The sequence below is a fragment of the Microcebus murinus genome, chromosome 1 (assembly GCF_040939455.1).
Source record: "Microcebus murinus isolate Inina chromosome 1, M.murinus_Inina_mat1.0, whole genome shotgun sequence".
NCBI lineage: Eukaryota > Metazoa > Chordata > Mammalia > Primates > Cheirogaleidae > Microcebus > Microcebus murinus.
In genome coordinates, this window is record NC_134104.1 from 143244918 (window position 1) to 143317006 (window position 72089).

At 37.9% G+C, this 72089-nt stretch overlaps 1 long non-coding RNA gene across 1 annotated transcript; it reads right to left on the reverse strand.

Moving 5' to 3' along the window:
- Positions 1–21150: 21150 nt before the first annotated feature.
- On the reverse strand, positions 21151–42057 carry LOC105860568 (uncharacterized). Its single transcript, XR_002224190.2, has 4 exons — positions 41955–42057; positions 37302–37343; positions 35243–35336; positions 21151–21596 (listed from the first exon to the last, which is right to left on the reverse strand). It is a non-coding gene; the product is annotated as an uncharacterized LOC105860568 (long non-coding RNA).
- Between the last annotated feature and the right edge of the window lie 30032 nt (positions 42058–72089).

The window sequence follows — 72089 nt, forward strand, 5'->3', positions numbered from 1 at the left end:
CCAGTTTTCCTTTAAAAACATGTCAAATCAGTACAAAAGGGCTTATTTAACCAAAAAATCAATAATAACAATTCTATAGCTCTGTGCTTACCGTACACTGGAGCAAATATACAAGTTAGACATTATTTTAATGCCAAGATTAGATTATCTTGTATCTACTTGTCTTATTTTAGAGACAGATTTTCAACTAAAAACAATGTAAACAAACATTTATTTATTTATAAATATATTTTATTTCATTGTTCTCCATTTAGAAGTTAGTTGTATTTTAAAAGAAATTGTATTGTCATTTATTTAATAATAGAGCTAACGAAACTAAGGAGGAAATAACAGAAAAAATAAATGAGCTATCAGTGAAGTAATTGCTGCAACATGGCATTATTGTAAGTCATAAGCCAACAAGTGTGAAAGTTTACAATTGATCTTTCCTAGGCACTAAACTTGCATGTGATATAAACGTCCCATTTGTAGCATATGATTGCTGGAAACTCAGTGAGCCATTTGAATGACAGACAGTTAGCATATTACTTTCAGTCTTTCTGTTTTCCTTATGTGGTATTTGTAGAAAACGTTTAACTGCTCCGATGTTCTTTTAAATAATTAAAAGTGCTTGTTTGCTGTATTTTCTTCTTAATATAGAGAATGGCTAAGAATAATTCATCTTGAAGTTGAGTAATTACCATGACTGTGTGTTACAGAAACATAACTAGCTTGGATTTGTTTGAAAGTGCTATTTCAATTAAATTCTAATGGTAAATGGAGAATTTTTATAGGAATGGGGAAAATTGTTCTACTACTGCAATTCCTCACACTATCTTCTCAAATTTGTTTTCTTCTAAGAATATCATCAGTTATTTCAAAGCTGAGATTCTTAAAGGTTCAGATATTCTCTAGCCAAAGTTTCCTCTGAGAATCAGCCTCTTATGGCAAACATAGCAAATACTAACTAAAGCCCTGGAGTGCAGGGAAGCCCTAAGTCATGGCTACATCATCTCAAGCTTGGGCCCATGGTGGAGGTTTAATGAGTTCTAGTGAAATGACTAAGGATAGCATTATTAAAAAACAGCATGTGACAGCCCATAGGGGACCAGGAGACTCTTCAGAGATTCGCTTATAGACATGAATTCTACACAGGACTTCAAAGCTGATAGCAGCATATTGCTTATGTCTAACACACTCAAGGATTTTTCTTCTCAAATCACCTTTTATCTGTCCATCACTGTGTCAAGTGTCAATGTCATATCATCATCACTTTCTATCTGGGATCCTTCCTGGGATGATATAAGGACTAAAGTCATTCATTCATCTACACATTCATTCATTCTAAATTATAATTGAGTGCCCACTCTGTGCCAGGCACTGTTCTAGGAGCTCAAAACATGGCAATAAACAAAGTCCCCCTACCCGCCCATTATGGTGCTTACATTGCAGGACCTAGGACAAGAGTACAAATGAATACCATTTACCATATGTCTATCTAGGTATTTAAAAGTTGTACATCAAGTTAACAAATGACTGAATAAAAATTTATTTTCTCTTCCTGACTTTACGACACTCAGTTCAAATTTAGAATTCTCAAATTCCTTGAAATTCCCCACTACACTATGGCAGTACAAAGAGGAGAGCCAGTCTCAGGTCCCTGGTTCCCAACTGAAGCCCACATCTCCTCTCCTCTCACCCCATCCTCGTTTCTGCTCTGCAAAGGTCTTTCTGCGTACGTGTGTGGTCTAAGACCGTCCAAGCTATGTCTATACTTTCTGAAAACAACTTATGAGCACCGGGGTGAACTCAGAAAAAGGCCCATGGAGACCCTGGAAGCAAGCTCAGGATCACTCAACAAAGAAATTCCAAGGTCTTCAGTGTTTGGAGCATGGTCTAGAAAGGGGGCTAAGTTCCCTGGGTGGACAGATCCTTCCTTTATTCCACCAGGGACTAGCATCTCAGGCCTTCTCCTATAACTCCAGGGCTTCAGAGCCTGTCTGGGTAAATTATAGGGTCAGACCAATTAATGAAGAGATGTTTCCTACCCTAGGGGATTTTACTTATAAAATCTGCAAGATTTTAATTCTTAAAAAAAATGTTAAAATTTGTTTTATGATGCTGGATGTGGTAACTCTTGGTATATGTCTCATTTGAACTTGAAGAGAATGTGTAATGTTCTCTTATTGGGTGGAATATTCTTTAAATCTCAATTAACCAAGTTTATTAATGGTGCTGTGCATTTTACCTCCTTACTGATCTTCTCTCTACGTGTTCTATTAGTTATTTAGAAAATAAAGTTGAAGTCTCCAACTATAATTGTGAGTCTGATCTCTAATTTTCCTTTCAGTTTTATCAGATTATGTTTCATGTATTTTGAGGCATTCTTGTAAGGGGCACATGCATTTAGAAATTTTTGTTATTAATGAATTAACCCTTTTGTCATTAAGTAGTATATCTCTTTATTCTGTCAATTTTCCATGCTTTAAAGTCTACATTGTCTGACATGAATATAGCTATTTCAGCTTTTTTATTATTAGTATATGCATTGTATATCATTTTCCATCCTTTCACTTTTAACTAATCTGTACTATTATGTTTAAAGTTGGATTCTGATAGACAACACAGATTTTGGATGCCAATGCCAGTGTAATCGTTAAGTTCCTACTCTATACAAGGCACATTTTGCTTGTTGGGTATATGGTAAAGAGATCACATTTTTAAATGGATTCTAAAGAGAGAAAACTTAATGTTAGTTTGGTATATAAAATTTGTATTCTGAAGTCAACTTTAACTCTACAGAGTTATACTATATTTATAATATCTGTATCTGTCTGCTGTGGAAAATGAGACTGGTGACCTCAATAGGGTACTTTCACTTCAAGGTATGACCACAAAGGACACTAGGGGACAGATTCTAGCATTAGAAAAAAATAAGTTACACGTTTATAATGAGTTTTTCTAGCTAAATCTGTCAGCCATGAGATTTTCTGCAGAGTTCAAAATCCCATCCAAAGAGCCTGTCTTCCAACCAATTCTTCTCTGCTTTCATTCCATTCTGACCGCCAGTTTCTTAATTGTAATTGTTAACATATAATACCTTTCCATGTGTCAATTTCCACAATTGTAGCTTGTTTTGTGATGATTACAGCTTAGAGAGATGTATCCCCTCTTCTTAACACTGTCAGCCTACAAATCACCATGTAGTAGAGGTTATTTCTGTGGAGGTTGTGAAGATGGCTAATTTCTCAGGGAGATCTGCCCTAATTTTCACTTGGTAACATTTCCCCAGCCTCATCCTCAACACCAAAGTTCATATGGCCTGTGAGAGGAAGGAAGTCAGCCTTTACTCCCAAGCTCAGACTCTTAAGATTAAAATGGTAACAGAAGATAAGTAAATAAGGCTGAACCACAAAAGGAGATCCCAGAAGTAAGTGACCATGATATGACCTAATTTGGGAAGACTAGTGATGAGCTAAAGAAAATGGAAATGAGGGAGACTCTTTGAGGATGGTGGCATATGGTGGGAGCACATGTGCTTTTGACTGATGTAAAATTCCAAGTTCGGGTATCTGTGGCCAAACAAGAAATAGGGTTTTCATCATTGAGACTGACTAGAGAAGTATGGATGCTTAACTGTTCAAGAAGCTCAAGAGATCCAGCCAGGTCACTGGCTATAACCTGGGGCAACACAGCCTTTCTTCAGTTTAGGTACTTCCTGAAGAAGACTAACAGCTAAAAGCTGTCTGGTAGAAGCACTCTCAGCATCTGGGAAAATAAGTCCATCAGTCCTGATAACCTGGATGCACACTATAGTATATCCCTTGAAATACTTGGATCCAATTTTCCAAGTCAATTCTGGAAGCAGCTACTGAAGAATCCCAGTAGTCCTCTCTTCCTAGGGAAAACTTAGAACATGAAGGTTATTAGGAAAGTATATAGCCCTTGCTGTTGCAGCTGGTTTTAAAGTCACAACTGATATTCACTGTCTCCCTCCTTTACTGTTATTCATCCTGGATTCCCTTCATCCTCAGCTAACACCTCTGCTTGTCTCATGGTTTACCTTTTGGCATCCCACAGACCCACATGCCTGAAAAACCTGAGCTCCTGGTCACAACAGCTTTCTTAGGCCAAGTCTGCTGCACTTGCCCATTTGCCATGAAAATTGAGGAAGGATGTAGCAAAAGGTGGCCTCAGTGCATCATTTTGGTGCCAAATATATTTTTCCCTGACACTATTATACATTATCTCTTTCTCCTTCTGATGATCACTATTAATCATCCTTTCCAAGATGGTGACTTCTTATTTCCTGTTCTTCCCTTTTGCAAGAGGAAACTGATGCACCTAGGTGCTGGCCATAGCTTGTAGTTCAGTGGGAATCTTGCTATATCTTCCTGGTTAGAAGTGGGGTTTTTTTGTTTGGTAAGTAACACATCTCAGAATCCAGAATTTGGCATATAGGAAACACAAATTCCCCCAAAGGAATCACTGAGAGTAATAGTAAGCAGTACACTTACGCTTCCACACCTTGGTTCATAGACCAATGCATCCTACCTATTAGAGACACAGCACCGTATTAAAGATTTTGCCATTCTCACCACCTTGAGCCAGCACACTCAGAATTCAGCCCCTTAAAATATATTCCAGGCACCTACCAGTAAATGTCTGTTAGGTTCTGAAACTCCTTTAGAATATAGTCTCTTTACTCTCTTCTCAAGCTCAGGATGACTCCAACTGGATTCTATTATAACTTATTCCCGGTCATTAACCCCGTGGCCTGGAGGGGAGGAAGGGGCAGATCCTGAGGAGTTGTATGTTGTCCTGAAGCTCACAGAACCCTGCGTCGTCTTCAAGCAAGGAAAATGTACTTTCCCTTAATAGGGAAATGTGAGCCACTTCTTCAGGCATACAGAGACCACAGGAATCTGAGTATTTGAGATCTTGGGATTCATCAACACAGATACCCCATCCCACATGTCAGTGTCCCATTCGTCCCCAAATAGTGCAATTGTCTTGTCATAGCAGACCTGTCTAGGTTAAAATTTTAATGATTTTTGGAGCTCTGCTATTCTTATGTTCAAAACCTGGGCTTACTCCATAGCTTTATTTGCCCTTTGGCTACAGGAAATGAGAAACTCCTTATGTGCCACCATAGAAGCTCTTTACTTTCACATTAAGCTGTTAATGGCTGATTAGCCACACTCAGCCTTTTCTTATTTTTTCTAAGTCTCAACTATGTTTAGCAACAGCCACCCAATTCCACTGATAGTGTGTACTATGCAGTGTGTACTATATACTATAGAGTATATACTGTTTCCCTCCACAGTTTGCAAATACCTTAGATAATACATTGCTCCTGCAAGTGTAATCTCTTCACTGGAATAGCATCTCAGTTCAGCAAGAGAGTAAGTTTTGACAAACACCCAGCAACCCTATCCCAGGGGTTATCTATAATCTAGATGGGGTTCTCATTGACACCCAGGTGGTGAGGGATTTCAATCCCCAATCTCTTCTTTACACCTTCTTTCTCAGACCATTCCTGACATCAACTATCACTGGGTATGTTCTGAAGAACAGGTTTCGAGATGAAAACTAGTGCATAGATAGTTTATAAGAAAATGCTCTTAGAAGCAACATGACGGAAGGGAAGACAAAGAAGCAGGATTGGGCAAAGGGAGAAGCTGGGCTGCAATGGGTCATCAACAAAGGCTCAAATGATGTTGAGGGAGACCTGAAGTTAGAACAACTTTCAAAGGTGACTCAACTTGGAAGGAGGCTTCCAGAACCTTCTATCACTGCCTCAAATAATCATTAGTTATAAGCTGCCCTGTGAAGGGGCTGTGGCTTTGGACAAGGCTGATCTCTTTAGTTGAGATTATCTTCTGGGGAAATAAATCCTTAGAAGATGGGGAAGTAAATCCTTTCATCCTGCAAGGAGACCACTCAATCCATCAAAATATATGGTGAGAGTTTGATCACAAAATTAGGTCTAGGTCTCAAACACCTTAGCCAAAAAACTAAGCTCCAAATCTGTGCAGGGAAGGTAAAGGCTTTGTTGATGTTCCATTAATCTATGACTATGGGCACACAGGCCACTAGGAATGAGACCGCATTTCGCATATACACTCACATCTCAAGTTCTCCTTTTCCCCATCCATTTATGCTGTTCTCAACATTAATGGCAGCCACAACTTTATTTTGCATCCACTTAAATGAGCTGCAGGACTTGGTGATGGGAGGCCTAAAGGGAGCACCTGCCTGTCATTTCTGTCAGCTGGGCTGATTCAGAATCTCACAGACTCCTCAGGACAAAATAGTATTTTGGCACAAGCGGCTTAAAGGTTTCGCTTGGTGTTGTATTCCCCCAGGGCATATTTTCAAAACTCAGATAATCTGCTTCACCAGGGGGCTTTTTCCCCAGCCAAAACACATCAGCTCTTCACATGGTGTCATCCTTCAAGTTCACAACCTGCTTCTTGGTGTTTTTGCTAAATCGTGGTGAGGAAAGCAGCCTGATAAAATAATTTTCTGTGTGTGGTTGGCTGTTAAGTGGGGGTAGAGGACAGAGAAGGAGAAGGAAATATTTTTAAAGAAAGATAGTTCGGGGTTGAAGAAGGAGTATTTGGAAATATCTAGAGGCAAAATATCCCTCAATATTTGGTAAAGGGTTGGGAGGTAAGGAAATAAAATGTAAGTGGTTTTCATGGCTAGGGATGTACCAGAAAAGTAAACTATACATACTCTATACTCATACAATCAAAAACCATGTAGACAACATTAAGAAGTTCAGACTTTCTCCTAAAGGACTCAGGAATATATGGAAGTATTTCAAGCAGAATCTCACACTGGCTTAACCATGGGGACTTCCTTGGAGGTGGGTAGGGCAGGACTTTAGCCAGTTAGAAGGTGGTGTAGCGACATACATGAGAACAAATTTGCACCAAAAAGACACTATGGCACCTTGTAACTCCACTTCTAAACAAAACACAGTCTCTAGATCAAGGGTCCTCAAACTTTTTAAACAGGGGGCCAGTTCACTGTCCCTCAGCCCATTGGAGAGTGCGCACTGTGGGCCCTGGATGAGTTGGCTGCTAAGCAGGACAGGCAGAGTCGGCAAAAGTACCCGGAGGGCCGGATAAATGTGCCAGGCGGCCTGCATGTGGCCCTCGGGTCATAGTTTGAGGACCCCTGGTCTAGATGGAAAGTGTGGCAAAGGAGCCCCTAGGATTTTTTGTATCTTTGGAAATACCGTGTTTGGTATCCAAAAGAAGACTTCCAAACACTTATTCAGGCTACTGTTTGGCTTTGCTAAATGAAAAACCATTGTTAATTTTTAAGGGCTGACAAGTAATTGTCTTTAAAACACCAGAATGAATTTCCAAATACCGAATTAAAAAATTCAAACAAAATTGAAATGTCTGGGGAAACTTTTACAATATTAGGCTGTCGAGAATAATTCATCCTCAATTCTCATATGATTTTAATATCTAAATTTCAGGTTATAATCTTAAAACTCATTTAAAATTTATATGTTTAAACCTGGATGGAATCACCAGGCAGTTCCTGATGAAGACATAATATACCCCACTCATGAGCTGCTCTAACAGCTCACCTTTGACCTCTGCCTCCAGACGTCCTGAAATGCCTACCTACTCAGGCTAGACCCCTGCTGAAAAATCTTTTATGGCCAAAAATTGCCCCTAGGACACTATCCACAAGGCCAAGTTCCACAGGCCTTCCTTGGCTTGAAGGAAACCAAACCACCTCGCCACTCTGTTGTTTTCCCTCTTGCTTATGCATGCAGCATTCCGTTGGTCTATCATGTTCCTCACATTTCTGAGATGGTGACCCATGCTACCACCTCATTCTTCCTATTTTACCTTCCTTCTAAGGCTAAACTCAAATTTCCCTAAGTGGGAAACCTTCCAGGAGCCTCTCTCTGATATATCCCTACACTGGTGTAGACAGATCACAGGCTAGTACTAAGGATTACTCCCAAGGTGATGGTACGGACCAGACCTAACCACGGAGGAGGTGCAGGTGGGTGGACTCCAACTGTCTTTGCTCAGGGGCAGACTGCCCAGGGATGCTCCTCAGCTAAACTTTTGCAGGGGAGTCCATACACAATTAAAATTGCTTTCTTTGAGTCCACTAATCAGCCTGCTCAAGGACGCAATGCTCAGACTGCCCTCCCTGCCGGCTGCCAGCTAATCGAGTTTATAGAAAAAAAAAAATTAGTCCAAACAAGATTCACTGCACCTCGATTGCCTGAAATTTGCTTTTCTCCCCTCTCTTCCTTCTCTCTTATAAATTCTGTATTTGACTTTGCTCCTCACACAAACTACAACTGAACTCCTCAAATGTGTGTAAATAATCGTCATGAAAATAGCTACTAAATATGAAAAATAACTTTCTAGAAGTATCCAAATTATTTTTTGATAGTGTCAAACACTTAGTAAAATGGTGCCGTCAGTACATTTTTAGTAAATTAAAGTAAATCTGTTGCCTTCAAGTAAACACATGTCAGTTAATTAGTGTGGTACTTTCTCTCAACATCCCTGAAGAAGCTCCAAATAGAAAATTTGCCTCACAAAAATAAAAAGTGATCTAAATCTCTCTCCAATGTGGGGAGTGGGCTCTGTGACTAGTAAATGCACCAGGGCAGGCTTCCAGGAGTTGAAAGAAGAGACACATGGCAGCGGGCAGGTGAAACATATTCTTTATTGTCAAGGGGGGATGGAGGGAGGCAGCCCCGGGGGAGAGCATGGCAAACACTTCTATGTGGCTCAGAACAGTAGTGGTAACATGCCATGGGAAAGCGTGATCACATGGGTTCACATAGGAGATAACACCTTGGTTACAAAACCATGCTAACTCATGCCTCCCCGGAAGGCCAGAAGACACGCCGGCAATTATTTTAGTTTGGTTCAAGAAACCTATTGCCTGTACAAATAAATTTCCCTTACATCCAATTTGTAATTTCTTATCTCATCAAGATTTTTATTTACCATATTTCATGTTTGCTGCTAGGAGTGGTATTACAAAAAAGCGAAAAAGAAATGTGAAATTGAAGTTTAAATCTCGGCTATTTCAATTAGGTAACCGGAGGCAACATACCTAGCCCTGCAGCACAAGCCTCAGTTTTTGCATCAGTAAAATGGGCATAATAATTATAAAACTTTGCAATCTTATTTTGAGGATAAATTGAAACAAGCAATGTAAACTCTTCAAGAAAATAATGGAAAGTAATTTTTGTCCGCTGTCTTTGTCAGAGTATTCTCATCTGTTAAACCAATCAATTTGGTTGCAGGCAGTTTATTGCATGTTCCTAAGAAAGATGCAAAGGTTTTTTAAACTATAGTGTGCTGTTGAACACAGGTGGAAGAGGAATGACTTTGTGTGATGAAGAATGACCACAAGCTGACATGTTCACACAGAGGAAAAGACGGAAAAGTGGCATGTTGCTATGATACCAGCCATTCCAATATTCTGATTAATAGGCAAAGAGCACAAAGTGATCAACACATCTTTTAACATTAAAATGCTGAAGTGTTGAAAAGAAGACTGGAGCATTCTCTTTCACCTCACTACTTAAAATTAGATCGATAAGCACCCCATCAATAGAACTCTGGTGATAGTTTAGGACTATTAGTGCTGCTAAAAGTCTTTAAGTACCTTTAATTATTTGAATGTTCCTTTAAACACCAATTAAGAGCTCAGTGAGTTGATACTCCCAAGCAATTCTTTAAAATCTAGTAGATAATACTAGACAGTAACAGCAACATATTTAACAATAGTGCCTTATAGATTAAAAATTTAAAGAAAACAAAAAGGATCAGAATTTTAAAACTTGAACTCCCTTAAAGATGTTCTACTTAATGATATTCTACTTAAAGATGTTCTACTTAATCTACTACCTAATTTTATAGGTAAAGCAATTGAATCCCAGGACACTTAAGTGATTTACACAAAATCACAAGTGAAAGTTGGAGTAGAGATTTTCTGAAGGCTATTTAAATGGTAAAATAAAACAAAACAGGTTTAGAAATTCGGTATCCACCTATTTTTATCTTCTATGCCACACTTACCTGTTCCCATTAGCTAAATACTGAATTCTGTATTTGAATAATTAGTCAAGTTTTTTTTCTTTTTTATATTATGGATGTATCTTAAAATGTTGGTTATGTTTTCAATTAAGGGCTGATCAATCCCATTGATTGTGATGTCAGTGAATTTAAGAGAATCCCATAAGGCCAAGTGTGTAGGGCACAGAAGTAAGGTGGGAGCCCTAGTGCCCCAAGGACAGGATCTAATAACCGAGTAGCACAGGATCCTCATTCCACGTGGGCTGGACAAACTACTCCCTTGGTATAAAAGGAAAACCTCAGATGCCCCTGCCCTCTAGCAGAAGTCTAACAAAAGGAGGTTAATACACTACATTCTTCAGCTTCCTACCGTCTATTAGGGGGGCTCAGAAAGCAGATGATGTGCTGTTTGAGGCAGAGCCTTTTTGCAATCAGCCTTGCAAAATGACCCCCTCCTAAGTTATTTTTTGTTCCCTCAGACTTTGCCAGTCAAGCCTAACAACCAGACTTAAGTACCCTCCCCACAGGATTTACCATCCATCACCAACAGCTGATTCTTGAATCAGAGACCACCTGAAGACCCCATGACTTCAAACCCCGTGCAACCTGACCTGCATTCTGCAACCCACTATAAAATCCCTGGCCCTTAGTTAGGAGAAATGGATTTGAGACTTTTTCTCCTGTTTTCTCCACAGGCGTCTTTTGCATTAAAATTCCTTTCTTCCTTGGAGATCTTTGTTGTCTCAATAATTGGCCCTTTGTGCAGTTAGCAATGAGACCTAGATTTGACTCCTTTTTGGGTTTGGTAACATTTGGAAACATATGCCCTTTGAAGGGGTCAACAGGTACTTGGAATTGATCCTTAGCTCTGAGGATGCAGAAATTAGGTTGAATCCTCCTTAGGGTGATGAGGTTCTGAGAAGTCATTCTCATTGGTCAAATTAATAATAAATGGATTTTAAAATCAAAAAGGCAAAAAAAAAATTGCTGGCTATGGCATAATAATCAAAACTCCCTAGAAGATATTAACTTAGAAAGCAGAATTCCTTTGGGTCTTGGGCATTCTGAGATTTAATGACAGTTGCTTTGAAGTACTAATGTACTTCTGCCCAAACAGAAATTTAAAAAGACATTAAGATTTTGCCATATTGGGTTCAGATTTTTTTTCATTTCTTTATATTTTAAAACATTCTTAAATGCCTGAATAAACAATTAGAGAAAATGTAAAGCCATGCTTCTATCTCTTCCCCAACTCTTCCTCTCCAGATTTAATCACCACACTGAAGTTATAAATCATGCTCAGGCAGGTTTTTTGTATCTCTACTAGATATAGGATTAACATTTTACATAAATAACATTCTAATACACATACATCCTTTTCTATCTTTCTTTTCCCCTCAACTTTAAGTCTAGAGATCTATACATGCTGATACAAAAAGATCTAGTTCATTTCTATCTCAATTCTAATTAACCTTACAACAGAGATAATTGGGGTTAGTTCCCACTATTGTACCATTACAATCTCTGCTACAATCAATGTTCTTGTACATGTCTGCTGGGACACATTTCTTCTTGTGCACATGTGTAAGAATTCTTCAGGCGTGGCCACTAAGACATGCTATTAAGGGGTTGAAAAATGTTCTTCTACTTTACTAAATATGCTCAATTGCCCTGCAGGGCAGTGGTACCAATGTAAACTTTCAAAGTAAATGTGTTATCATTCCCCCACAGTTTCCTCAAGACATGATACAGTAGGCTGAATAATGGACCTCCAAATATGTCCACATCTTAACCCCTGGAACCTGTGACTTTGTTACCTTATATTGCAAAAGGGGCATTGCAGATGCTGATTTGAGATGGAGAGACTAACCTGCATCATCGTGGTGTGTCCAGTGTAGTCACAATTGTCCTTATAATAGGGAGTGGGGAGAGAGCAGAGAAGCAGAGCAGAGAAGCAGAGTTCAGAGAGTCAGGGAGAGATTTGAAGATGCTGTGCTGCTAGCTTTGAAGGTGGAATTAGTAACTACTAGCTAAGAAATTCAGGTCACCTTGAAAAGACAAGGAAACAGTCTCCTCTGGAGCCTTCATAAGGGACCAGTCCTGCCCTGACACCTTCACTTCAGCTTGGTGAGACAGATTTTGGCTTCTGGCCTCCAGAACAAGGACATTTGTGTTGTTTTAAGCCACTATATTTTTGATAACTTGTTACAACAGGAAAGGGCAACACACATGATGCCATGAGATTCAGGGTTTTTTTTGTTTTGTTTTTTTATGTGTGTTTGCCAAAATAAGGAGTACGATGTTTGCAATTACCTACCTACTGTAAGTTTGATCCTTTTTTCATATGTATATTGGCCATTTTAGTTTTTTCGTCTGCAAACTGCCCAAACTACTGAGCTACTTATTATCTTTTTGATGATTTGAAACAATTCTCTATACTAGAGTTTCTCAAACAGTCCTATTGACAATTTTGAAACCACTTTTTTGTATTGTGTGGGGCTGTCCATTGTAGGATGTCTAGCAACATCCCTCTCCCCTACCAACTAAATGACAACAGCACAACTCCCTTCACCCCAGTTTTGACAACCAAAATGTCTCCAGACATTGCAAAATGTTCCCAGGGTGACAAAATCAACCCTCGTTAAGAGCAACTACTCTATTTTAATCTATGCTAAATATTTTATAGGCTAATCTGTGGTCAATTACAGGAGTCAAAATATTGTTTTGGTTTGATAGGTAGTTCATGTTTTAAATATTCCTGTAGCCATTTTATCAATCTTTCACTTTATAGCTTGTCTTCTTTATCTTGTTTAGGAAGCAGGAAGCCTTACTGTAAGATTCACAGTGATCCTTACACATTAATATGCACAACTACCACCCCACATGGCTTGTTAAAACTAGAATAGGGCTGAGCGTGATAGCTCATACCTGTAAGCCCAGCACTTTGGGTGACCAAGGTGGGAGGATTCCTTGAAATCAGGAATTCAAGACCTTCTTGGGCAACATAGAGTGACCTCTCCATGTGATATGTTTATTCTATGTCTTCTTTTCCCCAACATTGAAGCTCTTCACTAAAGGACTTCAGCTTTATGAAGTGTTTCAGCTCAAATTCTTATATTCTATTGCTAGAAGGTGGAGAATAAAACCTGGGCTTTTAAATTACCAAGATAGTAACACTCTACCTCAACATTCAGGCATTTATAGAAATTTGGCTATGTTTAATAAACAATTCTAATATTTTTAATAATCTTGCCAAAAATAGAAATCTGTGATAACAATTTCAGTTGAAAAAAAGGTTCTTTCAAGGTAATTGATGTTTTTGATTCAACAAACACCAACCTGAACAATGCTGAACCGACAATGTGCGAGTCTGTTTATATGGCATCTCATTTTATATTTATAAATATATCAGATACATAGGCTGCTCTATTCCATAAGAAAAATGGTTGAAACTCAGATTTAAGTCCACCTGTGAAATAAAATCAATTCTACTAATTGTAAGTTGAGTCCATGTTACAGTTGCAACAGCATAAAGTTTAATCACAATAAAATAACAGCTAATGTTTAGTGAGCATTTACTATGTGCCATGTAATTCATATGCATCCTTATTTATTTTTTCAAATTATTTCTATGATATAGCAATCTTAGGAAATAGCACTCTTTATATTTTATGGAAGGGAATATTTTATCTATTGGAGAGTTGAAGAAACTTACCTGAGGTCACATAACAGTATGTGGTTGAGACCTGATTTGAATCCACTATGTTTGAATCTGTGCTTTTAAATAATACTGTATTGACTTCTCAAACTATCAATACTGCTATTGTTACTTTTTTTTTCAGACAGAGTCTCACTCTGTTGCCTGGGCTAGAGTGCCGTGGCATCAGCCTAGTCCACAGCAACCTCAAACTCCTGGGCTCATGTGATCCTCCTGCCTCAGCCTCCTGAGTAGCTGGGACTACAGGCATGCACCACCATGCCCGGGTAATTTTTTCTATATATTTTTAGTTGTCCGACTAATTTCTTTCATTTTTAGTAAAGATGGGGTCTCACTCTTGCTCAGGCTGGTCTTGAACCCCTGAGCTCAAGCGATCCTCCCATCTCAGCCTCCCAATGTGCTAGAATTGCAGGCATGAGTCACCAGGCCTGGCCTATTTTTACTTTTTGAATACTAGAATCAGCTATTAACACAAGCAACATTCTTTAATTTGAGCTGAAATTATTTTCTTATAAATTTTGCTTAATAGTGTGGGAAGATGTGATTCCACATCATTAAATGCATACGATATTACTATGGCTCATTTGTGCCATTTTTTAATTTTTGATTGAACCATATTATTGTGGTATGTCAGGTGAGCGGATTGTTTGGAAAGTTAAAAGAAAAAGAACATAACAAGGTTTTCTTGTTGTTATTTGATCAGTATCTACGAGAACTTGAATATAGAATATGTAAGGTACCTTGTATATCTTGAAGTTTCTAACAGAATAAAAAATCCAGAGTTGATATTAAAGGATTATCAATGAACACATCAATCAAAGACCATCAGGGTTACAGGCATTACTTTAGATACTTGTAGCTTGATAGTGTCACTGCTTTGACAAAAACACTTTGGGGGATTTATGGACAGTAGGTATAATCTCCAACAAATCTGTGCCTTTGTCTAAGAAATGATAAATGTATTCAAGGGGCAATTAAATCAATGAGCCAACATGAACAGGAAAAGTGCTTTTATAGAATCTGGAATGGCCACTAGTACACTAAGAGGCCGTGTGGGAAAGTGAAGAGAATGCAGGATTTGAGGCCAAACAGAATCCTGGGTTTGAAGTTAGTTACTATCATTAGTTAAGTTTTTGAGACTCAGTGGTTCATTCTTTAAATGAAGATCATAGAATCTATCCTGTTAGGTTGATGCTATGTTAAAAACAAAGAATTTTCAAAGCCTATGACCAAATTTGAACCCCAGAAATGGGAATTACATTACTGTTTTATACAGATATAAATATGAATAAAAAGTGCTTTTCTAGATTCTAGGCCACTATTTCTGAGATTCAGGATTACTTGCCAGCAGCTAAAAAGCATGGCTTCCACAGAAATCTGACTCGGCGGGTGTCACACTGTACAAAAGGAGAAACAAATCCCCACTCAACAGGCTTTCTACAGGCCAAAAATAGATGCGCCCTGGCCTGGCTAGTGCTTTGTCTCTTGCTTATTTGCAAGTCACTGCCTCTTGCTCTCTACCCAGCATGCTGCACCTGCTCTGTGCTCCTGTTAAATCATCGGGAACTAAAAACAGGAAAACAGCTCCTCTTTAAGACGATTTCCAGATGTGCTCAAAAAACTTGGCTGCATTGAGAACCATAACCTTTCCTACCAGCCTTCCCACGATCAAGCCAGACACCTCTCATGATCTGTCTAAATTGAAAGAGAGTCTAGGCATAAGTTGTATAGAATGCTGACAGGGAACAAAAGGAGGACAGAGAGGGGGTAGCTTAGAAAGAACCTTGGCAATACACATCTATGTTGACCATAGCATATGAAAATACAGGCCCCAAAGGAATATATATTGAACACTTATTGAGTGTTGTCAATGAACAGGCATTGACTGAGCTTTCACTAAGTACAAGATGTTGTGCCGAAGATGTGGAAACTGGACACCCATGGAAAGGCAGCTAAGGATGGTAGCATGGTAACCTGCACGGCAAGTGCCCTGAGTCTACACTCAGGGAGAGCAGTGGGAGGGAGTGCTGTCTTAGCTAAACATCACAATTTCACATGCCGGTTTGTGAAAGTTGCACCTTGCACATGGTTCCCTAAGTCAAGGAGACAAGTGAGACTAAAATCCACCCTGTACTCACCCACCAATTGGGATGCTTTAACTCAGGGCTGAGTTTACCCAGAGAAAGAAAAGCTTTTCTCTAACTCTCACAATGAGCTATACTGGCAAATCAGTTACCTGTATCATTGAATCTCTCATTCACTCATCAATATTTATCATATTTTTGGTATCATCACTACACTAGGCACTGGTGACAGAAAGAAGAGCAAGATCCCTTCTCTGCCTTTGATAAACCAACAGGCCCATGATGAGGAAGCTCAGTAGAAGGGACAGCTTCCCCTTTGAGAAGCTTTTTCATTTAATTGTCCCAATCACTGTTTCTCTCCCTTAGAGATTCCCTATTATTTCTGTAACACCTCCACCAATTAAATAATTGGAAAGGGAGAAAATGTTGCATAATAACAGCCTCTTACTCTTTGGCTCCTTATAGGGTACAGAGCATATTCTCATAAATTGCCTTTTTGATCCTTACAACCCAGGATGGCTATTGATGTCCCATTTGACAGTGACTGAGGCTCTGAAGATCTTCCTGGGTCCTAGAAATAAGTAGATTCAAGGATATCTATTGCACATACTACTTGACAATTAAAGCAATGATTTTACACTTTGCTAACACCGTTTTGACACGTTTTCAAATGGCTGAGTCTGAAATGTCTCCCAGGTCAGAAGAACCTAAACAAATAATCAAGATAAAAATAGTCTTTGATGTCACTCCCCTCACATCCCACATACACAACTTGGCAAGGAAATATATGTTTGGTACATATAATAAACATTGTAATTCCAAATTTTATTGCATTTTACCTAGAGAAAAGTAAGACTGATTTCACAAGTCCAAGATGATTCTTCCAAGTTAAATAATCTTTTTCAGCTCTTAATCCAGCCTATGGTAGCAGGTGACACTCTGCACGGTGACTTTGTTTTCCTAGAATGCCAGGGCGTACGTGAGGCAGGATTCACCACTGACAATCTCAGCCTGAACACAAATCCAGTGAGGCTTCTGATCAGCTCTAGGTCTGTTTCTCTAATTTCCCAGAGGGATTTCCCAAGTCTAATCAGTCTTGAACATGAATATGAATGAAGAATAGTCCCCAGTGGTCTGGCCAGATCTTACCTCTTCTCCTCACTCTCCATGTTACCTACACAGTGATGTCACCAAAGTCATCTTCTTAAGGCATGACACATGGTTTTCATATTCACCCTCAGGTTCAAAACCTCAGTGACTACCGGTTGCCTGTCAATGAAGGTCAAACTTCTTACCTTGGAATTGAAGGCCTCTACGGTGTGATCCCAACCTCTCTTTCAATCCATTTTTCCTCACAAATACAAAGCTACTTGGTTCCTTATGCACAAATCCATACCTTTGCTAATAGAAATGTATACACCTTAAATATTCTCGTCTTCCTTTCTCACAACTGCATGTATGAAGTCAACGAGTGTTGCACCTAAGTGTCATTTCCACAAAGACTTTCATCGATCCCCTCTAGCTGGGAATCGTCACTTGTACTTCCAAATTTTAATGTGTTCTAAGTGTCCTCATTTTAAATACCTTTTACTTTTTACTTTGTAGTATCTACTTCAGAACATAAGCTTTCTGAAGGTACGGGTTCCGTCACATCCACCTTTCTTTATTCCTTTGAAGTACTACCTGCTATGTAGTCATTTTCACAATAAATTAATAAATATATTCATAGCCACTCCAAATTTTGCCTTACTCCTTACTGGAACAGAATGCTTTTCTCTCTAGGGTCCCAGAGGAAGTAGAATCTATCTAGCACTCCATGTTATTACTGATTCCATGTCTCAGTGGAAAACGATGCAAGTGAATGAATTCTCTGAATGCACACAGAGGGCCATCAGGGCTTCCAGCTATGCCTGAGAAGGCTAGGAAAGTTTGTTTCCTTGGCAGCTGTCAGGGAGACACATTGTTGATTGAGCTAAGAAAGCAAGAACCTTGCTGGGAGAATATTCATATATTCTGCCATAGTGAATTTGTGCAGCTCATTGCATTTTCAGTTATAAAAATAACATTGTTTTATTTTATAATTTGCATATTAAATTCGTATTCTATTTGTACATTACAATGTAAGAAGCAAGTATGTTAACAATTGCTCTGTTGTGGTCAAGGACATCAGACAGGGTGGAGCTGGGTACTCGAAAACAGGTGGTACAGGTAACAGGAGGCTATGGGGGTGCTTCAGTGGAGAGCCAGCTTCTGGCTCCTCATCCAAACAGGACAGACGTAGGGCATTCATTTCCAAAGATCAATCAAAGATAGAAGAGCCCAGAAATCAAAGGTCCTTGGGGCAGCAAGGCAGAGTTTGAAATAAATAACTGTGGGAACAAATGATTCTAGCTATGAGAGGACCTGGCTGTTTATTGCCTCTCGCCAATCCAAAATGTGATGCGGTCATCATAAATCATATTATTCGTGGACCTGTGCAACCCTTAGTTCCCCTGCCAGAGCTCTGCAGTGTGTCACCTGTGAAATGTAGAACACACACAGCCACCCTTGGCAAAAAGGTATTTTCTGTTGAAATGCAATCCAAGGAAACTTAATGATTCTGCCTGGTGCTTTTTCTTTCTTCTCGTCTCATTTGAAGGAATGGCCTTAAAAAAAAAAAATACATGCTTATTATTGTCTGTCGTGTAAGAGGGCTGAGATTACCTTTCCCTGAACATCTGCTATCTAACAATCTCTTTGGGAAGTAGGTTGTTTTGTCCCCATTATACAGATGAAAAACAGCTCAGAGAGCTTAACTTCTGGCTTGGGGACCCTCTGGTGGTAACTGGCAGATTGAGGATCTGAGTGTGGGCAGGTTGTTTAGTTCCCATGGCTAAGCTTGATCCAGAACATAGTCATATCCCTCTTCACCAATTGGCAGGGTCCCGTGAGCCCTACTTCCTAGAGATGAGATATTCACTGTCGCTGGCATGGAGTGATTAGACTGTTTTGCAAACAGTCACCAGATTTAGCAAATAAAAATACAAACAAACAACAAATAATTTTTAGTATAAGTATATTCCAAGCAATATTTGTGTCCTGTATTTTATCTGGTAAGACCATTTTAAGGAGAGTCTTTATTATATTACCTTATTCACTATATTCCCAGAAGCTATCCTGATTCATCATTTTAGATAGAGCTACAAAACTGCTCCTGCAAATGTACTCCTTAAGGGGCATGATCATGTCTGAGTAATTTCTAAATCCCCAGTTAGTGTTTGGCACAAAACTTTTCATATATAGACATATTCAATAAATATGTATTGAATGAATATCCTAAGGTTAAGGTAAACTTAACCTTATTTACATATTGTGGCATTTTAAACCAGCAAGATAGCATATTAGAAGTAGATAAGAAATAAATAGAAATAGAAATTCAAGTGAAATAATAGGAAAGCATGATAGTGCAAATGAATTTTGGAACAATGACCATAAAAATCTGAACCAGAAGATTTTGCTGCATATAAGTAGCCTAAAAGCATCTGGTTCTACCACAACCTCTTTTAGGCCTCTTGCCTGTTTCCTACCCTAGAAATTGCTAGTTGTGAGTAGCAAATATCCCAGCATCCCGTCCCTTCCCCACTGCCAGGGCCACAGGCTTAGTTCTGACCAGGCTTAGGGACAAGCCTGACTTGGGAGTGAACCTCAGAAGCCCAGTTCCATTTCTGGTGACTCAGCCTCATGGCAGGGGCTGCTCGCCTGGATTTGGACACTGCATCCTGGCTTTGACGTTGTCGTGGCTACTCACGGTCCACTAAGAGAAAGACACTTTGACTCATTCTCGAATTAGGGCCTAGGTGTTGTTCTGGGACCCAGTAAGTGGCTCCCAGCTCCCTCCTCCAACACATCCTTGTTGCAATTGCCAGCCTGAATGTCAGCATGTTGCCTTCTGCACTCCATATTTCCTCACTCTGGTTATTAGTCAAAATATTTAATCACTACCGTTGCATACCACTCTTTAGTAGAGAATAAATTTGCTCCACCCAGATTTGTTTAGATTCCTTTTTACCATTTTGGTGCACACACACATATTCAATGTCATCTTACTTTCAACAGCCAACACCCATTTCAAGAAGAGCTGCCCTTAGGCTTTTGCAGCCCCATTGGCCTATACCAAGAAAAGCCAGAGTGTCTACGAATTTACATTCCTCTTATCCTAAGCAGCCTATCAAGTGCAGTAATATACAAATTCAATTTCCTGGCCGGGGTGCGGTGTCTCACGCTTGTAATCCTAGCACTCTAGGAGGCTGAAGTGGGAGGATCACTTGAAGCCAGAAGTTTAAGACCAGCCTGAGCAACAGCAAGACCCCCATCTCTACGAAAAATATAAAAATTAGCCGGGCATGGTAGCACTCACCTGTAGTCCCAGCTTCTTGCGAGGCTGAGGCAGGAGGGTCGCTTGAACCCAGAAGTTTGAGGTTGCAGTATACTCTGGTGATGCCACTACAACTCTAGCCCAGGCAATGGAGTGAGACTCTGTCTCAAAAAAAAAAAAAAAAAAAAAAAAAAAAAAATTCAATCTCTGTTTCTTAGAGTTTCCTTATGACATAACTTCCTCATGGCATAGCTTACATTTCAGAGTCTCCCTGTGGGATGAGGCTAAGAGTTACTCCTTATGGAACTTCGCTTGGCTTCCTTCCCTTCCTTGCTTCCCTTTGCAGCACTCCTTTGCCGGTTTCTTCTAGAAGCACTTCCTTAATGAATCACTGGCTCATGAATCCTTCCTTCAGTTCTGCTTCTAGGAAACCCAACCTAAGACACCTCACTCCTCCATACGCTATACCTATTGCCCTCTCGGCATGGAGTTGGACAAGTCTAAAATCTCCTGGCAATGACCTGCCCAGTTAGGAAGGTTTAGTCACAAATCAATGCTATTTCCATCCTCCTCCAGGGGCTTCATATGCCAGAGGACACAAGAGTAGCTTCTAATCCATGGCTTGGGCTATTCTATTTCAACAGGAGATGCAAGAGGCCAGGGGAGGCCATGCTAATCTCCATGCAGGCAGCTAGCTCTTTCCCATTTGGAATTCTGAGCTTTTAACCAAACTTTATTAGTATTGGCAATAATTGCCTTTAACTCTGCTATTTGAAATGTGTTTCTGGAACATTGATTTACTGCCTGTCATTTTACTGTTTTATATTTATAATAAGATCCCTGAATTTTATTATTCCTTTTAAATTCCCAAGACATGCAGGGGAAAAAAAAAATAAAGAGAGAGAGAGGAGTTCATTGTTCTTCCAGTGGGACTGATTCTCGAAGAATTGTAATACTTTATTTTTCACAGTCTGTGCAGTGAAATCACAAGACGGAGGGGTTAGTAAAATGACAGTTACCTCCTATTAGAAGCTACAAAAGGGAATACGAAAAGCAAGACTGTCCAAGGAGTCAATGACAAGGAAAGAGGAAAAGCATCTCAAAGCTGTGTGACATTCAGCTAAGCAGAACTTCCCTCTGGATTTAATATCTGTCATTTGAGCAGGTGTCACCTTCCTCTAAAGCTTCCCTGAAGAGAAACAGGATTAGTTCTTTCCTCTTCTGTGTCCCAGCAATCCACTTCTGGAGCTCTTGGGAGAAATTGATTGCAGGAGATAAAGTTTCCAATGCTATCCCGAGTCATTTGAAGGCTGGTGCTGCCTTATTTGTCTCTCTATTTTTAGTACCAAGCCATAAACCATTTTCATAGCAATTATCTAAAAAAAAAAAAACTACATTGAGTAAAACTTAATAAAGTGCTATCCTCACCCTCAAAATATTATAGACTATGGAAGGAATGGGAAGAATGGAAAAGATTAAGTAATTGAGTCCAGAGACAGATAAAGACCAGGATGTTCAGGTTCTCTCCCCTTTCTCATGATGGGATTAGACATATCCACCTTAGAAAAGGGATATGGTGCTGAAAGCGTTTGGGGCTCCATGAGTGTCTCTATAGTGTGATCTTTCATCGCTAGTTGAATCATTCTTTCAAGGTATATTTGTTTGTAAGCATAATAAGAAAATTACTTTTGCATAGAAGAATTGCTCTTATGAACAACTCACGGTGATTAATATGAAAGGCTATCCAGCTCAGGATGCCTCTGGGCACAAATGAGACACTTATACCCGGAAGGGGAGGACCAAAAAGGGCAAGGATACGCACCCCCTGAGATGGGGAAGGTGGTAAGCATGGCCCCAGAGCATGGGTGAAAAAAAGTAGGTGAGGAGTGCAGAATGTATCATCAAAAATGTGTTCATTTAAAGGGGTGAACTCCACAGATATAACACTAAACTGTAGAAGCAGATGTGAAACGTATACCACAAAATTCTGTTTAGGTAGAGTACAAAAACAGACAAAGCCAACCTATTCAAAGTAAAGATAACAGTTGCCCTTTTATGGTACAGACAAGGACTGGAAGGGATGAGGGCTCCGTGCTGGCAATGTTCTGTTTCTTCATCTGGGTTCTGGTTGCATGAATTTGATGTTTGTGAAATTTTAGCACCCCATGCACTAATGGACACTTTTTTGTATGTATATTATTTTTCATAAAAAATGGAAAACTGCTGTTGGCTTTTGGCTGTTGGCTAAGGGAAGTTCCTTTTCCCCTTAGCAATATAAGATGAGAGGAGAGTTAGTTCTTATTTCTTAAATTTCAGAATATTATAGAGAATCATTACCTCAACAATGGACTTTCAAGGAGTTCAACTTGAAGTTCATAATTGAAGCTCACAGAGTCAAGCTTCTCAAGAAAAGTTCCAACATAAATCTTTCTCCCTTCTGTTACTTCTTGCATATATACACCTTATAAATTGTGATGAAACTGAGGTAGGACCTAATGCTCTGAAAGAAGAGGTCACTGGAGAATCACTGTGCTATGCTAGAAATTTCTAGTGATCTCTTAGTCGTAATGGGTTTTCTCTACACTGCCCTTCCTCACACTAGAGGGTAAGAGCCAGCATTGTTCTACAGTATTTCACCAAATCTAAATTGTGCCTCCCCATGCACATATATGTGCATAAAGAGAAACAACCATAGATTTCTTAGTCAGATCTTTGCATGCTAATATTTTCCTTAGTTTTATGCTTGGATTCAAATTCTTCTCTAATTCTTCTCTGTGTGTTCCTGACTCCTACCTAAAATCAGCTTTCTTGTGGAAAGCTTGTCTAACTAGATGTTGCTTCTGTCCACTAGCAAGCTGGGTCCTATAATTTGCAAGCCTTCTCCCTAGACACAGCCCTCCAGAGCCCTCACAATCCAGTTCCTCTGACAACCTCAATACCTCCATCTTGAAATGCTCCCATAGATTGCTGGAGAAGTTTCTAGTTGTTTTATCAGAATGTCATTGTATTAGTCTGCTCGGGCTCCTGTAACAGAATACCACAAACTGAGTGGTTTAAACAAAAGGCATTTATTTTTTTTTCACAGTTCTGGAAACTGAAAGTCCACAATCAAGTTGCCATCAGGGTTGTTTCCTACTAAGGCCTCCTTTCTTGGCTTGCAGACTAACTGTCGTTACATGGCCTCTGTTCTGTGCATGTGTGGAGAGAGAGAGATCTTTGCTGTCTCTTCCTCTTCTTATACAAACACCAGTCTTCTCAGATTAGTGCCCCACCCTTAAGACCTCATTTAACCTTAATTAACTCCTTAAAGGCCTTATCTCCAAACACAGCCACATTAGGGGTCCAGGCTTCATCATATGAATTTACGGGGAGGACACAATTCAATCCATAACCTTCACATTACCTTCATTTTTTTCTTTAACATTCGCAGTCCTACGGTTCTTTAAGTATGATGTTTTTCTGCTTGTAAGAAACCATTTTGGAGGATACTAGACTATTAGCCTGGAGCCACTAATGGGATTTAAATTCAGTGTAATCTCAGGAATGTACTTACAATATTGTTATCAATTTCAAATTAATTATACACCAATGATTTTATCATTAGCTGCCAAACCTCACACAAATGCAATGCTCTGTAGTTATAGTTTCACTTGCGGATACCCAAGCTCATGGCATTTAATGGAATTTTGTATATTCTTTGCTCTTCTTCCAATTGTGCACTGGGGCAAGGTCAGTAAGGATACTCCGGAGACAGTGGCAGTAATGAAAGGCTGCTCCTGATGTATGCATGGGCAATTGCTTTGCCTGAAAATGACTGAGCAAACCTCAGCCTGTGAGGGCTGCTGTGCGCCTGATTTAGGTGATGCTATGAAGCTAATAGCGAAGTTTTATTATAAATTGCAAAGGGGAGCTCTATGCACTAGTTGCCCCTGGCTCTACTTGCTAGAACAAAAATGTCCTCCAGGCCCAGCAGCTCAGAGATGCATCAAGTGTTCCCTTACCCCCACTTACAGTCCTGGCTGCAGGTCAAGGTCTGGCTTTGCACATGCTAGGCAGGATCAGTTACTCAAGTTGCAGCAGAATCATTGTTGTATTTTCTCTAAACAGTGTGTCTGCCGATGATAACAGGAATTTCCTTTTTTTATGGAACAGTTTATTTCCAGTAGCAAGGATCAGAGCTTTCTAATAACTTTGGTCTTCTCTATACTAAAGGCATGAAAGTAGTCTTCTGCTTTTTTGAATATATGCCTTTCATATACATAAAATTCTAGAACTATAGAAAGTTTTAGGGACAGTAAAGATGAGAGACTCCATTTACTAATCTTGTGCATCTCAGTTTTCTCATCTGTAAAATGCAGTTTTATATTAAATGAGTTATATGTAGTGTGAAGCCCTTTAATGGGCTTGTCACTATTCTTAGTGTTATTATTGCCATTTTTACTATTAACCCCCAAATATTTATTAGGTGCATGTGATGTGCAAAACACATGTTATATATGATTCATGTCCTGATATTTAAGAAACAATGAGTTAGGGCAATCTCTGTTTTAAAGATTAATAAGCCAAGATTCAAAGGAGGGAAAATAGTTTACTTAAAATCATATGGCTACTACTTTCATTAAACTTACAGACTTTATGTAAAGAGAGACTATAGCATAACATAGTCAGTCAATCAGCCCCAAGCTGAATGCTAACCTGTACCTACCACATTTTGTCTTCCAAAACATCCTTATTGAAATAAACAGATTGCATGAATTAGGGGAATAGGCTGGGAAGTATGAGACTGCTTAGCAGGCCCCTGTCTTTATGGTCTCTGCTGCTTCTTACACACTGAGGCCCTGCCAATTTGTCTACTTTCATGGTGCACTTTGGTGACCAACCCTGGTGGGACACACTGTCCACGGATACAATAATCTAGCACTGCCAGCAGGAACTGCCATGATCATCTCAGCCACCATAGGGCACGCCCCACGGTCTTCTAGATAATGCAGAAAGAAGGTCACTTTCATGTCCCCTGGTCGTACATTGGTGATAGAAACAAGGTATTTCACTGATTAAAGAAAAATGGTTTGGCCACTCACTGTTTAAAGAAACTTCTAAATTAATTTGGAGATCTGAACAAGAGAATATCGGTTATTAAAGAAATAGGGAAAACCAGATATGTGCCTAGAGTTCTTGACTCAGGGGAGATGATGATGCTAGAACTCCAGGCAGCTGGAACTATGTCCTAATGAGGACCTGGGAGTAAGAGATGTCTGTGCCCAGGCTGGCTGCTGCTCAATGCCTTGAGGTTTGTAATGATTTATGTGCCATCTCTACAGAAAATGATCTTTAGTCTTTAAATTCCCCAAAGGGAAAACAAAAGAGGGGGAAAGGCAAAAGCAGAAGAAAATTAAATTTGTTCCACTGAGAATTCATAAACACAAAAGAGAAAACATCATCATCTTTCAAGAAACCATTAGTGACTGCATTCTCTGTACTAATGAACCAAGCAGCAGGGAGATGTAAACATGGGTGAGGCTGGATCCAAGCCTCTGAAGAGTCAGGATGTTAATTGAGAAGCTGCTAATTAATTAAATGCTAATCTAATAAGGAGAGGTAGGCGAGATAAAACTGCAAGAGATTAATACAAAATACATCACACGGTTTATATTTGTACATTTTATTCTAACACTTGAATGCCACAGATGTATTTGAGATTCTCATGAAAGCTCTGGATTGTTCTTCCCAGAAATACACAGTATATACAATCAGAGACCTAAAGATATTTGACTAAAAGCCAATTAATATTTGAAATAGACAGAAAAGAAGAAAAGGAATTCAAAATAAAATAAATTGGGTGATAAAATAAGTGAGATGCATTCATAATGGGATGCACTTATAAAGGTAAGTAGGCAGTCTTAAAATACAAATACTAGGAAAAATGTAAAACATATTTTATAAAAATATATAAATATTAATGGAAAAGCAATGAGTAAGAGAACATTTCTTATCTAATTTATATTAAAAGTATATTTTATAGATATATTATACATATATGTCAAATTTGCATAAGAAATTTATTTAAGGCTGTACCAGGAAATTTATGACAGCTACAATAGAAAAGAGAGAGGGGACAGAATGCTTCACTTTTCACCTTTTTAAAAATATGTTTGATTGTTTATTAAGAATATGCAGTATCTTAGACAAGGAAAGACACAGCAAGCATTATAATTACTCCTGATGTACACAGATTCCAAGCACATTCATTCTTGCTTAACCATTGCAACACAAATGACTGTGTATTAGGAACATCCCACAGTGTGAGCACTTTGAGTTTTCCTAGAAGCAGATCCTGAGCCAAGAATTTAGGATCAAGTGCTTAATTGAGAAAATGACTCCAGGAGAAATCAGGAAGGCAGGAGGTAAAATCAGGATGGAGAAGGGGAAGAAGCCAAACAAGAAGGCGATTTTGGGCAAAGTCCCAGGCTCCATCTGATCTTGTAGGGAGCTCTGAAGTATAAATTACACCTTAGAGTTGGCTTTGCACGGAGACAAAAGAGCTTGGCTTCTGTATTCCGCACCAATCATTCGTAGGCTATTCAAGTACCCTATTGTCTAAGGGGATTAGAGGACATAAAATTCTTAGACATTTCTTCTTCTCTGTACAATAAGGTAGCTCCAGTATCCAAGGGCAATCCTCTGAAGGCTGCAGGTATTAGTTATTAGCAACAAAGCACACAAAAGCCAGAGATACGTGCACAGAGAGGATAAAAGGGATCTGATAGGACCTAGATGGGGCACCAACCACACACCTACATCCATCCAGTTGCAGCTTTCATTCATTCAAAGAATATTTTTATTGAGAGTCTGGAATCATTCTGTCTAATATGATAGCCACCAGCAGCACATGACAATCATCACTTGAAAAGTGGTTAGTCTGAAAAGAGACACTCTGTAAGTATAAAATAAATACTGAAGCAGAAGTCTTAGTACGAAAAAAAGAATGTCAGCTGTCTCAGTAATAATAATCTCTTTATATTGATTACTTGCTGAAATGATAATATTAGGTGTATATTATAGATTAAATAGAAACTTTGAAATTTTTATCTTTTACTTTTTTTTTAATGTGGCTTCTAGAAAATTTAAAATTACATATGTAGCTCATATTAAGTTTCTATTAAACAGTGCTGACCGAGAATATGTCTGACATTGTGCGAGCTGTTGGGGACACTGCAGTGACTGAAGAGAGAAATGGCCCCTGCTCTCATGATGTCCACAGGCCAGTGGTTATAACAGACAAGAAACAAATGAAGAAACATAATGTTATCATGTATTTTAAATATGATGATGGAAGTAGTAAGGTAATTTCAATGAGATAGTATACAATCATGCAGGGATCTACATCAAAAAGACTTATCAGGAAACATGTGTCTGAAGAAATGTCTTTTAAACCCAAAGACTGAGATAGGGAGTGAACCATGTCCACGAGGGTGGGACAGGGGGTGGCAAGAAGGGTGAATTGAAATGTATTAAAGATATTCTAAGGCAGAGTACAGCAGATGGTAGGAAAAAGCATCTACAAATTGCTTAACTTTTTGGTTAAAGTGTAAGTGTTCTGATGACATGGTGAAAACAACATAAAATTCCTATAGACTACAAACATCTAACATGGTACACACAATTAGCCTCTATGACAAATGGTCATATTTGAAGGCTGACTAAGAGAGGAATTTTTTTCTTTCTCTGAACAACATTCAGACTTTCACTTCAGCCAGTTATGGCAAAACAACTTGGAAAACCAAAGTTTAGGTAAAGGAGACAGAAACTCTATGCTTACATTTTAAGATGAAATAAAAATGTAAATATCTAGAATAAACCTTAAACAATTTGTTTATTTCCTGCTCAGTATTTTAAAAGTCATGTTAACTTGTTAAAAATATGCAAGAGTTTAAAGTTTTTAGAGGAAAAGATTTTTGGCATGATGTTTTTTTTCTGCTTTCTTAATTGTGATGAAGCCAGAGCCAAATGCTTTTGAAATTTCTAGCTAATACTGAGAAGATTAAGACATAATTCTTTAGCATATAAAAACTTGCTCCAAGAAATGTATTTCTGGCATAGTCTATTCAATTTTCAATAACATATAAATATGTCATGTAAAATTGTTAAAGTTAACTCTTCTTAGAGAACTTTAGGTACTTCATAGTTTTATCCAATCAGTACTAACATGACCCCAAATTATGATTTAAAAAATATAGCTTATTTCATATTTCCATTGAAATGTGTGTAAATATAAGGAAATGATTGGTTCAAAGTTTCGATTTTCCCTCTTGAAAATTGCTATACCTTCTGAATTAATATTCTGTGGCAAATTTAGAATTGAAATCCTAAGGAGAGGAGATATTCTTCAAGACATACCTTTTTTATAAAGAAGGATAGTTAAGCAGAATCATCTTCCATAAGAAAGCATGTAGGGGTCGGACACATATTTAAACGTAGTTTCAGGCCGGGCGTGGTGGCTCACGCCTGTAATCCTAGCACTTTGGGAGGCCGAGGCGGGCGGATTGCTCAAGGTCAGGAGTTCGAAACCAGCCTGAGCGAGACCCCGTCTCTACCAAAAATAGAAATAAATTAATTGACCAGCTAAAAATATATATACAAAAAATTAGCCGGGCACGGTGGCACATGCCTATAGTCCCAGCTACTCGGGAGGCTGAGGCAAGAGGATCGCTGAGCCCCGGAGATTGAGGTTGCTGTGAGCCAGGCTGAAGCCACGGCACTCACTCTAGCCTGGGCAACAAAGTGAGACTCTGTCTCAAAAATAAATAAATAAATAAATAAAGGTAGTTTCAGTGATAACAAATGTTTTTATTATGTAGCCTATTTTTTTAAAAAAACAAACATTTATTGGGTCACGATTTCTTGTTAGTTACCTTAACTATGGATGACACTTCTTCCCTGTGACTCCTGAGCTCCCTATGACAGGGGTGAGGTGGGGGGTGGGGGGTGGGGCTGACATGGCCCCAGTAGGGTCAGTGTTGCTAGAATGCTAGGAAAGAAAGAAAGGCAGGCAGGCTGACTCTTTCTGAAAAAAGCAAATCACAGCAGACTTCAATGAGGAGATAATATTTGACCTGGACCATGAAGAAAGAGTAAGGTTTTCATAAACACAAATGAAAAAAAAAAAAAAAAATTCATAGCAAAAACAATATGGGAAAAGCCACAGAATCCTGAAAGTGTGTAGGAAAGTCACTAAATATTAAACGTAAAGCATGAGCATACAGTCATCCTGTGTGCCTGAGCTTTAGAATATGTGAAGTAGCAGGTAGCTCTGGACCAGAATTTCGTGGGCAAGAATTTGTTCTTTATTCTTTATTTCTTTTTTCCTTGCAACACATGACTGAAGATTTCAGTTCATGTTCTTCAATTCTGTCAGACAACGAGCAAATGACAAGCAGCAAAGCTTCACTTTTGCAGTCTTTCTGATAACCTGCTCCATCCTCAGTCATTTACAAAATTCGTGTTATCTTTTTTTTCTTTCTGCTTTTCATTAGGATGATTATTGATTTATGAGCAGCTTTAATGTGGTTCTTTCAGGCATCCTGAATCACCCTGACAGCAGCTCTGTAAATAGATCAATTTCTGCCTTTAAAATTTGATGTCTCCTGTCCTAACAAACCATTATTTTGGCTAAACTCAGATAAAAGAATTCTTTATGTTTGGCAAAGTATCACTGAATTAGTCTCTGAAGGGCTGAGGTAATATTGTTCTTATTATGTCGAGTGGAAGTAATCCAGAATGTTGAACTTCATTAAAGGAGGTAGCTTTGTAGCTTTGCTGCCCCATAAACGACCGGATGGGATGGAATTATTCTAGAATCCTTAGATAACTGTGTTAGCTGTTGCCTGAATTTAACAGAAAAACAAGAGTCCTCCTCACTAGCCCCACAAATCACCCATGACTTAACCCTTCAACATCCTAGGATAAGCAATTCTTCTTCGCATATATAAAAGATGAGCACTCTTTTGGTGTAGGGGAGGTTTCTAGATCCTTCTCTACATTTCCTTCCTTTGTCATGACTCCACACTATTAGCAAAGACATGTTTTTTTCCCCCAAGTCTTTTCATCTCTTTCACAAAACAAAATGAGGCTGATATGGTGGAAAGAAAAATGAGCTTACAGTAAAAATTCTATGATTCTATGCCTTGCATTTCTACTTAACAAGTTGTTACAACATTAGGCAAAAGTTGATGTTCTGAAATTGTTTCCCTCTTTATGAAACAGGAAACAGCATGTCCTACCTTTGAGGTTGTTGCAAGGGCAAGGGATGAGGTAATACATGTAACAGTTATTTGCAAATCATGTCTTTATAAATATAAGACTGTTAATACTCATTCACCCTGCAATTCCAAAAGAGTCAGGGATAAAGCACAGTTATGCTGATACTATAACTGCACCAGACCAATCTGGCTCAACTTTTATGTAATAAAGTTGTGAATTGTTTTTCACTTGCCATGGACCTCCATGTTGAAGGTCACATAACCCGAATATGCCCAGATGAACCACGTGTACAACCATAGATGGAATCCAAGTGCTTAGACTGGACTGAGTGCTTAGACTGGACTAAAGGTTTTAGCAGGGACTGAATTAAGAAACAGATATGGCAGGATCCAGGATCAAATCAGATTGAGTCCTGGCATCACCCCATGGCATGGTCCAGTGCGAGCATGCCTCCTGGCATCACCCCAGTGCAAGAGCCATTCAGATCATGTTTCATTTCCCTGTGCTTATAAAACCCAACCCAGCCCCCAGCTCAGGGAGACAGATTCGAGCATTTTCTCCTGTAACCTTGCCAGAAGACTTGCAATAAATCTTTTCTTTTCTCAAAGGCCAGTGCCTGGTATTGGCCTCTGTGCACATTGGGCAGCAAACCCATTGATTACTCAGTGACAATATCACCACTCAAAAATTGCCATCAATTAAATTTGTCTCTATGATCAAAGGAGTCCATATCCTGTGAACGCACTGTGTTTCTATGAATCATGTTTGTGGCCCCAGGATAAGAATAGGCAGGTTGAAAGAGGGCATTCTCCAAGGTCAAAATATTCCCTCCCAGATTATTAACTATGTGGGAAGTGATGATCAACTTCATTAATTATCAGATAAATGCAAATTAAAGCAAAATTCCTATGCTGTTTCAATGGCTTGTAATCTCCTTGAGCCCAACCCACTTCTGCTTTTCTATTGGAAGTCAGGCCACACAGAGAAAGGTAAAAGTTCTGGCTTTCTTCCCCAGGGAGACTCTATGAACAGACTTCCATATGGGGAATCCTTGGGTTGCCCAATAATGGCTTTAACTGGGTGGGCAAAAATCTCTAATTCTGGGGTTTGTATTAGAAAGAAAGCATCGTTTGCAAATATAAGCCACACTCTGAATTAACCCTATCAATTGAAAAAGAGAATGTTATGTTATTTTGATTTCTACCTGCTTGACTACTTTCTTTTTATTATTGGATGTCATTTATTTGCCTCCCCTTAAACCCAAAATCTAAGCACTGGGCAATGAATCTTTAAAAAATAGACAGTGAGTATCATTTAGAAAACAAAGGAATAGTAGACATTAAGGCTTTTTGTGGATTTAGCCTTGTGGGTTTTTTACTTTGATAGCTTGCAAGAGCTCACATTGCACGCAGACAGTTGTTAATCTCATATAGCCTAGATAGGCAGCTATAAGTTACTTTTAGTAAGTTCTGGCCTTGGGCAGTCACTGCAGCATATGGTACAGTGACTGTCCAGAAAATAAGTCAGTCATTTGTCCCATGAAGAATAGCAAATGCAGGACACATGTGGGGCCTAATAGAACACAACCAACTCAGATTTTAAGTAAATGCCACATAGGGCTTTACCAAATATTATATAGAACAGGCAAAGGTTTTAGGATTCAGCTGCTCCTGCAGTTTGACCTCAGACTACAGAGTCATAGTTTCATCTGGTATTACAGGGGAGTTAGAGGCAGGATTATATTAATTTAGACATTGGTGAGCCTGACAATATCGTATGTTGTCAAACTGCTAGATATCCTGGATTTAGGATCATAAAGAGAGTTGTGGCTGGAGTTTGTGTGGCTTATCCATGGGCTCAAAGAACCTGCATATCACATGTATTCAAAGTAACTTTGGATTTGCTATTTACCTGATTCCTAATGATGTTTTCAGATCTCAGACACCCAAACTGAGGCTTCACCCTTAGAAAGATGGTAGGTTTTATTATTAAAAAATAATGAAAAGAGGCTGGGTGCAGTGGCTCATGCCTGTAATCCTAGAACTCTGGGAGGCTGAGGCAAAAGGATTGCTTGAGGCCAGGAGTTTGAGACCAGCCTGAACAAGAGCAAGACCACATCACTACAAAAATTAGAAAAATTAGCCAGGCACAGTGGCAAGTGCCTATAGGTCCAGCTACTCAGGAGACTGAGACAGGAGGATTGCTTGCACCCAAGAGTTTCAGATTGCAGTGAGCTGTCATGATGCCACTGCACTCTAGCCTGAGTGACAGAATGAGACCCTGTCTCGAAAAGAAAAGAAAAGAAAAGAAAAGAAAAGAAAAGAAAAGAAAAGAAAAAGATAAATAAATGAGAATCTTTATTACAAATAAAATATTATCTTCTTGGATAGGAGAAAGAAGCATTTTAGGGAAATTCTCATAGACAGAAAGATTCTAGATAATTTTAAAAACCAATGCTTGAAACATTAACATCCGTCATGGTGTTAAGTAGTAACAAATCCTTTGAAAACTCATACTTTAGTCTTCTGTCAGAATAAGAAAAGACAGATTGGAGCTAGAAGAAGAAAGAGTTATTCTTAAAAGAAAGGTTAAAATGTTATAATCTAGACAGATATTAAGGGGAAAATTAAATCCTAAAGGTTCTGATAGATTAAAATAAGATAGAAAGAAGATGCCCCCAGGTTTAACTACTCTTAAAGAGGGTAGCAGAAGAAAAGAGAGCTGTCTTAACTGTGAAGAGGTTTGAAACAGTGACCAGAGGCCAAAATAATTTTGCAGAGAAAGGGAAAGAAATTACTGAAGCAGACTGAAGTGTCTCCACCAGAGGGAATCAGGATCTAAGATCCTAAGAAGAAGTGGCCTCGAAACACTGTTGACAGAAAGACCATCACAGCAGCAACTAGGGGACCTCTTCTTAAGGAATGGGACAGCCCTACCAAGCAGTTACAGAAAATATGGGCAGACTCAAGAGGACAAGATCTGGAAGAGCAGCACAAAATAAAACCTGTCGTATAAAAGTAAGTTTTAGAGTGGCACAGTCATTTAAGTGAATTTATAACATTGCCTGTACTCTTAGTTATATTCATATTCACAGATGTCTCCCCAGTCCAGACAAAAGCAGTCTGTGGGTCTCCATTGGCGTTTTTGCCACCTTGGGATTGAAAGCAGAAATACAATATACTAAACCCTATCAATTTTTGCTTTTCTTTTATCTAAAACATATTAATATTTCTGGCCTCACAGAGGAAAAATATCTACTTTATCCTTATACAAATAATGCCAAATTTTAGACAGTAAAAGCTCACTTCTCCTTAGAAGATGATAAATAATAACAGTTCTACAACTGAGAAGCTGTGATAATTAAACCAGCAAATAGCCCACCTTTATGGGGAATCGGAGCAGAGAATTTGTATAGATCTGTTCTGAAAAATTAACTTGATTTGGGCATTAATGAAACACAAAAATAAACATTTATGGAACAAAAGCACAGTCAACAAAAGTTTCACAAGATGAAAGAGTTTGAACAGAAGATTTACAAATTTCTCTTCATTTTAGTTGCAATTTTTTAATGTTAGCCATCTTTTAGAGAAAGCAAAATTTATCTGAATAGTACAAGAAAAGCGAGTGGGTCACCTGACTACCACGTTTACCATCCTGTTTGCATTTCCCTTACATGTGTCCTAGGTAATTATCTACGGCCAAAGCTAAACAGTCATTAATTTATTTTTTCATTCACTTATCAAGCATTACTGAACATTTGCTCCATTTCAGGACACATGAATAAGGTCCACTTATATAGTCCACTAAAGGAGGGAGGCAAGTAACAGGTGATTATGGTACAATCCCTGGTTGGTCCATAAACAGACTAAGACTGGATGTTCCTCGAAACCTAATAAGTGAAGCTACAGCCAAAGTCAACTGCGGCCAAATACTGGAGTGTACCTTTTAGGCATCTTCCTGTTTCAACCTTTGCAAAAATGACAATAATCTCCATGAGACAAACTGCAGTTGATATGAAGCAAGACAAAAAGGAACCCTCCTGAATGGTCTTTCCCTTGTTCAGTCCACAGCTGCTGGGCAATATATGTCAAAAGAGGATACAAAGGGCTCTCTGAGCCTGCATGAACCCAATCTACTAGGCCTGCCTCTGCACGTGTACAAAGTCAGCTCTAACATGTTTCTTAATTGTGACATCAGTTCTGAACTTCCTAATCTGATCCTCCCTTTCTGCTTTCTCTCTCTGGAGACTTGCCTCAAGCTTTACACCTGACACCCTGCACTGCTTACCTGGCTGTTACCTGGGTTCTCCTCTCCAGCCATGCCTCTATCCTGAGAAAATCTTCTCTGGGACCCTTATTCTGAGCATAGCCCCCCCCACAAAAATTATTGAATATTGGGTCAAAAGCATAGCAAAATCCCCCGTAAAATAGATTTCCTAATCCTATAGATAAAATTTCCAAAATAAATAACTTGTAGAAGACAAAGTTACTTTTTATCAGGACGACAAATATTACCCCACGGTACCACAGTTCTGAAGTCATTTCCAAAATCAAAAGAGTTGACAAGCACTGATGTGGACTGTAGCTCTGTTGTTTTTCCACAGATATATTTGGACTATTATGCTTATTTTCATAAATGATTCTGCCAATTTATAGTGCAGTCAAGGCACTAATGCCTAATATGAGAAGATACAGCCAAGGTACTAATAGTGGTAATAATATTGGAAAACTTATGTTTATTACTGATACAAAGAAACACTTGCCTTTATTCCAGAAATCTCCCCACATGGTTGTGATACCACTGTTCTATGGGGCTGCATACGATGAAGATTGGAGTGTACACTGGAGACAGCCCACCTATCATAAAGACAACATCAGCTTTAAGAGTTAGACCAACCCACCTTTGATGTCATATTATCCCTTCAGAACTTCGTGACCCGGCACAATCTCCTTAGCCTTGCTGATATTTAGCTATCCCTATTGCCGTAGTGCTCTACGAATTTACCTGAAAAGGTAGTTGAATGAGAATGTAAAATGGCTCACAGAACCTTCAACAGATACCGGCCAGTTAAGTGTGACTAAAGGTTGAGTCTGTAGTTTAACGATCTGGCCTTAAGCGACTGTAGGCACAGAATTTTGAAGAAATATTCAAAAAGCATATATCTGAAGCTAGTGATGGGCCAGCATGAACCCTTATTGGATGTGGACAGTTTGGCAGCAGAACCAAAATGATCCAGCCAGGATGATGAAATGAAAGAACAGAGAGGGAGCCTCGACCAGAGACAAGGCAAAGATATTTCTAGTAGCGCCTTGCTAAGGGTTTTTCTCCTAATGTATAGGAAAATAAAGCATTGCAATGTGTTTGAGTCTGTGTACATATTCTCACACAGGGGCATATATCAATATTTTTGCCAGTTTCATAAAATCCTTATATTAAAGTTATTCCTTTAAACCACTGAACTCTGATCCTTTGTAAAACAGTCACTACATTTCTAAATATACATCTGTGTGTTGTCTGTTGTCTGTTTTTTTCCCTAGGTTATAAATCCCATAATGGTAGGAACTATGCATGTGTCATTCACCAGTATATGTCCAATACCTGGAACACATAGAGCCCCCAATAAATATCATATAAATGAGGGCCAGGTATGGTGGCTCCGGCTTGTAATTGTAGCACTTTAGGAGGCCAAGGCAGGAGGATCACTTCAGGCCAAGAGTTCAAGATCAGCCTGGGTGACATAGCGAGAGCCTGTCTCTAACAAAAATTAAAAAATTAGCTGGGGCCGGGCGCGGTGGCTCACGCCTGTAATCCTAGCTCTCTGGGAGGCCGAGGCGGGCGGATTGCTCGAGGTCGGGAGTTCGAAACCAGCCTGAGCAAGAGCAAGACCCCGTCTCTACTATAAATAGAAAGAAACTAATTGGCCAACTAATATATATAGAAAAAATTAGCCGGGCATGGTGGCTCATGCCTGTAGTCCCAGCTACTTGGGAGGCTGAGACAGAAGGATTGCTTGAGCCCAGGAGTTTGAGGTTGCTGTGAGCTAGGCTGACGCCACGGCACTCACTCTAGCCTGGGCAACAAAGCGAGACTCTGTCTCAAAAAAAAAAAAAAAAAAATTAGCTGGACATAGTGGCACATGCCTGTAGTCCCAGGTACTCCAGAGGTTGAGGCAGGAGGATTGCTCGAGCCCAGGAGTTTGAGGTTGCTGTGAGCTATGATGATGCCACTGCCATCTCTAGCCCAGGCAATAAAGTGAGACCCTGTCTCAAATACATACATATATATGTACCTATGTGTGACGAAGATAATGATTTGGTAATTTACCACAGGGAGAAAGATAATGTATATGTTTGCCCAGCAGCCTTCCCTGAAGCAACCCTGGGGTGCTTTTTCTCTAAGATGGATATATGCATGGGAGTGGATACTGGTGACTGATTTGGGAAAGTTCATTAGCAGGGTCAGACTGATGCAGTAACTAAGTGGAAGCCTCTTAGGATGCCCTTAGAGATAGATGGATATTTAAATCTCAGAGGCTCTCCCCCAGTATGACTCATTAGTGGGCTTTATTTTAATATTTCCCCCTGGCTACATTATAGCCCCTATCCTAACCTCTAGTCATTATTTGCAGGTTCATAAACCTTTCCAATTTAAGTGATGAATGGCCACATCAATGAGATCGCATGCTTCCTGTCTCTTTTATTGTTTATCAATTTCTGGTGTGAGAAAAGCTCTCAAAAATAGAAGATAGAAACCTGCATAACATTTAATAGTTAACACCTTGGTCTTTGAATCTTTGTTAAAATTCTGACTCATCTACTTACCAGCAGATGGATAATTATCTTCTCTAAACCATAGTTTCACATCTGTATAATGAAGATAAAAATCAGTACAACTTCATAGAAATGTCATAATGAATAATATGTGTAAAGTCCTTAACCTGATACCTGACATCTGCAATAAATATTAGCTATTTATTGTTATTGATCCTTTGTTCCCAAAGTTAAAGCAGAATTCTTCTTTAAAAACTTTTTTATTAATAGTTAATACTCAATCATCAAACATATATTGAATGGCTACTATAAGACAAGCATAGTCCAGGATGTAGAAAAATGTTAGAACATGGTTATAACACTCTTGAAAATAGTAAAATTCCTATTATGTGAATTAATAAAATTTTCAATGAGGTATTAATATAACAGGTGAAACCCCATTCAAAGGCTATGTCACCCATATAACTATTCCACAATTAGGAATCATTTTAATAAGACTTCAATGTATTTTCAGTTTATTTCATCTTAACTTTCTAAACCACAGATGCTTTCAAAAAATGTGAGAAGTTTTTACATTTTGCTACTATGCTTAAATTTGGAGAAATCTATAAAAAGAAACCTTTTATGATAAATTGTCATTATTTTACCAAGGATAATTTTATCTCTTGTTCTTAGATGACTTTTTTTTTTGTCATCATTTTGGACATTTTCCCTAAGTTGTCTGGCTGTTATTCAGGCTTTAAAATTTTTATTATACAGAAAGCAAAATAGGAAAAGACGAGAAAACACACGGAAATAACAAGGCATAAACAACCTTAGAATACCCATTTGTCTATTTTTTTTCTGGTTTCAGTAGTAAAGTATTCTGAGTGAATAGAAATCACCAATGCCAACATTTTCCATTTCTTACCCTGGACAAACATACATTGAGTTCCTGCTGTGCACCAGGCTCTGTGCCAATACTTAACGAGGATGAATTACTCTTCTCTCCACGAAGGCAGTGAAGAGAACAGATGAAAGAACAGATTCTTGAATCAGACTGACCAGGTACCTACACAGTCACTCAGTAACTGTGACTTGAGAAGGCCATGGAGACTGGCCATGACTTTGGGATTGGGCAGCCCTGAATTCAAAATCCAGAATTTCTAACTTACTGGCTATGTGATCTTGAATACACACTCAATATCTCTCAGCCTCGGTTTTCTCACCTTTAAAAGAAGGACCAACAAAATCTTATTTTGAAAATTGTGGAGCTGAAATGCAATACACATCTGCAACATGTTTTGCTCAGTGTCTAGGTCATGTAAAGTATCCAATAAATGCTATACTAGTTCTCTTCCTTACATGTGTCTTTTATTTCCCCCCAGATACACCTTGGGAATCAAAAAGGATAATTGAGGGGAGAAAAATCAACTTGAGTCTGAAATAGGAGGTGATTTATGACTATATCACTTTTCTGAAAGGACAGAATGTATTGCTATGAGTAAAAACCACAAACATAGGCTGAGAATTTATCATCAAAATGTCTGGCAGTAATCATTGGTCAGAAATTTAGGATTTCATCAGCACCATAGACTTAACGACTCAAGAAAGCAAAAAAGAATGGTTAGTTTTCTACCATTCTGCAAAATGCCATGTACCACTTGTAGCAAATGTTGGTTTCAACCAGATCAAATTGCTCACCATCTGTTCATGGAAAGATACAGCCCCCCGTTTCCTGCATAATAGACCAACAAGGATTTAAAGAAAAAGGGATTGTCTCAAATTTCAGCATCAAATGACTGTGTTTATGTAACCAAAAATATCATACAGCAAATCAGAGCAATATAAATTCTGAAATCCCTTTCTGCATCTCTTGGAAATATTTCATCTGTATTTTACGGAAGAGTGTAAAAAAGCAACAGTAGAAAAAATACTTAATAGAATGCCAGATCAAGTAAGTTTCAGTATTTTAAGCCTCCAACCTTCAAAATATTATTTTTATCCCTTCCAATCTTCAAAATCATTTCAGCTCTTAATTACTTTTGTACTATGCATATTGGATGAAATTTATGTATAATATTTCATATATTATTAAGTAATCGACATATATTTAAAAATAGTAAGCAACTGGAAAGCAAAAGATAAAACCTAGAGAGCCTGTAAGAATTTACAACCTATTAGAATTAACAAGTGAATTTAGCAAGATTAATTTGATACAAGATCAATCAATGTACCAAATCAACTTTATTTCTAAGGAAAAAATAGAAAATAAAATTTAATAAATGATATAATTCAATATAATTCATCAAAACACATCAAGTACCTAGAAATCAATCTAACAGATGTGTAACTTTATTACACTGAAAACTATAAAATATTTCTTAGAGGAATTAAAGAACACCTAAATAAATAGAGGTATATATAAATTTAGGAATATGAAGACTCATGTTGCAATGAAGTAAATTATCCTCAAATTGATCTAGAGACTTTAAGAAGTCCTAATCAAAATTCTCAGCAGGTTATTTTTAGTTGAAAAACTGATTCTAATATTTCTATGAAAATACAAAGAGCCAAAGGTATCAAGGATAATCTTGAAGATAAATATCTAAGTGTAAGTTAGAGGACTTATGCTACCATATATCAGGAATTATTATAAAGCTACAGAAATTAAGATAGTGTTGCATCAGACCAAGGATAGACAAAAAGACCAATGGAACAGAATATTCTAGAAGCAGGCACATATCTGAACTTTTGATTTAAGTCAAAAAATATATTGCAAAGCAATGACAGCAGGATGGTCCCTTCAAAAAAAGATGCTGGGTCAGTTACATACTCACATTGAAAAATGAATTTTGATGTCTAACTTACAATGTACACAAAAATTAATACCAGACAGATCATTGTTCTAAATGTGAAAGGTTAAATAATAATGGCTTTGGGAAAAAAATATGAGACTATATTCATGACTTTGGGACAAAGTTTTCTTGAACAGGAAACAAAAAGCATTTACCAAAAAGAGAAAATATTGTAAATTAGATTACATTAAAATTAAGAACTTCTGTTCATTGAACTAGTCCATTAAGATATTGGAAAGGCAATCCAAAAAATGGGAGAAGATATTTGAAATACACATATCCACAAAAAGGAATCATATATAGACTGCAAATCAATAAGATAAAAGTCCCATCCAAATTTGTTGAAAGACCTGAACGACATTTTAAAAAAGAAGATATCCAAAATACCAACAAGCATATAAAATGATGTTAAATTTCACTAGTCATAAGAAGATTCAAATTACAAACACAATTTTTTAACACTTTACACCCCCTAGATTTATATCTCAACTTTCAAGTGTTGGCAATACCATGGTACAACCTATAGGTTGGATTGTCAATTGGTACGATCATATTGGAAAATTGTTTGTTGGTATCTACTAAATACTGAAGATATGACTGCCTTAACACCCTTAATTCAATCCCTACTTTTATAACCAAAAAATATTCATAAAAAATCTCAGGATGTCATTCAAATGGCCTCAAATATCTTAACCCAAATGTAGAATGAACAGAATGATAAATCAATTATGATATATTCCTACAAATAAATACTATACAGCAATAAGAGTAAAACACAATACTGTTATACCAACAAGGATGACTTTCATAAACATAATTTTGATGGAAAGAAGCAAGACCATATCAGTCTATTAAAGTACACACACAGGCAAAATGAATCTGTGATGTTACAGAAAGGACAGAAGTTACTTTTTGGTTAATACTGTCAACATTGTCTTTCATGTCGGAGTGGTGGCCAGAACAATGTGTTCCCCTTATGAAAAGACATTATTTCATGCACCTGTGATTCATATACTGCTCAACTATTCACTATATGTCAAAAATTGACTTTAAAAGAGTATTAGTTCCCAAATATATCGAATAGTCCCAAATTCTTAAAATATTACATATTATTGTTTTATAAAAGTACTTGCCCATCTGATAAACCAAGCAAAAAATGAGGCGCATACATCCTTTTCTTTGATTTTTCACTTTTGTGAGTACTGTACCACTGAAATATTTTAAATTTATACTACTTTAAACAGTGATATTGAAACTTTTTCATATAAATTTGCCATTTATATTAATATTACTTTTCCAAACTGCTCATGCCTTTTGCCCAATGTTTTATCTGTGGTGTACACGTTTATTTTTATTATTACTATTATTATTTTGTGAAGGTTCTTCATGCAGTAATAGAATTAGTAGCCAGCAGTGTGTGTACAGTTATGACTTTGTGTGATCTTGGGAAAGTTATTTACTACTTGAGCCTCACCTTCCTTATCAGGAAAACTAGATAATAATAACATCAACAATCATGAAAAGGTTTCTTTTTTAAAGATTGTAAGATGTAAGTACTTACTTAAAGATGTAAGTACTTAGGTGACATATACATTACAAGTTTTTTTTTCCAATTTTCATAAATTTCCCACACCTGTTGTATGTAAGAACCCATGCTAGATTCCACAGGGAAAAAAAGACAATTTCTGCCATTAAACCAGTGCTCTGGTCAGCTGTCACTCAAAGCATCGTGAATCTTCATTCCTCCCATTTACATCCATCACTTTATTCTGCTTACTTCCTTTCCTCAGCATCCCTCAAGGCAATTCTTTTTTTTTTTTTCCATCCCCATAATCACTTCCTGCATTCAGGCCTTCATCTTTCCTACCTGGATATTATAATGGCTTCCTAACTAGTCCCTCTGCCTCCCTCTCATTACTCCCCAATCAGTTCAACTCCCTGCTGCCAGATTGAACAGTCTAAATGCAGCTCTGATCATACCACACCCCTGACATGGATTCCATTTGCTTTATGAGATCACAGGAAACAATCATCGGATCCATTCCCACATCATCTCTTAACAGTCCCCAATTGGCCTCTTATGTTTCAAAGAGTCTAAAACACTAGCAGTTTCCAAAACAATTCAGGATGTTTATGCCACAGGAGCTTGCATCTGGCGCTACTTCCCTCAAGAATACTTCAGTGGCTCTATTCCTTCCTTGAGACTCATCTCAGACACCATCTCCTCTGGAAGGTTTTCTCTTCCCTGGCATTTGAGGTTCTAGCTCAGCTGATCCTCCTATAAACTCCCAAAGTCTCATCCTCTCATATGCAAAATTGCTCTTAGATCATTTATTATTCATTTTTATGTCCAATTCACTACTGAATCTGTTAAGGAGCCAAGACTACGTCTTTTATATCATTGTCCCTTAATCTCAAACAGTTCTATGTGAATGAAAGAAGGAGTAAACAAATAAAAGAGCATAATATTGGACTACCTCTGATGGGATGTCTCTTAGCAATATTCTCTGGAAGATTTTTTGCAGGAACTGAATACAATCATGTTAAAATTAAATTTTCTGGAAAAGAAGGTAAGTTTTAGTAAACTTTACCCTCTATAACAATGCAGAAGCATTAATAAATAGAAAGAATGAGACACAGAGAGATTTCATACAAAAGGAAAAGACTCTAGTGCTTTAATTCACATGCCTATTTCTGATAGACATTCAAATGTCCTAAACTTAAGGGAACTTGAGGAATATCTTTGGGAGTCCTAGGTTATTATTTTCACAAGAATGATTCATCCCTTCAATTTTCAAACTGCTTTTAAATCAGGGCTTTGAGTGGACAGAAAAAAAAAATCTATATTCCTTTGAAAGTGCTGGTGAAAAGAACTTTATAAATGGTCCCATTGGTTTTTTGGGGAGGATGGAACTCATCACTTTGTTGGCTGCCTAAAGGCCCTATTTTAGAACTTATGTTCTTGAGGATTAGCTCATATAGTATCAAATCACCAAGAGACTTAAAGTGAGACTACATCTACACATAGAGGGATGATTTAAGGTTCTCTTTTCTTGGCATTCATAAAGGAGGAGATTTGGGAGTCAGATCCTGAGGAAAGTAACTAGTGTCTGCTGTCGATCAGTCTGCAAGTGTGTATCTGCTTCTTCAAGCATCAGAAGAGTTATGCATATATGATAAATTTAGAAAGTGTTTGGGTTTTTTTCCTAAAGTACTTATTCATAAGCTATTTCTTTATGAACACTTTTCAGTGACCAAGTCATACTTATCTGACTTACCCCTTCAGTATCTGAGTTACCCCATAGCACTTTTTACCTAGTTGGTGCTCAGCTGATGAAGGTGTGAATAGATACTTAAGAACTCTTATGGGCTGTGCACGGTGGCTCACGCCTGTAATCCTAGCACTCTGGGAGGCCGAGGCAGGACAATTACTTGAGCTCAGGAGTTCGAGACCAGCCTGAGCAAGAGCGAGACCCCGTCTCTACTATAAATAGAAAGAAATTAGCCAAACAACTAAAAATAGAAAAAATTAGCCGGGCAAGGTGGCATGTGCCTGTAGTCACAGCTACTTGGGAGGCTGAGGCAAGGGGATCCCTTGAGGCCAGGAGTTGGAGGTTGCTGTGAGCTAGGCTGACGCCACGGCACTCTAGCTGGGGCAAAAGAGTGAGACTCTGTCTCTAAATAAATAAATAAATAAGAACTCTTATGAACCAGAAATCCAGAATATATCTGATTTTTTACATGAAAGCTTCTAAGGGATAGAGGTTCCTGTCCTCAATTCCATCTACATTCTTCAGACATTCATTTGCAACAGACTTTAGCTTCTAATTTGCTGCATGATGGATAGTGACAGCTGCACATAAAGCAGCTCAGAATCGGTAAGAGAAGAGAGAGCATCCATTACCTCCAGTTTGTGCACATTACTGTCATTACCCTTCTGCATCTGAGCGTGAGCTGCAATCATAGCTTGTCAAAAAGTATGAAATATCCCCTATTTCTTTTAGTACTACTGGTTTCTTGTGACTCACTGTATCATTTTACTAAGTTGGTGACATCTGTGTCTGTGCTGCCATAAAAGAAGTAGTGATGATATTGCTCATTTTGGGGGGCAGAACATATTTGTGTAATGATTTGTAAATGTTTTGTGCATGCACGTGTGTGTGTGTGTGTGTGTATACGTGTGTGCATTCAGTCAGTACATGAGAACAGCCATCAGGAGGGAGACCTCCAAGAATTTGGAAATAAGTACCAAACTAAAAAAGTCAGCATGCAATAGATTAAAGCAGAAATATGCAAAGTTATTAATACATACAGGGACAAAATAATTCCTAGGCCAAGAAGATTTGACGACATCCTGAGTAATAGTGGAGAGATATCTAAACACGAAGAAGCAATTGGCTAGATTAAGAAGCACTAGAAAAAACAACAAATATAGGGAATCAAATATTGTTAGTGTCCATCCAGCCCCTTTCAGGGCCATTGTATGCCCTGAAGAAATAATGATAAGATCAAGTCTGCTTGGCATAAAACCTCAGCCACAGGGACCATAACTTTACTCACCACTTACTAAGCAAACTTCCAATCAAAAAAGTGTTTTCCCAGGTACTTCCATACCAGGAATAAAGATGCTCTGAATTGAGGACATGGGTATCCCCAACAGTGCACACAGATCACATGTATGCACACACACACACACACACACACACACAGAATAAGATGGCACACTAGCTTATGTGCCTGTGTTCTACGAATGTGTGACAGTTTATTTGATGTATACTTGGTGTTTTTACTTCTCCAGAAGTCAGATCAGTTCTAAGACACTGAAAAGTCTGAGCATATAAGTAGAGATATAACAAAAAGCCACATGGGTAAGAGAACTGAGAATATTGTCAAAAGAGTGATTGAAGCAATGGCTTACAGATGTTAGGATGGATAGTTAAGAGAGTAAAGATAGGAGAAGATGCAAAATGAAGAAAAGTTGTAGAGGTCAGAGAGTCAGATGAGCTCTAAGAACAGGGAAAATGGGAGAAAGTCAGTGAGCATGATGAAATGACAGGAAATTGTGATCAGAACCTGGAAAATCAAAACTTATGATTTAGAGGTAATGGAGCAAATCCCAGTGATTGTAAGGTCCAGCACGTGGCTCTGGGAGATCGTTGAATATGAGCTCCGGATGTCTGAGTCACTCACCCATTCCAGTATTTGACCTCTAGAATGACGGCAGGAAAAGAGACAGGAATAATATGGATTAGGTGCCCAATTCTTCAAACACTGAAGGCCAAATATTTTACCCACACAACTACTTTTATGTATGTCTCCATATTTGTTCATGCCCCTCCCATCTGATGGTGTGCCATAACTGCTCCGCATTGCCCTGCCACATTTGCATGGAGAACAAATAGATTTCCCCTAGAATATGAGTTATTTCTGGTGTGTACCCTTCCTACAACATAAGTTCATCCTTGCATGCAATACATATAATTTAATGACTAACTATGTACATGTTACTGAATCAATAAAGGAAACGTCATAATCACAGGGAATGTTCAGGAATGTTATTCGGGTAAAATATTGGAAATTTTCTGGTGGTATTAAAATAACCAGGAGAGAGATGCAATACAGAGATCAAGAAAGAAGGGTAATTTTTTAATATGAGGCAATATATTTGTCATAATGGAGGGAACTGATGATCTGAATGAACACAATACTGGTGGAGTTGTCAGGGCAGCAATGTGAGCCCTCTGTACTGAAAAGTGAATGGACATAGAACAAGAGAAGACAGGGCTGACAGCTAGCTGTTCACTCTCCAGGGTGCTTAACTCAGAGAGAGATAGGGTAGTAATGGGAGAAATTTTCCTAAGAATTTGAAATTTTTGATACATGGTAAATGGCACTTTAAAATTTTAGTTTCAGATTGTTTGTTGCTAGGATAAAGAAATACAGTCAATTTTTGAATATCAATCTTATCTTATTGATCCTACAACCTACTATACTGACTAATTTGTTCTAGTAGCTTTTTAATAGATCCTGTAGGATTTTATACACAGATAACCATGTCTCCAAATACAAATAATTTTACTTCTTTTTTTTTTCATTTGGTTTTCATTGCCTCATTGTACAAGCTAGAACCTACAGTACAATGTGAATAAATTGTTGAAAGCAGATATTGCTTTGTTCTTTATCCCAGAATGAAAGTATTTAGTCTTCTGACAATAAGGTGTTAGCTGCAGGCTTTTTGTAGAAATATCAAGTTAAGGATGTTTCCTTCTCTTCTTGGTTTAATTAGAGTTTTTATCTGGAATGTATTATGGATTTTGCCAAATGATTTTTCCCTATCTATTGAGATAATCATGTGTTTGTCTCTTGTTTGTAATTATATTGTTTCTTTATTTCAGCATATTAAGGGGGTACAAATGTTAAGGTTATGTATATCGCCCATGCCCCCCTTCCTCCCTCGAGTCAGAGCTTCAAGCGTGACCATCTCCCGAACATTGCACATCTCACTCATAATGTTTGTATATACCCATCCCCTCCTCCCCTCTCCCACCCGCCGGAAACCTGATAAATGTTTTTCCTATATGTCCACTTAGGTGTTGATCCATTAATACCAATTTGCTGGTGAGTACATGTGGTGTTTGTTTTTCCATTCTTGAGATACTTTACTTAGTAGAATGGGTTCCAGCTCTATCCAGGAAAACACAAGAGGTGCTATATCACCATTGTTTCTTAAAGCTGAATAGTACTCCATGATATATATATACCACATTTTATTAATCCACTCATAAATTGATCGGCACTTGGGTTGTTTCCACAACTTTGCAATTGTGAATTGTGCTGCTATAAACATTCGAGTGCAGGTGTCTTTTTCATAAGGTGACTTTTGATCTTTTGGGTAGATGCCCAGTAGTGGAATTGCTGGATCAAAAGATAGATCTATTTGTATCGCTTTAAGGTATCTCCATATTGCTTTCCACAGAGGTTGAACTAGTTTGCAGTCCCACCAGCAGTGTAGGAGTGTTCCTATCTCTCCATATCCATGCCAACGTTTATTGCTTGGGAACTTTTTGATAAAGGCCCAACTAATGTTACATTCCTGGGGTAAATCCTATTTGGTCATGATGCAGTTTACTTTTTAAAATTGTTTGATTTACTAAAATTTTGCTGAGAATTTGTTCACCTGTGTTCATGAGGGATATCAGTACTTAGGTTTCTGGCTTTGTTATGTATTTGCTTTGTTTTGTAATCAGGGAAATCCTATTCTCATAGAATGAGTTGTGAGGTATTGTCTTCAGTTTTACAGAAGACGTTGTAGAGAATAATATTTACTTGTCTTCCTTTTAATATATCGATATAATCTGTGATAATCTTGCTTTTCATTCCTGTTATTGATAATTTGTGTATTTTCTCTCTTTTTTTCATGGTTAATCTAGATACAGATTTATCAATTTTAATGATCTCAAGGAATTGGATTTTGGTTTCATTGATTTTTCTCTATTGTTTTTCTGTTTTTATTTTATTGCTTTCCATTCTTGTCTTCATTATTTCCTTCCTTCTGCTTGTTTTGGCTCTAATTTGCTTTTCTTTTTCTGATTTCTTAAAGTGGAAACTGAGATTACTGAATTGAGACCTCTTTTCTTTTCTAATATAAACATTTAATGCTATAAATTTTCTTTTGAGTACTGCTTTAGTTAAATACAGCAAATTTTGAAATGTTATGTTTTGATTTTCATATAATATAAAATGCTTTTTTAATCCCTTTGAATTTTTACTTTAATCCATAGCTAATTTAGATATATGTTATTTATTTTCTAAATATTTGGAAATTACCCAGAAATCTTTGAGTTATTTATTTCTAATTAATTCTATTGTGGTCTTTATATGCTTTGAACTTTTAAAAATTCATTGACACTTGTTTTATGGCCCAAAATTTGGGTATGTGCACTTGAAGACTTTGTGTTCTTCTGTTGTTGGATAGAGTATTTCATAAATGTAAATTAGACCTGCACTCAATGTTTACTGCAGAACAATTTATAATTGCAAAGATGTGGAATCAACTACCAAGTGCCCATCAATTCACAAGTAGATTAATAAAATGTGGTATATGGTACTACCAGTAGTACCACGGAGTACTACTCAGCCACAAAAAGATGAACTAATACCTTTTGTAGCAATCTGGATGGAACTGGAGAACCATTCTCCTAAAACAAACACCACATGTATTCACTATTAAATTGGCACAAACTTATGAGCACACATGTGCACAGAGAGAATTAAAAGTCAGTGGAAATCAACCAGGAGGGATAGGGGAAGGAGAGGGAAAAAAAACCTACCTAGCAGGTACGATGAACACTATTTGGGTAACAGGCACACCTTTAGCCAGGACTCAAGCATTGCAAAAGTGATCAATGTAACCTAAAACATTTGTACCCCCTTAATATTTTGAAATAAGGAAAAGAAAGAAAAATCATTTAAAAAAAAAACAAATTATATCTGGTTCATTGACCACGTTCTTCAGTGTTTCACATTCTCACTGACTTTCTACTTGTCCTAAAGATTTTGAAAAAGGAAGTTAAAAATTCCTTTAAAAGTAATTGTGCATTTGTAAATTTCTCCTTTCAGTTCTATCATTTTTTGCTTGATTATATTTGATGTTTTTATTAGGTACATAAAAGTTTAGGATTATTACATTCTCTTTATTAACTGACCCTTTATCATTATGAAATGAGCCTCTTTCTCCGTGGCAGTATCTTTTACTCTAAAATATACTTTGTCTTATATTAATATAGCTATTCCGGCTTCCTTTTGATTAGCATCAGCATTGTATATGTTTTCCAATCTTTTAATTTTAATCTGTTGTATCTTTATATTTAAAGTGCCTTTCTTATCAGCAGCATATAGAAGGGGCTTGCTATTTTATACAATGCAACAATTTCTGCCTTTGTTTGTTGTATACAACCTACTTTAATTTCTTTTTCTTGTCCTTTGCCCACTCACAGAAGCCCCCTGCCCCCATCTCTAAAACTGGTCTTTCAGTCCCAATAATTCACTTAATCTTAACACCCTAGCTTGGGGCTTCAGCTTCCTTATCTGCAAAGAGGGGACAATAATAGAACTTTTTTTTAAAATCACGTATTAATAAATGGATGAATCACATGCAAATCATTTATGAGCCAGAAATATAGTATGCCCTCAGGAAATATATAAAGCTAGTTTTAGTTCAACTTTCTTTTCTACTTTTTCAGAGCTATGCTCATAACATAGTAATTACTCAAAAACTGATCTTCCTTCCTTCCCTTATACATTCATTCAACAATAAGGAAAGAGTGCCTGTTCTGTCCAATATGCTAGGGTTTGGGGACTAAGAGACAGGAAGAGAAAAACAGGTCTGACCCTTGCTCTCAAACAATTTGCAACTTTGGTGGAGGGAAAGGGGAGGCAGGTATGAAAGAGATCTTTTCGTACACTGAGGTAAGTGAACAAACAAGATTTGTAATTAACTTCATGGGAACACAGCCTAAAATTTAAAAAAGCCTCCATTATAGAGAAGAGAAAAAAAATTCATAAAGTAGGATCCCCAGGGTCCTAACTTTCCCAAGAATAAATGGAAATCTATTGTTTTTAATTTCAAGGATGTTCTGCTAGGCAAGACCAAAGGCAGCAAAATACTAGAATACCTGTTAAAAGCTTTAGGAATTTATACCAACTTGAAGAACCACAGTTGGCCTCCTGAGTTAAATAACTCACAGGCCCTAGTTATTGCTACAGTCTCTGCTCTGTAACTGCTCAGCGTTCTATCTATTGCAAAGCTGAAGAGGCAGAAGGAGAAGCTGTTCCCTCGGGACAGGAGCCCTCAAAGAAGAACACAGATCAAGGAACACAGAGACTGCACTTCTCCGGGAAGGGAGTGAAGTCTGCACACAGCTGCCTTGCATGTGTTGAAGGTTCAGGCTTACCTAGTGACCAAGGCAGAGTCATTATGTACGAAGTAACTAGCACAGGTTGCCTGTAGGTGGGCAGGGCATGTTGAGAGCAGACCCCTGCCTGAGGAAAGAAAAATTATGCCTCCCAAATAAGGACACACTCTTGAATCTGGAAATGAGGACAGGGAGGCAAGATACGCGTATTATTAACAGAATGTTTTGTCTTCTGAGAGCAGAAGAGTCTTCTCAATTTCAACCTCTTCCTTTTAGTAAAAACCATAGCTTTCTGTGGAATTGTGTAGAGGGGAGGGGCTCCCTAGAGCATCATATGTAGGCTGTGTGGAGCACAGGCACTTTTAGACCAAGAAGCCCCCACTGCTGCCTGTCCCCAGTTTTGGGTCAAACTCCCTTCTGAAAAGCTGTTTGTTTGTTTTTTTTTTTCCTGTTTCTGGGGCAGAGTCCAGCTGGATCATCCCTGGGGCACACATTTAGATAATTCATAAATGACAAGTTGTACGTCAAGAAAAAAGGAGTGGCAAAGGTTGTTCTCATTGAAAACAAAAAGGGGCATTGATTTATCTAAGCTTAATAAAACATTTTTTTAGTTTATTTAAACACTAGCTCCCTCACACAATGAAAATAGGAATTGATAGGGAAAGCATTGATTCCCAGCGTCATTTCAGGGCCTTGGCGGATATGTAAAGTATGATTTGTCTGAACCAATGATGTAATCCCTACGTGTAGTTTCCATTGCAGAAAGAGAGTGAAGGGAGGCTCGAGTTCTTTGCTTTATGGGCCCTTGCCAAGATAGACTTTAGATCATTACAAATGACCCTCTCTTAGGAACTAAGTATTTTCTGGGGGCCACTGTTAAAATAGAGATTTTTTTTTAATTTTCAGAAGAAACAGACAATTATGTTTCAATCTTAATTATTTTCCTGTTATAAATTTTCTTTAAATATTAACACCTAATACCATAATCAGTACTATAATGAGTATACAATGGTGTCTGCTTTTGAGTCAATTTGTATATTTGGTTGCATTAAGTTCAATCTATTGATATTTCATGTTATTCTTCAAAGGGCTGTCTTACATTCTATCCCTTGATCAAATGTAGATTTCTTGATTTGTTAGGAACCAAAAGAGATTACTAGGTTAATAGATGAACCAGACATTTTTAGGGATAAATGCTCTCTTAAAACTGCATGGCTCACATGTGCATGAAGCTGATCCTGACTACTGTACATGAGTAAATTTACATTGCCAACAATGCTTGTTGTAGAATTGCAAGTAGTAGAAAAAAATGTAAACTTTAATGCCACACAAAAAAGGTAATGTTTAAATTAATTGAAAATAATTAATTTAAATTAATTAATTATGGGACGTTCATACAATTAATTATTTCTTTCCATTAATTCACAACTGCAAAGCTGTGGAAACAACCCAAGTGTGCATCAATTCATGAGTGGATTAATAAAATGTGGTATATGTATACCATGGAATACTACTCAGCTTTAAGAAACAACGGTGATATATAGCATCTCTTGTATTTTCCTGGATAGAGCTGGAACCCATTCTACTAAGTGAAGTATCTCAAGAATGGAAAAACAAACACCACATGTACTCACCAGCAAATTGGTATTAATGGATCAACACCTAAGTGGACATATAGGAGTAACATTTATCGGGTGTCGGGAGGGTGGGAGGGAGGAGGAGGGGATGGGTATATACAACCACAACGAGTAAGATGTGCAATGTTTGGGGGATGGACACACTTGAAGCTCTTACTCAAGGAGGGAGGGGAGCATGGGCAATATATGTAACCTTAACACTTGTACCCCCATAATATGGTAAAATTTTAAAAAAGAATGTAGTTTACATATAATCTCCTAATATGGAAATATTTCCCAGTCAAGAAATATTTCCTAGTCAGGAAATATTTACTAAGAAAACAAGTGAGCCTCTGAAAAATAGGTGTAGTATATTATAACATTGTTGACAAGGAAAAAAGAGAGAAAATAAGGTGATGTCTGTGTTTGTTCTGTGCAATTCTATACCATTAGACTTACTGGCATTAGAATTTAATTGAATAGTAAAAATTTTGAGAGGAAAAATTAGCATGTAAAATTCCTAGTAATTGAAGAAAATAGATCTAGAAGCTGAGCAAGTAAAAGCAGAGTAAGAGCAAAGAAGCATTAAAAATAAAAAGCATAAAAGTAGATAATAAAAAGCTAAATCTTTTAGAAGACTGAGATTCTCAGATGAGGAAATCAACAAGCATCACTTGTAATTTAGAAGAGCAGAGAAGTTAGAATTATGTACCAGGCAAAATAAATACATTTAAACAGGGGTGACTATATGGATAAAATATATCTCGGGGAAAAATTATTAAATGGGATAAAGAAGCAACATTTAAATTCAATAAATGGAGACAGAGTATATTACAAAAATGTTCAGTGAAAAACTGAAGGAAAATGGAAAATCATATTGCACACAGAATTTTTTAATAATCAGTCAGCCTACATTAATATTAGCACCGTTTGTTTCTGCACTGTCTTGCATGAAAGGGTGAATAAGTTATGAGATAGAAGTAGATGAGCAGAATCCAAATCACTAATCAGCATAAATCCTGTCAAGAGTTAATTTTCTCAACTTGTTGCAGGTTTACTTGATGTTGGAATCAGCAATATATAAATATATAGATACAGTCAGCCCTCTGTGTAAGTGGGTTCCAGCATCAACCAACTGCAGATGAGAAATATTTGGGGGGGAAAAGATGGTTGCATCTGTACTGAATGTGTACAGACGTTTTCTCGTATCGTTGTTTTCTAAACAATGCAGTGTAACAGCTATTTACATAGCACTTACATTATATTAGGTATTACAAGTAATATAGAGATGATTCAAAGTGTATGGGAGGATAGTGTAGGTTATATGAAAATATTACACTACGTTATACAAAGAATTTAAGCATCTGTGAATTTTGGCATCCATGGGGGGGCCTGGAACCAATCCCCCATGGATACCAAGGAACAATGTATACCCATATAAACATATGCATGCAAATGCATACATATACATATTCAGATACCAGTATATGAATGGAGTCATGCTTCATGTTCATTTCTTTAATGCAATGAAGTTTGTCAGCCAGTTGCCATAATTACTTCAAGTAAGCACAATTAGGCACAGCAGGTTCTTTATGCTAGGCTACACGAGTCATTTGTCAGATTATATTTGCTATTTTCTTTACCTGATAGCGTTTCTTGTTCAGGGATGTCCCAGTGTTTAGGAAACAGGTGACTCAGAGAGCCATTCAGGAAATGAGATGTGGGGCTCCAGGTAACTGGCAATAAAGAAGTTGGAATTGGCAATTAAGAAACCAGAAATTAAGCATTTGTGTTCCAGAACGTTAATGAGTTTAACTTGTAGTCTCAGAGACCTGCTGTGGCCTAATGGAAATACCAACCCAACCTCTCTCGGTGAGGAATTAGAAAAACCGAAGCCTCAAAAATAGTAATTCAACAACACACAGAGCTTTCATTTATAGAGTGGCATTTGCAATGCAGTATTTCAGAACATATATAATTCATGGGAAAACTGTAATAGTTCTGACAAAGAGTGTCCACCAAAGAACACTTTGTTTCCTTAGAACCACCATATTGTCTATGACAATAAAAAAAAGTTTTAAAATTATTTAGTGATTAAATTCTTCTGAAAAATATTTTCAACAGTTCATTCACCCAGAACATTTTCAATTTCCTAGTCCTACTGATCCACTCCCATATTTTTCTCACTGCTTATCTTATTGAGAGTTTAAGTATTATATGGTAATTTATATTCTATAGATGAATATTTCTTAAACATGAATCTATGGATTCATAAAGGAAATTGTGGGTTTGTACTCAGCCCTTAAGTATCTCAAGGATATTTTAAGTTGTGTTTTTTTTTTTCCCTAAAATATTATGGGAGGATGTTTAGGTTACATAGGTTACATATATTGCCTTTGTACCACCTGAGTTAGAACTGCAAGTTGTGTTTCATAAGCATTTGTAAATATTAAACATTTTATAAAAATTTTATATTTGGACCACCTGTGACCTGATTATCCCCACACATTTTCTATGCCTAAATTGATCTTTGAACGCTATCATAATAGTGATCTATTAAAGAAAGAGTAGAGGCAGACTTCATTCTTCAAAGATGCTTTCAAGCCACACTAAAACCAATGGCGAGATGTCAAACTGGGTTCCATAGGTAATTAGAACACTCTGGGTTTAGAAACTCTTCTCCTCTAGGGGTCCCTTGTTACTTCAACTAGATTTTAAACTTCCCAAAGACAAAGTCTTGTCTTCACCTTGCTATCCCTCAGGTCAAAAGTTATGCACGTGCCTGTTCAATTGCCAAGGAATAGATGAGGTATGTTGTTAAAATATTGTTGTTTTATTTTCTTTACCATCTGAATACTTCTTCCTAGGACCTGAAAGTGTATCTCTATAGGATACTATGGCCTCCCATCACGTTGCACCAGCAGGAATGTGTATGTCTGTCTCAGCAAATGTGGAGGTGAGACAAAATCAAGAATAAATTATCTCCAAAGTGATACATAGCCTTTTTTTTAAATTTTAGCATATTATGGGGGTATAGTACATAGCCTTTTTATCAGTTAAGTTTGTCTTCAAAAGAAAACATACTAATTAAAAGCTCTAATATGCCACATGAGTTGATTTCATGAGATAAAGTTCTGAAAGTCAAAAAATGTTTTCTTAGCCGGGCGCGGTGGCTCACGCCTGTAATCCTAGCTCTCTGGGAGGCTGAGGCGGGTGGATTGCTCGAGGTCGGGAGTTCGAAACCAGCCTGAGCAAGAGCGAGACCCCGTCTCTACTATAAATAGAAAGAAACTAATTGGCCAACTAATATATATAAAAAAAATTAGCCGGGCATGGTGGCGAATGCCTGTAGTCCCAGCTACTTGGGAGGCTGAGGCAGTAGGATCGCTTGAGCCCAGGAGTTTGAGGTTGCTGTGAGCTAGGCTGACGCCATGGCACTCACTCTAGCCTAGGCAACAAAGCGAGACTCTGTCTCAAAAAAAAAAAAAAAAAAAAAAAATGTTTTCTTGTATGGTTTGTTTTTTCTGGAAAATAACTTGAACTTGTGTCCCACTTGGCTTTACTGTAATGGCCCCGACTCCCAATGGAGGGCTATGTTCTGAAGTAGCAAAACCTCTGATTCCAAAGTCCTGACACAAAATGGAATTTCCACATGGAAAACTGAAACCCATCAATAAAGTACAGACACAGTATAAAAATAACTTTTAAATACCAGATATCATGCTGTAATGGAATATGCTAAAAACAACTTCAGTGAAATGAAATAAAAGTATTGGTATTGGTTACTGAAATCATAAAGAAGTTAATATACATGTAATATATATATATATTTTATATATATTTTTTAAATTATGATATACAGTAGTTCCATTCATTAAGCCTCAGGTGAGAGTTCTGAATAAATTTCTGCAATTATAAAATTACTCCCATTACATCCTGAGACATCAATAAATGTGTTGTAAAATGTATTTTAATGAAATCAGAAGTCCACTACTCTATTTAAACCCACTGACATGGAATAAGCTAGAATAAATAAACTCTTTTTCAGCAACTAGATCTTGGTTGAGAAATTCCAAGTCTACTGATCAGAAACTTAAGTACTAATTTTGTTTTATTGCTTGCTTTTGTTTTCTTCTTACTATTTAAATTAGTATCTTATTATAAAACATTTTTAATTTATTTTATGTAATGTATGTCCATCATAAACATTCAAATAATATAGGCATAGATAATGTGAAACTTACAGTTATAACACTTCTTTTTCTTCTCCTAAATCCACTTTTTAGAATTTACCACTATCTGCAGTTTGGTTTCATCTTTCCAGAAAACTCAACATACGCAGATAAATGTTTTTGTAGGAATGGGATATTATATGTACCTAGGGTTATACCATGCAAAATTACCCTCAAATTAAAATAAAGTGAGGAGCATTTAATAACCGAGTTAGGTATAAAGTTGTGGCAACATGGATGCAGGGAAAATGCAGTACCTTGGGGCTTTCACTGTGGGTGCCATTACCTCCCTAGGATGGAGGGAGTGGTTACTCAATCTGAAGACAGGTATGTAAAGAGCGCTGCCCCATAGGCGCCTAAGTCAAGGGACTCAGCCAGCTTACAGGGAGGAAGTCAGAGAAGTAAAACTTGGCTCTCTATGCCTCTCCTCCAGACCCCTTCTGAACTACAACCAGAACCAGAGGGCAAGGATGTGGTCTGACATAGTCTGAACACTTCAGCCTTCAGGACTATAGAGCAGAAGGGAGAAAGTGGGGCCTATTGCTATACTAGTTCATATGAATTCACCTTATACTTTGTGCATAAGAATTCCATAGAATTCCATTGTGCAATGGAATTCCATAGAATTCCATTATGAGGAATTCATCAGTCACTTAGTGGATGAACACTGGGTCGTTACCAGTTATTCACTCGTTCAAACAATGCTGCAATGTAGACCTTTGTACATCCATGTCCACATACTGATGTGAGAAATCTATGGGACACTTTTCTAGACAAGGAATTGCTGAGCCAAAGGGGGTGCTTTATTTTGAGGAATCTAAAATATTTTCCCCCTCTCCTCTTTTTAGAGACCAAAACTCTCAGAAAGTTGCTGTGCAGTGGTGCTGGCATGTTGCATACTATGCATATAAAGTTCAAAGATAAAAAATAGTGGATAGAGCCATAAGCAGGAAAAGACACCCTCCCAACCCCATGCAAGTCCTCCTGAAGACTAGGTTTTCATGATTCCTTGGCTCAGAATACTAATAGCCTCCTCAAAATCATATTGGGTTATTGAATATGAAATATCCTATTTCAAATCAAAAGTGTAGCTTATTATATCTCAAACAAGAAGCAGCACAATTAATCAAAGTATGCACCTAAACTATCAACACAGTTTTGCCATCTTAACAGTAGCTTGTTTATGCCAGCAGTGAAGAAGCCTGGAGACCCAGTGGTGATGAAATAGCAAAAGGCATTTTCCACACCTTGTCGAGAATTGAATACTTTTCCTGCAAGAAGTGGTCCAAAGCCTGGAAGAAGTGGTAGTCAGTTGGTGCAAGGTCTGGCCAAAACGGTGGAGGACACAGAGTTTCCAAGTTCAGCCTCTTTAGTTTAAGCAGCATTGTTTGTGTGACATGTGGTCAAGCATTGTTTTGCAAGAGGATTGACCAGTCGCTGTTGACAAATATTGGCTGCTCAATCACAAACATCCTCATCATTTCATCCTATTGGTTGCAGTAGACATCCACTGTAATTGATTGATCAAGTTTCATGAAGCTATAGTGGGCAGTACTAGCACTGGACCACCAGACACCATTAGATTTTTTTGAGGAATATTCGGTTTTGGACTGTGTTTTGGCACTTCATTCTTTATTCAACCATTGTGCCAAATGCTTGCAATTGTCAAAGAGAATCCATTTTTCATCACATGTAACAACACGATACAGAAATTGTTCGCTTTTATGTCGTGACAGCAAAGAAAGGCAAGCCTCATGGTGATTTCTCTTCTGGTGCTCATTTAATTCACATGGTACCATCTATCCACCTTCTTTACCTTGTTGATTTATTTCTAATGGTCCAATATTGTTGGAATACTAACATCAAACCTTGCTGCTAATTCACGTGTAGGTTGAAATGGATTCACTTCCACTACAGCTTTCAGCTCATCATTATCCACCTGGTCTCAGGTCACCCATATGGCTCATTTTCAAGATTAAAATCACTAGAAGGGAACTTCTCAAACCATCAATATACTGTGCATTCATTAGCCACATCCTTCCCAAACACCTCGTTGCTATTTTGAGCTGTCTGTGTAGCATTGGTTCCATGACATAACTCATATTCGAAAATAACACAAATTGTTGACTTATCCATGATTTCACAAAAATCACTCTAAAATTTTTTTGAGAGATAATCATGAGCCAGACCAGGCATTTGAAAGAATGAAGGAGTACCTTCACAATAAACATAAAATAAGAAGTGTCAAAGTGAAATGTCAGAGATATCAACTGTCAAACTCAGTACTTAAGGAAATCAGGCATTCCATACTTAACATTTTCTTGTGCTCTCATATGTGTAAAAATTCCTTTATGGCTCGGTATGGAATCCTATAGGAAAAATTCCTTTTTGGCGCTGTGTTAAAGGCATTGACCCATTGTATTCTGTTTTTCAGTCATGCCAACATATAGTCATTTTGATTCTTAACCTTTATCTATAACTTTCCCCTCCTAGTCTCTAATTTCATAAACCATGTTATCTCACACATTATTGGGAACAAAAAGTAAATACCATCCAAATTTTTCTTTTGTGACTTTTAGCAAATAAGTTTCAAAAGTTTGCTTTTCTTCTGCATAAGGAACTCATTCCCTTGTGTTGTGTAAGAGAGTCTCTCCCTAAACCTCACGTTAACTTTGCATTTCTGTGTCTCAGATTAAATTAAGAGAGCACGAAGCAGGCCCTGTACTCTCACATGAGGTGCTTGTGTTTCCTGTGATTCCTATCAGCATCTTCTCTGATGTTGTCAGAATCGGTGCCCCCTAAAAGGAGCTGAGGATAAGTCATGAAACACAGCTCCTAACAAATGTACAACATCAAGTTGGCCCATCACTAGGTCAGCTCTACAGGACCAAGGTTTCTTCTACATAGTCTCTGGCTATTAGGAAGTTGATTAAGATAATTTTTTAAATCATGTGCCAAAAGCAGTATAGGAAGATACGAAATCTCCTTATCACACTGTTCCCAGTGGGCTTCCTGTCACTCCCGCTGCCAGCCACTGCTGACTTCCTGTATCCCAGGATGCACTGGTCAGTCCCTTCTTTTCACAGCCAGTTTCATTGCATTCCTGAGAGTTATGGTCTCTAAAGTGTATGTTGAGTGGTACTGCTGAGCCAGGGAGCAGTGTGGGGATGGACTAAATGTCCTGCGGATGCCTCAGGAAGCTTCCTGGGGAGCAGGGAAGATATTCACTCAGATTATCTGCTCACCAACACAGATCCTGAGTTCCTAATGTGAGGATATACTACAAGGTGATGTAAAACCCCTTTCTCATTTTCATTTGCCTTGACACGGTGCTCATTTAAAGATGTTTAGGAATGAGTGAACTGCCAACATTTCTCCATTCATTTAGGAAACATTTATGAGCAAGTAACCCATTCCTTTATTACAAGTGTCAATATTTTGTGCATGTATATGTATTTTCATGGATATTTCAGTGGAAATGTTATTAGGAAGCTAAATCTGCTAATCGTCACAAGTGAGCCATTTGGAGCTTTAGGGATTTTGTGGTTTTTTTTTTTTTTAAATCATTCATCCCACTGGGGCCTATAAGTATGAACTGGATAAAGAGAAGCAGTGCAATTATTTTTGGTGCCTCTATGGTGAAGAAACAAACCTCTCCCATGGCCTTTCTGTTGGCTCATTGAATGTTCTCTGTCAAGTGTTCTGGAATTAAGTTTTATTTCTTCAAATGCTACAGATGGAAGACTTTGTACTTCAGGACAACTTCAGGCTAACCCTTTGTCACAATATCTCTGGGGGCACTCATCAGAAGGAGGATAGGGTCATTTGTCACCAGCATCGATACATGATGCTGAGTAAGAGTAGGTCGTGCAGAAAGCTCCCTGGTCCCCTTCCTTGCTGTCTCTTCTGCTCTTTCCCCACAGCTCAGAGCAAGGTTGACCAGTAAACAGAAGGTAGGAATGGTATGAGAGTATGTCATTTTAAACATTCAAGATGAAAGCAGGTCTCCAAACAAATTATTTTCTAGAATGTATTTTTTATAAGAATAAAAAGAAAGAAAAAATATTAACAGAAAATTCTTGAAATGGCAACATAGGTACAAACCACCCTTTTAAATATTTTGCTCATTTCTAGTCTTTCTAAATGTGATGATACAACTTTTTAAATGCTATTAAGGTTAGCCTGATTTTTTCCCATTCTTCTTTATTCACTCAAATGTTACATTTTAGGCAATTTTTCATGATGCTATAGCATCCTCATAAGGATTAATTTAAATGTCAGCACAACAATTCATCATGAGCCTGTTTCGTGGGTAATCCACCATTTGCCCTTGTTTGGGGATATTCAATTTTGTCTTGTTTTCATGCATTATAGATAGTGCCATGAATAATATATTCATGTGTAAATAATGTTCTTAAACTTAAGACATTTTGTTTGTATTCCCAAGAGTAAAATTCTTGGGTCAAAGGACTGAACGTTTTTATACTGTTGAAATGGGTTGTCATATTGCTTTCTAACACTATTCTTGATCTCAAACATTGCAGGGTCATTTCAGCTAAACATAAAATGCTTATTTTTTCATGAGTGGATTTTTAAAGAGACATATCTTCTTTGTCCTTAGCTCAGCATTTGTGTGTTACTTCTTCGGACAAGTACTATTGTTCGTATTTTAATCTTTTTGAAATTATCATGTTGTAAGCACAATTTGCATGAAAACGTGAAGCTATTGCCAATGTCATGAGCTCTGCTGGTATATTTCAACCTCCCTAAATATAGCTTCCTTTACAAGACAAGAAGGAGCTATGCAGCCATGTATAGTGGAATGGCTTGGCCATCCATGAGCCAGGTGCAGGGGACACCGTTCTATGTGCCATAGGCACTCTCTATGAGGGGACTGACACCCACTAGAGTTCTGCAACATAATGCTGGCTTCATGACCTTGGACTGTCCATTAACCTCAGTGAGTCTCAATATCATGCCCTGGAAAATAACAGTGATTTAGAAACTCAAACAAGAAATTATTATCAACTAGATACTTATACAATTAGTTATATTTCTCCCCTCTAGTTGGGTAGGAAACATTATAACTTAAAGAGATCATATGTAAAATATTTTAAGTGCCCACCAGCTTCCCCCTAATTATTTAGTAAATAAACACCATTCGTCGCCCTTAACATCTATATTTATGTATATTTGCACTGTTTAGACAAGTATACACGTATCCTCCCTGACTTTATTTCCCATCACCCGCTCCATTCTCCCACATGCTCCAGCCACACTGGTCTACCCTCAGTCCCCAGAAGATGCCAGGCTTACTCTGGTCTGAGGGTGTTCACACTGGCTACCTCCTACAAGAATTCTCCTTATGCCCTCCTTCCCTTCTTCTCATCATGCAAGACTCAGCTCAGATGCCACCTCCCCTCGGCAGCCCTCTGTCTTCCCTGGCTAATGGCACTCTTAATGTCTAGGCACTCTCCATCTTGTTGCCCAATTTTAATGACTTCATTGAACGTATCAATTCCTAAAATTATCTTATTCATAGAGCTGTTTACTTGCTCATTATCTGTCCTCTAGGGCTGGACTATAAGCTCCAGAAGACAAAGACTTTCACTGTTTGCTGCTGAATGTCCAGATCCTAGAACAGTGACTGGCACATATCAGGTACTAAACATGTATTCTTTGCCTTAGATCCCACTTGTAACTAATTTACTGCATCACAATGAAGAGAAATTATTGGCTATTTTTTTCAACCTCACTGAATAATCTTTTAATCACCAACAAATTATATATGATACTGCATATAACCAGTATACAGCACTGGTCAAACTTTAGTTCTTAGAACTCTAGAATGAAACATTGTAGAGTTCTGCTTCAGAATCTTCCAACTCCAAACTGTGATTGCTGATGCTGGAAGAATGTTGACATTTACAATGACCTCATCTAAAGGGAAAATGGATTTTTGGCTCATTTTTTTTCCCAATTCTGTAAGGCTTTTAAATAGCCACACCTTCCCATAATTGTTGAGGGAAGAACCATTGAATTCATGGGGCTTCTTTGGGGGTAACTTATTTTGAGATTAATCAAAGCTCCACTTTCATTTGATTTTTGCTGATGCTTTCCATTTCCTTTGCTATTACAACAGTCTGCAAAAATAGCCCTGCACATAAATTATGCATCAAGTCTTTAAATATTCTGTTCTTTTTCTTTTCCTTCCCCACCTCCACCCAAGGATAAAGATTGTAAAATTCTTAGACAGTACCTGTTGTTTCTGCTGTTGAGCTTTCCAATTTTTTTTTTAATTTTCATTTTCTGAAAGAAACTAAAAGTTTTGGTTCCCTGTTTTTATTCATAAGTGAGTAAAGTGTAATGCTAAGAATCCACATTATTTGAAAGGTTTTTTTCTTTAAATACAAGAATGAATAATCTTGTTTCTAGAGTCAGATTATTTTCCTTTTGTCCAAAATTATCCTGGATTACAATCTGCTAACTTTAATGGCTATTCATGTTGGAAGGTGAGTACTGCTCATTTTTTTTTTTTGTCCAAGTATGTATTTGTTGGATTGCTTTTTTCTCTGGACATACCAGAAAATATAAAAAGAGTCTACCTTTATTGAAGATGTACAGTGTGCTGCATGTTGGGCAAACATTATCTTCAATGCTAACGAGGAATCACCAAGGATGGGTTCTTACCCATTATTTATATATAATGAGTCTGAGTCAGGTCCATCAGACTCTAGGATCTACACCCTCCTCACCTTACTTTGTTCCTTCACAGGCCATGGAGCAATCACATTCATTAAATGTAAAATAGCTGAGCAAAGCATGGTGATCTTCTTCAGGAAGAAACTTTTATACCTCTTTTGCTCCCTTATTCTGCTTTTTCAGATCTCTCTGCACATAAGCAGCTGGTTTTCAACCAGCACAAAATTACCACCACAAATGGACAAGCTGCTCACCACCACAGGGTGATTCCTGGTTCCAGTGCAGACTGACCTTTGTACTACATGGCTAGACTTTTAGGCTCATGGAATGACACAATTATAATGGAATCTCAAAAAATGGAGGATATTTGCTTGAACTCCCAAGCCTCTGATAGCCCATTAGGGACTCTTTCATAATGCTAGGATATAGCTAGACATGACCTTTTCAGAGTTTTCCCAGCATGGGTAGAAACCAGGCCTAAAGTCTTTGTGTTTCAGTGTGTGAAGGAGATAGGACGCCAAGAGAATGAGACCTTTTCCCTTATCTTTTGGCAAAAGAAGAAGAGCATTCAAATTTTCCTTTAAATATTAGAAAACATAATACATAAAAAAAATTTAAATAATCAGAAAATTCTAAGGAGGAGAAGCATCATAAGGCTCTTCCTCAGTTACTATGCTTTGTATGGAGCCAGAGAAGACCTTGTATAGCCAAAGAAATATTAAGCAAAAAGAACAAGCCGGGAGGTATCAATCTACCAGGCTTCAAGCTGTACTACAAGGCTATAGTCACTAACACAGCATGGTACTGGCACAAGAACAGAGACATAGACCTTTGGAATAGGACTGAGAATCCAGAGATGAAATCATCTGCATATTTTCATCTAATCTTTGACAAAGCAGACAAAAATATACACTTTGGAAAATAATCTTTTTTCAGTAAATGGTGCCAGGAAAACTGGATAACTACATGCAGAAGATTGAAACTGGATCTCCACCTCTTACGTCTTACAAAAATCAATTCACAATGGATAACAGACTTAAACCTAAGGCATGAAATCCTAAGAATTCTAGAAGAAGATGTTGGGAAGACCCTTTCAGACATCGGCCTAGGCAAAGAATTTTTGAAGAAGACCCCCAAAGAAATCACACCAGCAACAAAAATAAATAAATGGGATCTGATCAAATTAAGAAGCTTTTGCACAGCCAAGGAAACTATCATTAGAGCAAATAGCTGACAGAATGGGAGAAAATATTTGTCTCTATACATCTGATAAAAGGCTGATAACAAGAATCTATCTAGAACTTAAAAAAAATCAACAAGAAAAAATCCAATAACACCATCAATAAATGGGCAAAGGACATGAACAGAAATTTTTCAAAAGACAAAACAATGGCCAGCAAACATATAAAAAAAAAATGCTCAGCATCTCTAATCATTAGGGAAATGCAAATGAAAAACCACAATGAAATATCACCTAACCCCAGAGAGAAAGAACCAACTTTTTGTTTTATTAATCTTCTGTGCAGTGTTTTGTTATTGATTTCATTTAGTTCTGCTCTGATCTTCGTTATTTCTTTTCTTTTTCTGGGTTTGGCATTGGTTTGCTTATCTTTTTTCAGTTCCTTGAGATCATTCATTAGATTGTTGATTTGTTATCTTTCTATCTTTTGGATGTAGGCATTTGTGGATATAAATTTTCCTCTCAGGACTCCTTTAGCTGAACAAGATTTTTGAGTGAATGCAACAAGTACTTAGGAGAACTAAGCTTTTAAGTAACTTCTAACACTTTATAAGTCTGTTTACCTACACCAATTGGCATCCTTTATTTTATGCTTTTGATTTTTTATAAATATACAGGTAAGGAAAACTCAAAAGAACTGATGTTTGATGAATCTGTTTCTCCAAAATAATATACACACAAGCACACATACACACGCATGCACTAATGAAATAAATTTTTAAGTTCATACTCAAAATTTAGAAAAGACATTTTGCCAGTGCCAAAAATTTAAAGGGAAACCCTTTTGGTTGTGAATAAAGCTAAAATTGAGTGGTCTGTTGGAGTAACCAAATCAGGTATAGGCCTGAGTGACTGGATTTTTGTTAGATACGGAAAAAAAATTCCTCAGGTAAAGCAGTGGGAATATGACAGTCAAGGGGGATTCATTCAGTCAGGAGTCACTACCTGAGCTCCCTGCATAAATTGCCGAACCATGGCAGTATGTTACCATTAGTAAAAGCTTACATCATCAGCCCACAGATAGGACCCAGGGGTTGGTGAGGACCCTGAGATATAGGTAAAAACAGAGCAAGTAGCAAGAAAGCAAAGTCCCTAGATGTTAGCTTGAAATAGTGGGGACCCAAAATCTCTAATACTTTTGTGATGTGAAGATACAAAGTAAGAAGCTGATACAAAAATTTGTCCAGAATCTATAAACCACAAAATCTAGAGGAAAAATAACTCAGAAATTGCCTATAATGACATCTCTACAAGCTAAAAACCACTTAACTTATACAAAAGAGGATTCCTGTTCAAAATGAGCTCACAGATAAAAATTATAAAGTGCATGAGCAACAGTCATCAGATACAAAAGCTCTGGAAGCATCAAACTTAAGGATTAAAAAATAGCACAATTTGAAAGGACAATAATAAATTCAGTAAGATGGGGCAGCAAGGTGTGAAAAGCAAGAGGTATAAGGATTAGAAAGGAAAAGCCAAAATAATTATGTATAGATGTTGTGTTTGTCTATATAGCCAAAAGTATAAGAACCAGCAAATGAGTTTCTGGGTGCAAGATGATTTGCAAAAATTAAAAACATTCCTATCTACCAATAATAACCAAAGGTAAGTTTTATAAAGTTCCCATATATAACAAGCACAAAAAGCATAAGATATTTGGGACCAATCTAATAAAAGATAAGTATGATCTTTGTGGAAAAACTATCAAGTATTTTTGTAAGAGATAAAAGATAGATAAAGCACATGAATAAATGGAGAGGTATGGTGTGTTTATGAATGAAGTGACTCAATATTGTAAAGATATAAATTTTCCCCCAAATATTCTATATTTACTATCACTGATTTTATCAGACAGAAGTGTCCCAAGAATAGCAATTCAATGTTATCAAATGTAACAAAAAGCAGAAAGAGCGAAATATCAAAACTTATAATAAAGGCATAGTAACTAAAGCATGGCAGCACTGATGTAGGAATGAATAGTTAAGTGGCTATGAATCAATAGGTCAAAATGGATATCCCAGTAACAAAGTAACTCATGTATGGAAATCTGGTGTATGACAGGCATGTCATATATTAGGGAGGACATAGGCCTGAAGGGATACAAGGAGGACTTTCAGTATATCAGTCATGTTTTACATCTATTATATTTTAAAACACACAAAAAATAATAAAACTCTAGATTTATAAATTCTAAACAGATGCATAGATGTATTTTCATACTTAATTTTTCCAAATAAGAAAACAATAAACTTCTGTAAAGAAAAAAGTTTAATATTTTCACTCCAAATCTCTATTTAGTAAAGCAGGAAGATCAGAAGATCTATGGACAAATTTGAATTTGTGAAACAAATAAATTGCAATTGCTATATGCAGAAGAGCTAACATGTGTCAAGAATTTACTATTAATACATTTCTGGGACTATACCGGTGTAATAAACATGTTAGAGGAGGTTTCCTGGACATCAGTAAGGCAGAGGGCCCTGATGCTGAAGACAGAAGAGAGGACAGCATACTATCTCAAAGGGTGGATTAAGAAATCTTGTTCTAGAAAATTAGGCATACAAGTCTGTTGTTTCTTTATAAAAAGCCTGGAAGAGTCATTTGTAGCACCAGCGCTTCATATTTTTTTTTTATTATAAGGTGTTTTCTGTTTATAAGATTTTTGAACAACTAGATAAAGTGAATTGCAGAGCCTCTATGTGTTGTTTTTTTAAAATATGAAAGAAAAAGCATAGGAAAGCAAAAGTTCAACTTGGAATTAAGGAAGAAAAGAGGCAATTTATAGATTTAATTACATGATTGAGCACATTTTAAAATACAGTGTACCCGAAATGAGATTTTCAAAGTCTATGGAAACCATTCAGATAAATACTTGGCACTTTCTTATTTTAGAACCAAATGATCTTAATGGCATAGTAAAGTAGAGGAATATTATGGGTATAAAAAATCATATTCTCTACATTGATGTGTATATAAATATATACCTACTTTAGCTAAACTAAAAAATATGGTTTAGAGATTTTAACAGAGATTTTTAACATAGTTAACAGCAATGGACTGACTTTTACTAGAAAGGAAAAGATCAGGCCATGTCTTTAAATATTTTCTCGTCAGAAACAGAAACATAATGAATTCAGTTGGTCTAGACCCAAACAGCCGATACTTCTGCCTTTTCTTAGCACGGTTATGCTGAATTTGAATTCTAAAATGAATCTGCTGGGAATACTGACCTACAACATGAGTAGTCAGTTAACTCCCAAGAAGAAGTGGTACCTGGCCAATTTCTTTCACATATTGCATGACCCTTGTCTCGCTAAACCTCTCTGAGCATGGCTCTGCTGAAGGCAGACTTCTCCTTGACACTTTCTCCTTGTTTTCTGTTTGATGTTCCAAGTTGGTTCCTCCCATCTCTCTAGACACTCAGTCTCCTTTGTCCTGTCCTCAGCTTCCCCTTCCCTTGTCTGCTGATCCATGATGCCATGTGTGCGGATTTATTTCCTAAGCTCCAGATAAATATATCCAATTGTTCACAGGTGAGAGTCACGCTATTAGAAGGTCAGGCATGGTGGTCAGGCATGGTATTCAGACATGGTGATGAGCATATGTAGAGAAGGACCCAGTAGGCCACAGCGTATCCTTCCTCTACTCCTACTCTGTGTCCAGCTCATCTTCCCAACACTGACCCAACAGACCAGCAGTGGCCTCAAGCCCAGCCCTGGGTCCTGGACTTCAGGCCCACAGAAGTGATGCTTCCACAGAGGCAGCTTTTTGCCATAGAGGCAAATCTCCCACAAACTTCTCCACAAGTCTCCCTTTATGACTCTGTGCCCACAGTTTCTTGAAATTTCTAGCAAACTCTGGTTCATGTGACCTAGTGCCTCAGACTGACTTAGTGCTTGCCTCTCTCATCTTACCACCCCTGTGTCCAGACCTTTACTTACACTCCTGCCAGTTTTGAGTAAGCTCTAAGTCCTCTACGAAGTGCCTTCTGCCTGCAAGGCTTGTAGTGGCTCTCTTTTCCTGACCAAACCTGAAGGACACACTGATTCCAGCCTGTTCTTCTTCCAGTGTTCCTGATCTCTGTACACAACAACACTCTCTTTCTAGTTAGTGTCCATCACCCTCTTTACTTCCCCTCACATCCAGTCAGGCACAAAGCCTCTTTCTGTATTATCTCGTAGGCTTCTTTTTGCCTCTTCCTCTCCACTGCCACCCCCTTCATTCAAACCTCGTCATTTATTTGCTATGCACTCTTGAAGGGATATTGTCTATTTCCTTCATATCCCTTCAACTTAAAGTCAGGAGAAGTATGATCAGTGTCATCTTACATTCCAATTCTATCTTTATGTAAAAATATCTGTTCCTCTTGTTTTTAGGTACTTGGACAATTTACCTCCACCCCTCCTGTTTCTGAAGAAATTAATGGCCAGCCTCTTCATTAGTGAAGAGTTTTTCACCTGGTTTATTGTCCCTTGTCCATCATGTCCTGACATCATCAGGTGACTTTGATGGGTGACTTTGATGTTCATGGGTGACTTTGATGTTCACCTGGAAGACACATGCAAGAGTCTGACTCCTCATTTCCTCGAATGACTCAATTCCAATGACCTCACTTCCATCTCTCATCAGCCACACACAGCCCTGACCACAGTCTGGCCCTCCTCATCACCTCAGTGCAATCTTGAAATCCTGAAATATGAACTCTCATTGTCTAATTTCATTACTCAGTTCCTAAGGCTTAGGAGTACCCTAAATTCACTGCACCAATATTTTTTAGAACTTTTAACTTTCTCTCAAGCCCTTCCCACCTTCACTTACTTCCCTATCAAGACTAGACCTCAGGTACTACCACTTTCCCTAACATCTTACATGTGCCATCGACTCCCTCAAGCCCGGCCCTTCAGTCACTTCCACCAACACAATCTTTGTCTCCATGCCGATGCCTGCCCGTGGGCTATGGAGTGCTGTTACAGAAAATCACACAGCCACTCAGATTGGGGTTTCCAAACTCAAAGTTTCCAAAATCAAAGACACTGATCCCCCCATGATTTCCCATTCCACTCCATCTCCCCTTCTCAGTGGAAGCTCCTTTAATTTCTTACACTATCAAATATTGATCTCACTATATATCTACCTCTCATAGAAATCTATATATAAAGCATTTTAACTCCCTGCCAACCCCCATGAACATAGCCAAGCACTGAGCTGGGCACTGAGAATAAAAGGAAGTAAAATAGGGCCTTGGGAGTATGGAAGGAGGTGGGTCCTTGCAGTGGAGTAGGCATGGGGTCAATCTCTGCTCTATGGCTTCCCTCACTCAAGCTCCTCAACAACTTTGAATTTTGGTTACGGACAATGCTTACTTCTTAAGGCACTTGAATGGATTAAGTTCAGTATGACAATACAGGAAATTGTCTGCCACCACAGATGATTTTTAAATATTCCCACACTGCCCTTGCCCTAGAGGAAGCACAAGCCAATGTAGGAGACAGAACTAACTAGACAATTACCTACTATGTGAGAAGAACTTCACAGAGGCATGAACACAAAGCAATGAGAACTCAAAGATGGGAGCAATTCACTCTGCCCAGTGCAGCTATGTGAAGGCATCACAGGTGGGTGTTTGTTTACATATTTTTCCTTTTACATCCATAAACGATTATATCTATATCTATAGATAGATAGATGCACTGTTGATTTGTTTGGGTTTGAGAGAGAATGTGGGGAGAGGGAAGGAAAGTTTTGCAGTTCTAAGATTTGTAGGAAGTTTTTCTAGGATTCAGTTCAGTGAGTCTAGGCGTATTTTCCTTGAACAAATATAACACGATTACAGTAGCTTATTACTACAGGAAGAGCTCTCCTGACACAACTGTTAGTCCCTGTCAGATCCTGAGAGTTGCCCAGCAGGAAGCCCATCCTGCTGACAGTTCATGAGGAAGAAATGCATTTAAGTGGCAACCTCATTTACAAAGAGTTCTGGCTAAAGAGACCACTGCTCCTCTACCTTGTTAAAATTTTTGAGAAGCGTGACCAGTGTTTTTAAAGTGATGGAGCAAGCCCTAAGTCTTCCTATTTCCTATATTCCCTAAATCTGACTTCTCATGGAGTCCCCTGTGCTTGGGCCTGCCCAGTTCACTCCTACAAAAGCTACTGTGCATCTCCCTTGAACAGGCTCTGTGCCAGGCACAGATGGGGACCCAAAGCTCTTTCTGGTCCCCCCCCCCCGCACCCCCAGGGACCATATAGTCATTGTCCAGCATTGTGAATTTCAAACACTTTTAGTAGATTTCAAACATCTTATCTGGAACCTCAACAAAACTGATTAAAATCTATAAAACACGACAAAGAAGAGTACTAGTTTGTTCTGATTAAAGAAAGGAATTAAGACTTGAAGCCACTCTCTTTAGAGCAAAGTTTAAAAAGGAAACAGCTCTGGCGAAGTAAGAGTGAAGATGTTGCCTGCCTGAAGTTTAGAACAAAATTTGGAGAGGCTTCAGCATGGTGTCCCAGATTATTCTATTGATGGGAAGTAACCAAGTCACTGTCAGCCTCATTCCCCTGTAGCCCTTCCCAGAGATGTCATCTCTTCTGTCCAACAAGACCTCCAGGGAAGGGAGGCTGCTACGCCATTTGAAAGCTGCCCGTTCAATTTACTTTCATTCTGGAAGTTTAAGAGTTTACTTTCACTTTACTTTCCAATCTCTTTCTATCCATGTATGACCCCTGGATTTAAAACTTCCCTCTATGGAGACACACTGATTCCACTTCATGACAGTGGTTCTATCTCATGCCCTGAAGCTTTCAGTTCTTCTCCTGTTAGGTCAATTTGAACTGCATCTGTTGCTATGGCATCACTCTTAAGTCACCAATGGGTATGTGTAGTATAATTCCCATTAAGTTGCAGACTCATTGAGGAAGTCTTGAATGTGCTCTAGCTTCCCCTATTTCCACAAACATAAACTCACTGATGTGGTGGTTGCCCCAGTGGCATCATCCTATCCAGGATGGCACCCAGCTCCTGAGATGGACAAAACTTTTTAGAGTCAAGAAAAATTAATAGAAGAGAACAAAAAATCTGTAGGGTATGGAAGGGGACCACTGGCAACAATCTGGAAAGCAAGTACGGTACATGTGTTTATTACCCAGTCTATGTATGTCCAGATTTTGTAGTTTCTCCTCCAGGATAGCTCCTGCTTGCATCATTTCTTATGGAATTCTAAATTTTCCTTTGCAGCTACAGTGAAATTCTGTTGCCTGTCTGGAAATGAAACAGGAAGTTATTTCTCTAGATGCTTATTTTATTGATCTGAGAATATGTTTTAGAGCTTTGGGACTGCTCATCATCTATAGCTAATGGGAACAAGGTTTTAAAACTGGTTTGTTCTCTTGCACTTTTCTAATTAGGTCAATAAACAAATATACTAGATAAATGCTATCTTTGCAAGCTTTTGTTAGCTGTGCATCTGAAGATTGCCCTGGAGACCCTCACTTTAATTAGATTCAGTAGGGGGTCTAGACACTTTCATTGCCTTTAGAATTTTCCAGTGTCCCACTTCAAATGTAAATTTAGGAAATTGTGGCTAACACATAACCCCAAAATGAAGCATACAAAAGTATAGATCTATTTTTTTTATCATTTGTGCAATATCCTCACTAAAGCTCTGCTCAGTGCTCTGCTTTTCAAATGTTTACTTCCCAAATTTAGAGAATTCAGTTCTATCATAACATTGTCAATAAGAATGAAAACTGGCAACAGCCTAGATGTATATAATTGTAGATGGGCAGTTCAATAAATTACAGGCATTCATAGATACTATATAGTGAGTGCCATTCAACATATAGACCTATATGCATATATTGAGACAGAGATATCAATTGGTAGAACAATATGCACATTAAATTACAATCCTATTTTTGAATACATATATAGTTAGAGATAAGGATGGACTGTTAAAACATGTAACATTGTTTATATCTGAATTATAGGAATAATTCATCAATAAGTGATGATTATTTTTTATATCTGAAGGCTCTGTTTTGTACACTAAATGTAAATGTCTGGTATATGAATAATTAGCCTAATTAACACTAAATAAAATATTATACATTTAAAGATAGAAATTAGTTTTTGTTATAAGAGAGAATTACTACTGCCTCTAGTGCCCAGAGGACCTGGAAAGTGACTCAATTCTGCGGGAGGTGGTTTAATTAGAGCACATCAGACACGATGGGACCTTGGAGACCAAACTCTACTCCCTCATTTCATGGTGCAAGAGCTAAAGCCCTAGAAGCCAAATG